At 33.0% G+C, this 72,089-nt stretch overlaps 6 protein-coding genes, 1 non-coding gene and 1 pseudogene across 14 annotated transcripts; 5 read left to right on the top strand and 3 right to left on the bottom strand.

Annotated features, from left to right (window-relative positions):
- Positions 1–13,841: 13,841 nt before the first annotated feature.
- Positions 13,842–18,384, bottom strand: LOC132030714 (probable lysophospholipase BODYGUARD 3). The gene is made up of 4 exons (XM_059420447.1): positions 17,296–18,384; positions 16,867–17,195; positions 16,573–16,772; positions 13,842–14,450 (listed from the first exon to the last, which is right to left on the bottom strand). The coding sequence occupies exons 1-4, from the start codon at positions 17,885–17,887 to the stop codon at positions 14,126–14,128; spliced, it is 1,446 nt and encodes a 481-aa protein (XP_059276430.1). The 5' UTR covers positions 17,888–18,384; the 3' UTR covers positions 13,842–14,125.
- A 12,162-nt stretch (positions 18,385–30,546) lies between these two features.
- LOC132030715 (uncharacterized) lies at positions 30,547–33,365 on the top strand. Its single transcript, XM_059420448.1, has 2 exons — positions 30,547–30,674; positions 32,981–33,365. The coding sequence occupies exons 1-2, from the start codon at positions 30,552–30,554 to the stop codon at positions 33,092–33,094; spliced, it is 237 nt and encodes a 78-aa protein (XP_059276431.1). The 5' UTR covers positions 30,547–30,551; the 3' UTR covers positions 33,095–33,365.
- A 1,085-nt stretch (positions 33,366–34,450) lies between these two features.
- Positions 34,451–34,533, bottom strand: TRNAL-UAA (transfer RNA leucine (anticodon UAA)). The gene has a single exon. It is a non-coding gene; the product is annotated as a tRNA-Leu (tRNA).
- Positions 34,534–39,358: 4,825 nt separating this feature from the next.
- On the top strand, positions 39,359–41,942 carry LOC132030716 (endoglucanase 1-like). The gene is made up of 6 exons (XM_059420449.1): positions 39,359–39,702; positions 39,988–40,398; positions 40,470–40,562; positions 40,648–40,809; positions 40,888–40,999; positions 41,171–41,942. The coding sequence occupies exons 1-6, from the start codon at positions 39,472–39,474 to the stop codon at positions 41,665–41,667; spliced, it is 1,506 nt and encodes a 501-aa protein (XP_059276432.1). The 5' UTR covers positions 39,359–39,471; the 3' UTR covers positions 41,668–41,942.
- On the bottom strand, positions 41,513–46,138 carry LOC132030718 (uncharacterized). Of its 7 annotated transcripts, none has more exons than XR_009408076.1 (5): positions 44,412–46,134; positions 43,249–43,958; positions 43,027–43,167; positions 42,595–42,673; positions 41,513–41,644 (listed from the first exon to the last, which is right to left on the bottom strand). XR_009408076.1 is itself a non-coding variant. In XM_059420452.1 (5 exons), the coding sequence occupies exons 2-5, from the start codon at positions 44,457–44,459 to the stop codon at positions 41,604–41,606; spliced, it is 309 nt and encodes a 102-aa protein (XP_059276435.1). In that variant the 5' UTR covers positions 44,460–44,511; positions 44,620–46,137; the 3' UTR covers positions 41,513–41,603. The 7 variants fall into 7 exon arrangements, 3 of the variants coding, with proteins under 3 accessions (XP_059276435.1, XP_059276434.1, XP_059276436.1); XR_009408078.1 differs by having other exon boundaries at positions 43,027–43,958; positions 44,412–44,487; positions 44,624–45,862; XR_009408077.1 differs by having other exon boundaries at positions 43,719–43,958; positions 44,412–44,990.
- Positions 46,139–48,431: 2,293 nt separating this feature from the next.
- On the top strand, positions 48,432–51,260 carry LOC132030717 (endoglucanase 1-like; annotated as a pseudogene).
- Positions 51,261–55,532: 4,272 nt separating this feature from the next.
- LOC132030719 (protein BRANCHLESS TRICHOME) lies at positions 55,533–57,097 on the top strand. Its single transcript, XM_059420454.1, has one exon. The coding sequence runs from the start codon at positions 55,792–55,794 to the stop codon at positions 56,764–56,766; it is 975 nt and encodes a 324-aa protein (XP_059276437.1). The 5' UTR covers positions 55,533–55,791; the 3' UTR covers positions 56,767–57,097.
- Positions 57,098–65,875: 8,778 nt separating this feature from the next.
- On the top strand, positions 65,876–68,787 carry LOC132030720 (growth-regulating factor 8-like). Of its 2 annotated transcripts, XM_059420456.1 has the most exons (5): positions 65,876–66,373; positions 66,762–66,926; positions 67,238–67,517; positions 67,996–68,173; positions 68,282–68,787. In XM_059420456.1, exons 1-5 carry the CDS (start codon positions 66,142–66,144, stop codon positions 68,651–68,653), a joined length of 1,227 nt encoding a protein of 408 aa, XP_059276439.1. In that variant the 5' UTR covers positions 65,876–66,141; the 3' UTR covers positions 68,654–68,787. The 2 variants fall into 2 exon arrangements, with proteins under 2 accessions (XP_059276439.1, XP_059276438.1); XM_059420455.1 differs by having other exon boundaries at positions 65,881–66,373; positions 67,996–68,787.
- The last annotated feature ends 3,302 nt before the right edge of the window (positions 68,788–72,089 follow it).

Genomic DNA, 72,089 nt, shown 5'->3' on the forward strand with positions numbered 1-72,089 from the left:
GCTATTTTAAAAATCAATTATTCTAAGAAAGATAAATATTAGGAGTATTATAAAGAACTTTAATATAAAAAAAAAAAAAAAAGAAGAAAATGAGACTTTATGGAATTAATTATTAGTTATTAGTTTTCCTTAAGTTAACTACCCATTATTAAACTAAGTCCCACTAATTTGCTAAAGTTTATCTAAATTACAAGCAAAATGTTAGTCATACAATATATGTTACTACACATAAAAAATAAAAGTGGAGGGATAGATATAATGTAAATGGGCCTGGCCCATTTGGGACTGCTGTGGTCCGATTGCAGCTGGGCTTGACCCCGAATCAATTGTTCTTTCGTTGTCACTGCTGGCTTTTGGGCTTTGGCTCAGAAAGTTTCCCCTTTTATTTTTTTATTTTTTGTTGACTGCGGACGGAGGCGAACGTAGTAGAAAAATGTTTTCGTTGGTTTTTGGCCCAACACCGAATCTTGAGAAGATGACAAGTCCTTGGACTCGTATGCGAAGGTCATGCATAAAATAAAAGGAAAAGAATTAGTATACGATCGATGGATAATGTTAAACATGTAAAAATGTAAACTCAACTAAACAAAATGTATTATAAACTCCATGGTGATATACAGAACTCACCAAACATCTAAATCATATAATACAAATTGGGACTAACGATGATAGCATGGAGATGGACCAAAAAAAAAAGTTGTCTTATGGTCAGGTATGATGAAACAACTAACAAGTCTATAGGTTCTCTTACAACCGAATGGTAAGTCCACTAGACAAAAACCCAAAGCATTAATTTAACATAGTGAGTTGTAGACTCATTAGGGTAGGGACGAGTAATTAACTAAGAAGACAAGCGTCGGGTGCACCATAGCTAAGTCCAACAATCAAGTGGTAAGCAAGATCGCACTCCACATAGGAATGTTTGAGGGTTCAATAGGAAACTACATATACACTCCATATTTCACACGAAAGTACCAAACTAAGCACACCAAAACGGGGCAAGGCTACTATAGTGACAACAACCGAGCTCGGCTTCCGAGAGGCTGGATTCAAACATATAGTGACAGAGAGAAATCCATACCAAAAGTAATGGAAAGCTCGGGACTCGGACACACTAACGAGATTCTAACCTCTCACTCATGTATTCATTAGACTTAAAACAAGAAACTAGCATTGTTCTCAGAACAAGATAAATAAATGAAACTGAGCCATATAGCGACTATGCTAAGCAAGTCAAGAATATCAAACTAAGCAAATAGTGACATTAAACTAAACTTAAGCAGGGTCTCTAAACGAAACAGAATCTGAACAACAATAGCAATTCAAGTTCAAAATCAGACCGAGAGAAATTCATATGGCATCAAATATATCTAGATGAGAGAAACGATAAGGACAAAAAGAGATTAACAACATATCATGAAGCCTATGCTCAGCACTGACCATTACCAACTGAAAGAATTCTTAAATGGTGTCTTTTGGATTAGAGTTAAAATATTTACATTTTTGTATTCAAGTAACATCCAAATTGTGTTATGTAAACAAAGGAAAAGGAAATCATATTAGAAAGGATTATGACTTTAATGAAATGTGAAAGTTAATGAAGGATTCACACAAAACCAACAAGGCTTAAAAGTTTATACCAAACAAGTGATTCTCTTTACAACAACTATCCCAAAGAAAGCATTTAAAATCCTAAAGAACCGTTAAGTAAAGAAAGTTCCTCTTTTACGATTTATAAAATATTGAGAGTTCTAATGTTCTAAACGTGGTTCAACAAGCAGATTTCCACAAGGTGAATATATAAAAAAAAACCTAAAGCTTGATTATACTACATGATGTAGCATTTTGACAGAAAATAGAAGAGGAAGATCTGATATTACATCGTAACCATTTTTATTATCACATGAAGAAAGGCAAACCAGCAGTATTTGGTTGTACTAATAACCATATAAAACTTAAAATCCTCCAAAATGTAGTATGCACAAAATAGATTTCAAGATTTTTTGCAAATGTGATTTAAAAGTAGAATAATCTTCATAGGATTTTAATAAAATTCTAGGCATAGTTCCATCTATGCCACAAACGAAATCATATATGGCATTCGTCGACGAAGAAAAAAAAAGACTATGACTACTTTTATCCAAGAATGAGTATAGCAAATATTTATTGATATGGTTTCTAATATTAAGAACACCTCGATTTCAATAACATGGACAACCACAAAAGCAAGTTCGGACTTCATATTCTAACGGCTAAAGAAAAATAAAATTAAGAGGAGAAAAGGCCTCTTTGTGGGTCAGGTGAACGGGCGTCGAGACCTCGAATCTATACTCGAACACAACGAATCCCATTCTCGAAAATCTTTCCGAATTAAAATCCCGATAGAACAGAATACTCGTTTTCAAAAATTGGTTTGATTTTTTTTCGAATAGCTTTAACGCAAATAATGACTAAACTAGAAACGAATCAGGAATTTGAAACAAATCCAAGATTTAAAGTAGGGGTGGAAAAATAAAAATGTTGGGTGTAGTAAAGGCGGATGATCGAACTCCTCCCCCTTTTTTTGCTACGGACTTAAGGTCCCTTTTTATAGTAGTAAAATTAGGGCTTCCTCGTTTTGGGCGGGATTTGAAATTGAATCGCTTTCGAATCCGGACGTTGGTCAAACTATTGTGATACTGATCAAACACAAAAGGGGAAGGAGACAAAAACCCCATCATACTCGAAAAAAGAAAAAAAACAAAAGGGCTGATAAAGCCAGACTCGAATTCGCAACGGACAAGAAGCCATTAAAGCTTCAGATCAAAGCAAAAGAAACCGACAGAAGGGTGAACCGCTTTTCACCTTCACCCGTGACAGACCATTAATTAAGCCTCCTGATTTAAGCATGCACGGTCTGTTCATGATGAAAGAGGAAATGGATTTTGCTAAAATGGGGTGAGAGAAAGTGGAGAGAGAGAGAGAGCGTAGGGTGAGAGAGGAGAAGATGGCAAAGTGCGGCTAGGTTTCATTGTTGTTCCAAAAGAGCTGATGAGATGAGAGGAAGAGTGGGCCGGATCGGGAAATTATGGGCTGGATCGGGTGATGAAGGTAATGGGTTGGTCGGGTGATGAAGGTAATGGGTACGGTCCGTTTGGGCCATTAATTGGCTGAAAATGTGGGTCTTTCTTCCTCTATTTAATTATTGATTTGGGCTTCTAATTTAACAACTAGTACAATATATGTATTGTGTGAAGATAAATAATAATTAGTATGTAGAAGGTAAAGGATTTAATAAAGTAAAATTAATTTAACGAGTACAAATCTTAGAAATGAAACGATGACGAACCATTTAAAATTTGTGATAAAGTAACGAAAGTAATGTTGATAGTAGCATAGTGAAAATGAAAGTAATGATATTAATAGCAACAAAAAAATAAAAAATAGTAGCGAAAATAAAATATTTAGATTTAATTAGTTTAAAAGCCCAATGAGATAAATTTGAATAAAGGAGGGACAAAATTGGGTGTCAACAATAGCAATAAAAATCATTCAATACATAAGCATAACAAGAGTTTTAATCCAACACTTGATAATGAATATTTCCATAAACAAGATTCAAGTGAAGAAAATAAATACTACACACTTAGATATACAGTATAAAGCAAGAAATTGAAGAAATGAATTAAAGGTTTAAGAAATGCTCAACCAAATCTTCAACCCCAAAGTGTGGTATAGGAACCCAGTCTCCAAAACTTATATGAAATGGCCAAAGATAATGTTTTACAAACCCTAAAAGAGTATTTATAACATTAAAAAACGGGAACAAATTGTGGACAAAAATGCCACCATGCATGACAACATTTGCGGACAGTCTTTACGCATGCACAACATCTTGCCGCAAGACGTGCCACTGCGAGTCTTGCGTGCACAACATGTTGCAGCAAGTGCTGCTAGCATGTGCTGCCAGAAAGTGCTGCTTGTTCTATTTTTGCTCTATTTTGCTCCATTTTGCTCCGTTTTGCTCCGTTATGCTCTCCGAGCATCTTATCCTATAAAACGACATAAATACACAAAAAGTAACAACAAAAGTGCTTGAAGAGTTACAAAAGCTTAAGAAATTAGCATCGAATATCCCGTAATTTCACGGCACATCAGCGCTCTAATATATCAATATACTTATTTATCTTTTCTCTCAATTTTTTTCCATTTTCCTTATTTATAAAAACTCTGTTCCGCTTCACTTAAAAAAAAAAAAAAAAAAGAAGCAACAGTCGTGTCTTTTTAACTAATTTAACTGAAGAAAAAGGAAAAGTCACGCCTTCGTTGTTATTGCCCTCAGTCTCTTCCCCTTCTTCCTCCCAGCGGAGATTGATCTTCCTTCTTTCAGGATTGATATCCATGGTTATCGTTGACTGCTCTCTGAGAATTGCTATAAAAGAGAGCAATACTCCGCTCCTAAACGAGAAGTCTGGTTCTTAATATCAAAACCTAGGGTTTGTTCTTTTACTCTATAACCATCAATTACTCTCTCAAATGTAAGGAATATCTCTTCTACATTAGAAATTAAAAAGGTGGGTGCTCACTATGTTCGGTTTGTCAACTGTTTTCTGAAGTTTCTTACCAGTTTTCCCTCTTTGTTATGGAAAAGGGATAGAGTATATTCCTGCAGATATAATAGTGGTTACATCCATTTAGTAGATTGGTAACTTGCATTTTTACGGGAAAAGAGGTTTAATTAAACACTTAGGATCTTGGAATGAATTGACACTTCTCCTTCAATTTAGGTTTACTAATTTCACTTTTGTATGTTTGGGTGCAGCACTTTATTGAATGTATACGTCTCTATTGATCCCCTAAGAATTTGATTCTTACTTGGGCCTATCTCATGTTTAATTTGTATGATCTCCGTTCTTTGGTAGTAACATTAATCAATAAGGGTACCAATTTTTGTCCAGTTTACTTCCTTTTATTCTTTTTTTCAGTGCGTATTTTGATGGTATAAATAAGTTTTCATCTGGTGGAATGAAGAGTTCTAGTCGTCGTGATTAAGATATTTTCTGAATATGTCTCTATTAAAAGTAAGGGCTGCATTATGCTAAAAAGTGAGGCCTCTAAATTTTTTGAACTCTCAAGGTCCATGGATGCTTAATCACTCTCTCTCTCGCGATGCTCTCTTTCCTATATTTTCTGTTTCTCTTATGAAAACATAACTAGTGACGCACCTTGCTGCTTCGTTTCTCTCTTCACATCACTTCTTTTTTATCTGCCCGTGTTTTCTTAGCACCTCTTTTACTGTTGGATTATAGGATGTACTATGAATTTTCTTGTGGGAAAGTTTCCGAATATTCCTTTCAATAGTTTTCAGTTTTCATATTGTGCAAATCTCTTGAAATCGATGTAAAGGAGGCCTTTATGAAAAACTAAAGTTCTTATTAATATAAAAATAGCTTTAATTTTAGCAACTCTTCTATGGTTGGTCATTATTTTTCTTTTTATTGATGGTGGTTTCACCTACTTACAAAGTTTACTCAATATCGTCAATTGCAACTTCTATCTTTACTTTGCTTGAGGCTGCGTCATGTTTTAGGCAAGGAAAGAGCCGGATTTCTTGGGATTAAATCTGCTTTAATTAGAAGTTGAAGATTTATAGTTAAATTCCTAATCGTTGCTCTTCAACAACAGCACATAAATGCCTTCATGTTCCTCCTTTCACTTTTTTTTTTGGTGTTTGAATTGAGCTAATATTTTTGAATTATATTTGCCTATACGTTGAAATAATCAGCGATGTTCTCGGTTGTTTGACTTTTGGGGAACTTTCTCCCCGACTTTCCTCAAGGTACTCTCTGAGCTTATGTCACTATGTTTCTGTATAAAGCCTAATTTTTCGTATATTTGATAGTCTTGCTCTTAACACTATTGACATCTTTATGTTTCTTTCACATTGTGCATTCTTTGAGTTGTGGTTTAGCTATGGTTACCACTGTCTACTGGAGAAGTTTGACATTTGGCTGAAGAACTGGTATGGGTTGTGGCTTAACTAAAATGGGAAGTCTGCAAATGCTACAATCTATTGGATGTCACTGACAGGGACTGTTTACAATATATGACAAGAAAGGAATTATAGAATCTTTCAGGACAAGCAGAGAAGGCCAACCACGATCACAAGGTTGATAATGCAGGAGATATTTTGCAGAGCAAATATGAAGACTAAGTTAGCAAAAGCATTACAAAATATGAACTTCTACCCTTGAGTAATGTAGTAGTTAGTTTGCAGATGGAGCTGTGTAGCCAGGCTAAGTAGAGGAGCAGTATGAGGCCATGTTGGCCAAAAGGTTTTGACAGTTTTCTTCCTTATCTTGAGCTATAAATATTGACACTCGGTACCAACAAAAAAGATTACCAACATAATATTCACACTTTAATGAATGAACCGTCTCTCAACGATGTTTGTTATCTTATAACCTCATATTCCATTATTTGTGGACATTTACAACTTTTCATATTTATATTTATGGAGGGAAAAAGCATCCCTACAGCCTTCATACTCAATCATGCTTTGATTTTTTTAAAGGCATATACACCAATATATTAATAAGTTATTGATAAGTTGGTATTTTACCAACTTATTTCTTCTTTAATCTTAGATTATTCCTATGTTTTGATTGAGAAAATAGTGCATTTAATATCGTTTACTTCCATTTTATAGGTTTATATGATTGAGAAGAGCGTTGGAAGAAACCAAGTGAAAATAAAGTCAAAAAGAAGCAAAAACTGTCCAGTGCAAAAACGGGGCCGAATTGCAAAAAACGAAAATGAGGGGTTGTTTTGGTCTAATTTTGAGTGGGAAAATTTTGGGACTACAAAAGCAAGACTTGAAGGCATTATTTTTCATCTTTGGCCATTTCATACAAGTCTTGGGTTTTTGCACCACACATTGGGGTTAAAGATTTGAAGATTGAGTTGAGAACTTTCTTAAACTTTTTTCCATTTCTTTGATTCCTTGCTTTGTAATGAATATCTAATGCGTAGTATTTATTTTCTTCACTTGAATCTTGTTTATGGAAATATTCTATGATTAAAGTGTTGGATGAAACTCTTGTTTTGCTTATGTATTGAATGATTTTTATTGCTATTGAAGTGAGTCTTTGTTGATTTAATTAATCTTGTTCTTTAATGTATCTTAAGGGATTAGCTAACCCTAAGACCCGCCCATTTACTTCGATTTGAGCTCGAGAGAGGAAGATTGAGGTTGAGAAAGATTAATTAACAAGAGTTTGGGTCATTAAATCCCATCTAATAACTTGAGCTAGAGATAGGAAAGTTACTTAAGATTATATTAATTATGCTTAATATCACACTCTAAGGCTTGAGAAAGCTTAGAGTGAAATTCATTGATTTGGTCAAGAGACTTTTGATGAAATTTTAGAAATCATTATCTATTAACATAAACTCACTCATAGTTGTAAAATCGTGAAATACATTGGATCGTTACTTGAGCGTAATTTCCTTTGTTATCCATACTTGTGGCCATTGATCATTTTACCCGCTTTCTAGTTAGTTTTATCTTTGTTAGTTGTTAAAACAAAAATCAAATATTGAAAAAGTGTTTGGCTTAGCGTAGTTGGTGATAATTCCTTACTTATTTAAATCGCCTAATATATTGTTCCCTGTGGGATCGACCCCAACTTATAGTTCGGTAAATTATATTGCGACGACCGTGTACACTTTCTCTTTAAGGAGTGAATTTGGACGTTATCAGTTATGGAAATGAAAAGTGGTGAATTATGAAGGTCGGCTATATAACAATCTGTGGGTAGTAATTTATTGCATCCATAAAAATCCTCAGACCCAAATAGTAAATATTTCATTAGAGAAAGGAGAGAAACCAAGCATAGGGAGCACTAAATTTTCTTGGACGTTTGCTACTTGATGATAAGTTTAAACATGATTATCAGATAATTTTAACTATCGATTTGTAGTATCGTGATTCTCTCAATATCTTTCGACTTATGTAATTATCTTACTTTTTCATGTGAAAAAGTATACAACTTTTTATTGCATTTGTTTTTCTATTACAATTTTTTATATGTATAATGTACTTTTCCTTATAAACTTGTTATCACAATTTTATTTTATTTTGGTATTAAAAGTATTTTATATATTCACCACTAAATTTATATTAAAAAAGATATAAAGACGGCGCGAAGCGCGGACAAATTAACTTGTATTATCTAAACTAGAGCGATACCAAAAGAAATCTAGAAACTATTTTGAAAAAGTTTTTGAAAAAGATAAATTGAAAAATGCTACACAAATTTGAAGAAAAGAAATCATAAAGAAGGAAAATGCAAGCATGGAAGCATAGTAAAAATTGGAGGACAATTTTTTTTGCTTTGTAGTTTTCACTTTACATACAAAGGTCTAACATGTATTTGCTATTCCATTAACAACAAAGAGAAAAGAATATGAAATTAGGATAAACAATTAGGATTATTTTTCTTGACTTTTTTGATATTTTTAGTTTGAGAATTTACTATAAGTTAACTTTTGGATATTTAACGTTTAAAAAAAGTTTTCTTAAGCAATTTTGGCTCAAATTTAAAAAATTTCTCGGGGCTTACACCCCAAATAAACACCCAAAATATTGGGGCATACGCCCCATGATACTTACGCCCGCATGTAAGCCTCAGGGCATTTTTGCTGCGCCTCTTCCTGCGGCTAGCCCCAAAACAACTTTTTAGAACACTGGTAATGTGCAAATATTAATTAAGGATAGTATAGTCAAAATATCTATTTTTTCTAGGAATTGATGTTTCTTAATGTACTAGATAGCATATGTCCATGTGCACTTTGGATTATAGTGTATCTATGTGTATGTAGTTGTGCATTTGGGTAGTGATATATATATATTTTAAATTGCTAATAAACATACATAAATTTGCATTGTATATATATATATATATATATATATATATATATATATATGTGTGTGTGTGTGTGTGTGTGTGTGTGTGTGTGTGTGTGTTCAAAACACGATTAATATAACATTGTAGTTTGTGCTCCGTATCCAAAATTTTATTATATTAGTGTTTGCTTCGAATACAAAGTTTGCAAAATTTATTAATACTTTTTAAAAGAGAAGTCTTATTTAAAAAGAAACTATTTTCCCCTCTTTGAGACAAAAACAATAGCAATATTTAAGAATCGATTTGATGCTCAATTTTAATTCGATTAATTTAAAGGTGTAAAATATTTTATTATTAATGTATGTAGATTGGACCTAAACAATACTTATTATTTTTTATCAAATTTTGATTTGGATAATTCTAATTCAAATTATTAAATTAATTTTACATGTTTAAAACGAAACAAAGTAGAAATTTGATTTTCTATTTAAACGAAGAACTACTATTTTTTAATTTTTGATGAATATTCTTGGTTTAGGTCATTTTACTTGTCATGTTGTCTTTTGCACGTTTTTTTAAGGAAACGTCAATTATAATTATAATTTGACTAATTTACCTTATTTATTATTTGATCTTCATTTAATATTATTTTTTCTTTTACGACATTAATCTCTTTTCACATTTATTAGAGTAAGAATAAAAATGAAAAAGTAATTAAATTCTATCTTATTTTAAAATATAAATATTTTAAGTATATTTATTTTAGTAAACATAACAAATAAATGACATGGCGGAATAGCAAATACAACAGTTAAATATCTAGATTAGATCTCAGGCTAATATAAGAAAAGAAAGGAAATTGTATGGTTTGGCTACTTAACCTTTTGAAGAAAAACAATAATATGGGGTCCACGTTTTTTGTTGTACGATAATTTTATTTGCTCCCACTAATGGATTGATATGCATGTGGTAATGAATCCACCATTATTGCCTTAATGGGGATACTTTGCGAATTACAAGAATATTGTTTGATTTTTTAATATGAGGTGCACGATTTTTTTTTATTTTTTTATATTGCTTCATTTTTATAATATGGGGTACACTTTTTTTTTTTTTTTTAATATTGCTTGATATTTTTAGTATGGGATCCACTTTTTTTTTTTTTTTTTTTTTTGTTTTAACATGAGTTGGAGGTGAACGACGAAACCACCCCCAACTCATGCTTCTAATATAGTAAAAATGTCAATTCTTTGGCCCAAACTTTGGATTATAGTGTATCATGTGTATGTAGTTGTGTTTGGTAGTGATAATATATATATTTTGTATTGCTAATAAACATACATAAGTTTCTTGTTTGTTTTTATGCATATATATATATATATATATATATGTGTGTGTGTGTGTGTGTGTGTGTGTTCAAAGCACGATTAATATAACATTATAGTTAGTACTCTATATCCAAAACTTTATTATATTAGTGTTTGCTACGAATACAAAGTTGGCAAAAATTTATTAATACTTTTTAAAAGAGAAGACTTGTTTAAAGGAAATTATTTTCTCTTTGAGATAAAACAATAACAATATTTAAGCATCAATTGATACTTTGAATTTTAATTCGATTAATTTAAAGGTGTAAAATATTCTATTGTTAATGTATGTAGATTGGACCTAAACAATACTTATTATTTTTTTTATCAAATTTTGATTTGGATAATTCTAATTCAAATTATTAAATTAATTTTACATGTTTAAAACGAAACAAAGTAGAAATTTGATTTTCTATTTAAACGAAGAACTACTATTTTTTAATTTTTGGTAAATATTCTTGGTTTAGCTCATTTTACATTTGATTTTCTATTTAAACGAAGAACTACTATTTTTTAATTTTTGGTAAATATTCTTGGTTTAGCTCATTTTACTTGTCATGTTGTCTTTTGCACGATTTTTTTAAGGAAACGTCAATTAGAATTATAATTTGATTAATTTACCTTATTAATTATTTGATTTCCATTTAATATTATTTTTTCTTTTATGACATTAATCTCTTTTGACATTTATTAGAGTAAGAATAAAAAAAAGTAATTAAATTCTATCTTATTTTAAAATATAAATATTTTAAGTATATTTATTTAGTAAACATAAACATAACAAATAAATGACATGGCGGAATAGAAAATACAACAGTTAAATATCTAGATTAAATCTCAGGCTAATATAAAAAAAGAAAGGAAATTGTATGGTTTGGCTACTTAACATTTTGAAGAAAAGCAATAATATGGAGTCCATGTTTTTTGCTGTACAATAATTTCATTTGCTTCCACTAATGGATTGATACGCATGTGGTAATGAATCCACCATTTTTGACTTAATGGGGATACTTTGGGAATTACATGAATATTGTGTGATTTTTTAACATGGGGTGCACGTTTTTTTTTTTTTTTGACATTGCTTTTTTTTTATTATGGAGTCCAATTTTTTTTTTAAATATTGCTTCATTTTTTTTTAATATGGGGTCCATTTTTTTTACATGAGTTTGGAGATGGTGGGGTCCACTTTTTTTAAAAAAAAATATTGCTTTGTGTTTGGAGATGGTGGGGTCCACATTTTTTTCCCTTTTTTTTTTAATATTACTTGGTGTTTTTAGTATGGGGCCCACCTTATAAATATTTTTTTTTTTTTAAAAGGACTGACGACGAAGCATGGGGAAACCCATGCTTCTATATAGTAGTAATGTGCAAAGGCTTGGTCACTTATTTTGAACTGAAGGAATTTTTTACTAAAATAAGCCATTATTTCAGCCAATTCACCAAAATAATACATTCTTTTGAAAATTTACAGAAGTAGAATAAACGTATTATGCAGTAACGTATTAGGTATTATTTTATTCAAAAAATTCAACGGGCAAAAAAGTTAATGGTTAACGGTGTTAAAGGGTAATTCTTTATTGTGAGTAACGTTTTATGGTTAATTAATTTGGTTTCTAGCTGATTTGAGTGCTTTATTTTATGGAATATATATGATTCACTAAGGTCTCTTAGTCTAAAGCTTGATGGACACCATTATTAGCTGTTGTTTTGCTTCTAGAAAATGGAGTATTTGTCGTTAAGTAGTAGATATGAAAGATGATTGCTTCTTAATTTTCATTTATGAAAAGACCGTGATATATGTCTTAATTACTAGTAGTTATTATCGTAAACTTAAGACATTGTATCTTTAATTTCTTTTGGTTCTTAACCATCTTGCACTTTAAAATGTATAAGAAAGGGAGAATTAACCAACTTCTAGTCATATAGTTTCTCACTGCTAGTGTTGTTTTGAAACTGAAAAAACTGTTATTTTATTTAGCTAATCAGTACTTTTTTGGTAAGGCTAATCAATACTTTTTTAATCCTAATCAGTACTTTTTTTTAAGGGTAATCAGTATTGTCGGTAACGTTTTATAGGTACATCAATTAGAAGGGTATGCAATTTGCAGAATTCTTTGCAGGATTTGACTGCCCGTGCCTGGATTCTGTAGAAACTTTACTGTCAGTTACATTTTAGCCCAAAGTTGTAACTCTGAGTTACGACTTTAAAATCAATCAATGTCAGCTTTTATATTCTTTAGAGTCGTTACTCAAAGTAACCATAAAACGTTACACACAATAACGAATTACCCTTTAACACCGTTAATCATTAACTTTTTGCACTTTTGAATTTTTTGAATAATACAATGCCTAATGAGTTCTTTACTTGAATACATTTATTCTACTGTAAATTCTTAAAAGAATGTATTATTTTGATAAATTGGCTGAAATAATGGCTTATTTTGGAAAAAAATTCTGACCAAAGGGAGAATTCATTATCAAGTGAAGATAACATGCAATAATAGTAGTGTACATTTTAGAAAATCGTGTTCGAAATTTTCTGAACAATGAATGCACCCAATCACCAACGGTCAATGTTGAGGACTCTTTAATTTTGCTTTAATTTGCCCCTTTGAAATTAAGAAGTACTAGTTGGATTCTCTTGATTTTTGGTGGCTACACTGGTCTGCCAATAAGCAGAATCTCTCAGCCATCTGATCAGTCCCTACACTAATTATTAGTGACACTTTGGTCCACTAATTTAAATTCATTAGTTTAATAGCTGACAGGTGGACTCCAATCTGACACTTGTATTGTCTATGTTCCCCTCTCTGTAATTTATGGTTGGCATTCAATTTTCTCAACAATCATGGAATGGTTACTGTCTATAATAAAGTGACATTTAGATCATTTTGTTATTTTCTCCTAATAAAACCCTTTTTGATTTTGTTAGACAAATGCCTAATCTAGTATTATTTGGGGCATAATTGATGCTACATGCATATTGAGTAGAACATATAACGTTTCATTCAGAATATTACTATAAAACACTACTTCGTGTTTCCCATGATTGTTGATTAACATATCTCTGGAGCTTTAATTTTTAAAGTAAGATTAGTTAGTCTTTGAAATGAAATGTTAATTAATTTAATTGGCTTTTATAAATTGAATTCAGTCGTTTATCATAGTCTTAAACAGGACGGGGACTAATGCAATGTAATTATTGTAAACAGTTTAAATTATGTGTACTAACGGTGTAAAAGAAAATTTACACAATCATGTCACTTAAAAAGTAGTAATTAGATATAATTACATACATTAATTATATTTAATAACATTGATCAGTAACAGAGAAATCAAACAAATGATAGGTAACATGTTATAAGATATTAAATTACACTGATGGTATAAAAAGATTATTATATATAGTATAAGTGCATCCTTGTGCAAATGACTTGAATAAACAATCTACAATGTGTAATATGAGTAAAAGTGAAGGAATAAGTAAATATAAAGCTTTCGACTATTAATTCATTGCCCTTATAAAATCGTAGATTATAAAAAAAAATTTAAAAAAAAGAAAGAAAGAAAAAAAAGATTAGAAACATTTTCACATCCCATATTACTTTTTCTTGCTGATATATAAACTAGACTACATCTGAATATGCAGCTGCATTTCGACATACAAATCGACAAAGAAAATACGGATAAAAAATAAAAATAAAAACAAAAACTAGCTCAATCAGACTTTCATTTTGTCCAAATTTAGGTTTATAGGATAAAAGCTTTTTTTTTTTTTTTTTTTTTTTACTTGTGGAAATAAAAATGATTGTGGAGAATTCACATGGCTTAGCTTGAACTTCTTCATATCAAACAAGTCGTGGGATAATATCAATTTGTTGAATTTTTCCAAATTTGCTCAAGTTCTCTGGCGAATGCTCTCTGTCTGCCAACAACAATGGTGATGTGATCTTTGTTCTCAACCACCTTAACGTGTGCACGAGGAATTCTTGACTGTACATTGTAGCTGCATTCAACTGGAATAAGTTCATCATCTTTGCCGTGGAACACCGTGACTTCACATTTTAGCCTGTTTCTCACCATGTCCAAGTATCCTTCTATTTTTCCAGCAGTACCACATATGATGTTGTGTAGTGTATGCCATGCTGCGTTGTGTGTGTGGCAGCAAAATCCCTCTATTAAGTATGTCTTAATCCTGTATCAACAGCATTCGGTTAAATTTTGCTCAAGTATTTAACTTTTATACACTGATTATATAAATAAATTCACGCTATTCAGGTCATTTACATATATTTTCGACTTCCTCAGTTTCAATTTATGTAGAGGTATTTGACTATGCATGGAGTTTAAGAAAAAAAGACTTTGAACTTTGTGGTCTAAAACAACTCATAAACTTTTGTTTGGCTATTAATTATTTCAGTAGAGTAAAACAAGAAGTTTAGAGTTGAATTGTTTCCCAATAATGAAGTGACGTTTTTTTTGAGACAAACTAAAAAAAGAAAATACAACATATAAACTAGAACAAATGAAATATTAAATATAAGCTAGCATAGGTGACCTACATAACATCAGGGCCGGATCTACGTGGGTGGCAGGGTGTTGAACACCCTCGGCAAAAAATTATAGTGTATATATAGGGTAGATTTTTTGTGTATATATATATATATATATATTAATTTTTGAATCCTAAACAAATGCAAAAGGTTAGGCTACAGCGTCCAGGGTGTTCAGAATTGTCTCTAGTGTCCTAGGTTTGATCCCTGCTAACAACATTATTTTTAATATTTAGCTTTTGTTGTTTTTTTCGACCTCGAACTACACTGCTAGTACGCGGACCGTCGGTATATAAGTGGAGTAATTTTTTTTTTTTTTTAACTAAAATGATGACTAAACATGCATCCACGCTACAAGAAGAAGATTAAGAAGAAAAATAATCTTGTGACAGAAGAAAATGAGTTAATTATAATTGACTTCTGGTTTTGGAATAGATACACAAGTGGTTGACCTTGTCTAGTAATTTCTCAACAACATTTGACCTCAATGTATACGTTTCGTCCTTTTAAGAATTTAGTCTTTTTTTACCAACTTTATGTACTCATTGTTCTTTAATTTCCAGTCTTTCTACGTTATTATTTGGTCGAGAGTCAACTGCAACTCATGAGTCGTGCACAAACTCATGAGTAATTGTAATAAAAAAAATCTACCAGTAATTATGAGAGAATACGACGATATATAACCCCCACTTAAAAATTGCAAGACAAGCCCATGAATGACGTTAAAGAAATGGCATTGACGAAGAAACAATGCCATAAAACGATATGCAAAAAGTTAAGGAAAAATAAAAAAGAAGAACAGGAAAAAATTTGGAGCAGTAGATGCAGTTGGTGGGTCGTTGTTTGAGTTAACGAAAAGAGTTTCCCATTGTTATCTTTTTCACTAGACTAGATCTCTGAGGCACAAACATTTATTACAGCAAAATTCATGAAGGGCCCCGTTGAGTAATGAAGGCACCTTTACTATCTCTCTGTTGGAACTGAAATCTCTTTAATCCTCCACTTGCCTAATTGGTAAATAACTAATCAAAATTAAACTTAATAGATTTTTCTTTAAGGAGACAAAAGATAATATCTTTATATTTCTCTTCATTAGGGAAATTTTAATATGGATTTATTTTTGAAAATAATGTAATTTTACTTTTGGGATGCATAGGTCTTTGCATATCTCAACCATAAAACCTAAAAAGAACTAAACACAAAGCTACTAGGTGAACCATGTGCCTAAATTAAATGAGGCGATCCAAGAAACTCATCATTCAATTTATCTAAAAAGGAAAAAGAAATAAGGTGGACCAGGAAAAATTGGGAAGTATAGTCAAGGGATTATGACAAAGAAGTGTCAAGATTTTGGGAAGTTTAATTAGTATGATGTCACTAAGAGGAGCACAACACCAAATAAATTTATTTGTTCGCCTAATGATTCCTAGCTCAACATGTAGTCTAAGAATTAATATGTAGCACTACCAGTATCATAATTCACATAAACTGGTCCCTAAGACAATTAAGGACCAAATCAACTGGTCCCTAAATACAAGTTAGTACAGCCCTAATGATGCTAAATTCTTGTGCCTCCAATTCCTTTACTCTTAACATCAAAATGATAAGGAAGAGATTGACCAGTTTGTGCCCATATAATGCATTTAGACCCCATAAATTCCTAGCTAATTGGGGTAGTTTTGACAATTAAACGTAATCAAAGTAGATAGGAGGACATAGAGCAAAAAAGTTAATGTTGGTAGGAAAATGTTTTTAAAAACAGACCTGTTTCTGGTAACAAGTTTGGTAAGAAACTCCCACAAACGGTGGTTCTTGCATATGACAAGGCAAATGGTTCTGCCAATGTGTTCATACCAACATGCAATTGACGAACCAAAAGCTATTGGTGGCCACACGCGCCTTGGCGCTACTCTTCTCATCATATACTGCGTGGCTTGTTCTCCCTTTGGTGTTGGAAAATATGGCTGTCATAATAAATGTGTCATCAAAAAGAAAATAAAACAACTTATGGTATACTACTAATTAATTGGTTCATGTTCAAAACTGCTAGCTCCTTACCGGTGCAATTAAAGTGAGGGATTTGACTGAGCCAGGATACTTTACAGCTAGTGCTAGAGCCAAAATGCACCCTAAAGAATGTGCCACAATGTGGAAAGATTTCACTTTGTGTGGCTCTAAAACCGATTTTTCAATCATGTCTAGATGCTCTCTTATGGTGTATAGTGAATCACTTGGCTTTGGACTCCTTCCAAATCCTAGCAGATCCACTGCAAAAAACCGGTACTTTGATTTTGCTGCCTTTGAAAAGTTTGGAAATAGTGTCTCTGTCCAAAATGCTGATGATGAAATGAACCCATGAATGAAGATTACATCTTCTTGCACGTTCTCTGGTTATATTCAAAATGTGTTAAAAACTAAAAACAAATCAAGAACATGAAGAAAAGAAAGAGAAATTGTTTAACTTAGTAGTACTCCTATTTGTTATACCTTTGGCACCATCAACTTTGACAAAAAGTGAATCTTTGCTAGAAGATGACCAAGAATGACAAGTATCACAATCACAATCCGACCATCGAGGAGTAAGATCATGAGATTTATGGCCACCCATTTTTCCTTGGAGCATTTCTACAATGGTGGAATTAACAGAGAAAGTTGAACGGACACTTCCATTTTTCAACTTCTCACATGACTGTTGTATAACAGCGCCATTGTCCACTTTGCGGCGTTTCAGCTCATTGACCGTTGACTTTGACACTTCGGCCACCAATGATGGCCGAGTGTAGAGTGTGTCTGAAATTTCTTCGAGATGCAGTTTGCTGGAAGAAGTCAGACACACAATCTTGGACTCTCCTTGTTCAGAGACCAAGATTGAGCCACTGCTCGTTATTGCCTCTTTGGTTGACGAGCAGTAACATGGCTTCCACTCTGCTTCGATTATGAAATCGATTACTTTGTAAGTGTAACAGAGGATAAAATCAAGAATGTCGAGTATAGTGAAGACTAGGAAGCTGATGGCTTCATTCATCACTCTGCCTACTAGTAGAAGGCTTGATCTAGCATTTTCTTTAATTGCGGCCATGAATTTTTTCTGAAGTTTGATCACCACCGCAAACACAAAACAGAGGATTCTGTTTTAGCTTTGCCAAGAGTACTAAAGAATGGAGTGGCAAGATTCACAAAAAAGATTGTGTTTTTTTTTTTTTTTTTACAATGGCAAGGCACCCAAGTGCCAATGCCACTAAAATCCTTTGCTTTTTCGTGTCTTTTCTAATATATTAGCTTTAAGATTATCTACAAATGGCTCATGAAAATGAAGATAATGAGGGTGAGTTGAGGAAAGCGTGTGAGAAAGGCTACTTCTTTTTTTCTTCCAAATTTGGTGGGAGAGAAGAAGAAGATGGATAAATAAAGAGACTGGGGATGTAGACACGTAATTACTGGTAACAGATCAATGAGAATTCATTGTTACATTAAAAATATTGCCGGAAGACTAAATTAAGAAGAAGAAAAAAGTTTGTTGGTGGTTGAACCTCTTGGTAAACTTTTATTATTTTCCTCAACCCTTGTTATACTCCATAGTACTCCATTTAGCTTCCTATTTATAGCTAATTTTTTGGTTAAACGCAACCACTTGACCGGCATATATAATATTAAAAAAAACCGGTTTTTGTTCCTCTCTAACTTAAAGTTACTACCTAAGAGTCTGTAATATTTGGGATATATGAGTTGCTGGAATTTTGTTTGTTAGATAGAATGAAATAAAATGCTTCTAGAAAAAATTACATTCCCTTTGTTGTGATAATTATATTAACTTTTGAGCTTCTCTTACCCATCAAAGTGCTCACATGTTATCTAAGGGCAAGCACAAAATAATCTTATAAACAGTTCATGAATCATATAGAATGTAGCATAAATTTATTTTCGCTACACACGTAAGACGTGATTTGACCCTACTTCATTTCTAATTTCTGACAATAGGATTTAATGTAGCAAATTGAATATAGCATACCATAAGATTTTACGTATCTTAAATGCTAGAAAGTTTTCGAAACTTTTCCAGCATGCATGACCAAATTATTTAACTCTTGATAAATTATTCAGTATTCAAATTTCAGAAAATCCGAGTGGTGAAAAGAAAAAGAAAAAAGAAAAAAAACAATGGAAACTAGTTACTATTTAACTCATTTTTCCTTTTCAAAAAACTGAGAATACAGAGATATTATTCAGTGGAGACATTCCAACCAATGTTTTGGTGTTTTTGCAAGGCCTTTCGTTTAGCTTTAATGGAGATGGAGTGTTCTCTTTAATATTTCAACTGATTATGCTCGTGCTTGATATATGACAACTAATATTTTCTGTCATATTTTTTTTTTACTAATTTATTACTATAGTCGGAATATGCACGATTAGTATTATTATTCTCTCTTTTTTTTTTTTTTTTGTTCTTTTACAGTTGGTCGCATAACCTTTTACAGTAATTGCGAGTGCATCCATTGTTCATTACCTCAAACTGTAATCCACCCTCACTCTATTAAAATTCCGGATTAATCTCTGTGTGAAAGGGAGAGAAGCCTAAATTTTAATTTCTGATATCGTGAATCTAGTTCGTTCAGATGCAATTTGTAGTAAACTGATGTATACAAGTGATATTGTAGTGATGCTGAGCTCGCAAATATTCTGCATTGAATAGTTATGGATGCAATTTTCACATTTTAGAGGGACAAGCTGATGTTTGGAGGAGATAAATGAAAATTTTCAACTTTTTATGTCACAAATTGGAAGGTATCGTGCTTCATACATCACTAAAAGGCAAGGCCAAAGTAGTGAAAAGAATAATTAATGTGAGTAAAAAATATTTCAAATGAAGGAGCCCTCAAGGCATTCCTGTATTTATTACCCATGACCACCCATCACCTACAAACTACTGAGCCAACCCCACCTCACCACCGACTCTCCTCCTTTAAATGCACTTCACTATATCTTCTTCCAACAGTGTTGACTTGTTCAATTAAATTATTTTATGTATCTTTCTTCTTTATCTTTTAAATGGTTGGACCCTCGTGGAAATATTATAAAGAAATTAGACTTTACGGTTAGCGTGCTCAACTCAAAAAGTTAGCTCAAGAGGTGATTGTTGACCAAGATTATATAAAAAGACAGATAATCCAAGCCCTGATGTGTGACTCAACAAAATAATAGTAGTAAATCACATTTTTGATCCTCGATTTGTATATATTCGACATGTAATTTGATCCCTAATAACGTATTAATTGTGCCAAATTACATTCCAAATGTATGGTGTTAATTCGTCATTCGCTGGTCCTTAAATAATTTTTAGAGATCACGTGAGATGTATGGATGCACCACGAAGCTAAAGAAAAAGGAGCGAACCATTAAATGATATAACGTGAGGCTGAACCGTAGGTAGTGAGACTTTTTCTTCATTTTTTTTCCTTTCTTTCCTTTTTTTCTTCGCATTTGTCTCTCGCCTTTCTTATTTCATTCTTAGAGGAAACGGGTAGGGGTGAGTATGGTATGGTAGATACCTATTACCAGATCGAAATCGAAATTTTTATACCGCGATTTCGGTATTATGGTATTTGGTACCGTATTTGGTATGCATTTTTAAAAAATTTGGTATTCGGTACGGTATTCGGTATTCATAAAGAAAATACCGAAATACCGAATACCATACCGAAGCATATAATTACATATATAATTCATATATCTTAGTGTTATAATACTAACAAATATATAAACTAGTATTATTAGAACACTAATTGTTTAAACGTTGGAACTTTGACTATTCTATCTTGATTTAAATGTCTTTTTTGTGTAATTGATTTAAGAAGGGAATTGCTTGTACTTTCTTTGAATATTTTACATGTGTAAGGTGTTTAGTACATAATAATGAGACGTTTCTTAAGTAGCGGAAGTCATAATTCTCCACGATATGAGCATATGTAAGTCGAAGTTGGACAAACTATGGTACCGATTTACCGTACCGTAAAATACCGAAACCAAACTTTGAAATACCGAACCATACAGAATTAATTTGGTACGGTAATAGTCTAGTATTTTTAGAAATCGAAATTACCGTACGAAAGTTTCAAATACCATACCATGCTCACCCCTAAAAACGGGTGTGATAATAGCACCACTAATATATCTTAGTTGATCACAGCCTAGCGATATATTTGGTCGTACTTTAATTTGGCAGAATTGGATGGGTTAACAAAGTCTCGTATTGATAGGGGTGAAAAAAGTAATTCATATATAAAGGTGTACAAATATTTTTAATGGTGCGAGGTTTTTGGCGGGAAAATGTGTGGGCTCGTCTTATAGTGAACAACGTCACAATCATGTTATGAGTATTTTTGGATTGGTTTAATCAATTAGTATTTGAGTATTTTTGGTTTGATTTAATCAATTTAGTATTTGAGCCAAATGTTCGGCAGAACGAAGAGATGGTGAAATAATGGTGGGGCTCCGTTTACTACCTTTATTAGTAGATGGTGAAGCAGATGCTAGTCCACTGCTAGAAACATAATGTTTTTTCACCGACATTCAGTGAGAAATTTGTCTTTATAAAATATAATTTTCCCACTCATTCCCCCGAATTAGTTCACAGGAAAACGCATGGTGGGAAATAGGTTCCCATTAAAATCTTTGAAAAACTTTATAATTTTTCCTTGTGAAAACACTACTATTTCAATTTTTCTCACCGACATTCAGTGGGAAATAGCCACTGAATATTTTTCAGTAGGAAATCAGTGGAAAAATGGAGATTTTTAAGTAGTGGTCAATGTCTTCGTTGGCTATACTCGGCACATAGTAAATCTCCAGATAAACTCACAACATGATAACCCATATGAAACTTAGTTGGAGGGGAAAGATTTTTTGGTGTGCGGTTTACCTCAGAAGGTGACAACTGATTCTTTTTACATAAATAAAAAAACGAGATGAGAGGACTAGTTCCTATTAGCTTACACAATAGATTAGCATTTTAGAATACCATGAAATTTTTTCTAGTCCTAGTAACTCTTTGCAAAATAAAAATAAAAATTCTTTTATCAGTACTGAAGCCTTTGATAGTTTACAACTCTATATGTGATGAACACTTTAGTCGCACAGCATCTAGGTAGCCACCAAACGCAGTGATACATTGGCTTACTGTACCTCCCGTAAGAGTCAATCACAAACCGTACAAATTTGCGAATAAGAGGCAACAAAAAGAACAAAAAGTAAAGACTGGTGCAAACAATTTAGTAATCTCACAAACTGTACGTATTTGCGAATTTAACCTGCAAAATAGAATGAAATCTAGTGGTAGCCAATGATCTCAAATTGTTATAATTTATGTGAACCTTTTCGGAATACGAGGGTCAAACTTTATAACTTTGACCGTAAATTTGGACATAGAATTTTCAAGTTTGTAAATAAAATTTATATATTTAGAAATTACATAAAAAGTGCTATAACTCATGATAATTTATAATTCAAATAATTTAAAAAATGTAAGAAAAATGTGGTAAAAAAACCACCTCGTAGACTCCTAAATATTAATATGTTCACATAAATTGAAACATAGGGAGTATAAGCTTTTGTGAAGTGGATAATCTAATGAAGGTGCAAAAATGCCCAATTATAATCATTCTTCTTCTGTTTTCGTCCTAGTATCACATGCTAATGTAACAAATATCAACAGCTTTCTCTAATTCGAAAATTTTCCAATTCTTGAAATTATACAAATTCAGATTTTGCCACTCTTGAAATTACACTTGTCGTATAGCAAAAAAAAAAAAAAAAAAAAAAAAAAAAAAACTTGAACGAAATAGGTGCAGGTGAACTGTGGGTGTGAATTATCCAAAACTTATGGAAATGCGAAGTATTTTTCTGCATAACCATGTGGTCTGCATTCTGCCATTCTGCAACAATGCTTGTGCATAGCTTACTAGCTATAAAGGTACAGCGACTGTTAGTAAACGTTTGGACATGCATTGTTGGCTGATATTTGAAAAAGAAAAGTAGTATCGGAAATTACTTTTAAAAGGAATATTAGAAATTGGAATTGTATTTGAACATGAGAAATAGAGTCAAATTTTGTGAGTAAAAACATGAAGAACTTCTAAAATTTATTTTTCATATTTCAAGTCTAAAGTTGAAATAATAATCTTATTTGATAACAAACACTAAAGTTAAAATAATCTCCAAATATTATTTCAAAATACTGAAGCAAAATCTATGGACAAACGGCTAATAACTATAGCGAGTGCGATGTTTGCTACACCTCTTTTCTTTATAATAATCATACCAAACTTGTGGATTAGGACTTTGTTGAATTTTCCTTTTCTTTGTTTCTAGGTGGTGAGTGATCATTGATCAATCATGTGTCTTGTTAAATTTTCACCATCTTTTTGCGCTTGTCTAATCTTTCGGTGCTTGTAACATCAGTAATCACTCATGTTTAAAGCACAAACTAAAAAATCTTCGCCATATTTATTGTACAAATTGTGGATTGTCTCTGATGTCGAGATGTTATTTATGACTAGGTCTATCTCAGAATAAGTAACTTTCACGAAAGTTTTGTTGTCTGATACTCCATGTCTTAATAACACCAAATTAGAGATATGGGATGTGATATAATCAGGTAATTTATGAGAATAGATATTCATCTAACTCCTATTATTAATCCTGCAAAGTTTTACTCAAAAGCCTTATAACAGTAGGTCGGTGCTACTCAGCTATTGCAGATTTGCATACCAAAATGGGCCATTTGCACAATTCTTAGCCTACATAATCTTTTTTTTCCACCGCCTGATAATATTTAGCCATCGCTTAAAATGTAATTTGAAAAATGATAACTTATTAAGTTACTTTAGGTCTGATGTTTGGAAAAAAATACCTCTACCTAAAGCAAGGAACAACTCCGCACCGAATCAAACCCTAAAAATATTCATGGAGTTTGAAACTTTAGATATTTTTCATTGAGTTTGAAATATGTATTATAAGTGAAATATTGTTAAATAATTATTTCATTCATGGTAACCTTATAATATCATATATAAGTTTTAAAAATAGGCATAACAATAGTGAAATAGGTAAACTTCGTCTGGAATTTTTTTTTTATAGCAAGGACGGTTCAAACTGCAACAAATTGTTATGACATTTTGTAAAAATTCTGAGGTTCGAACTTATTATAGTGAACTTAGACTCCATGAAAAGTTCTTTGAATTTGAAATGGTAAAAGTTAAGACTCCATAAACGTTAATTTCCTGGTGTTTGAACTGCATAGTTCAAACATCAAAACATATCAGTTCTAAATTCAGATACTTTTTCTGAAATTACTATACTCCAATTCCAAGTCAGTGGGGTTACATCCAAAGTTTTAAAGATTTTCGTGTGTTAGTCTATGATACTGATCATGCAAAGGATGTTATTTTATTAAAAAGAGGGTTATATTTTAGTTTACGTTAAACCATTGCCTAAAACTTGATTAGCGGTTCAAAAGGCTAAGTGACTATTTATCCATTTCTCCCCACTTGATGTCTTCTTCGAGTACACTATTTAAACATCTCCCGTTAATTTTGTCGGATGGATTTGTCTGCAAATAGGAAAAAAATAGTCCTATTACTTGTAAATGCACATATGTTACCCACTCCCCACTTGCACAAATGTCTTCTTCGAGTACACTATTTAAATATGTCCGGTTAATTTTGTCGGATGAATAGAAAAAAAACAGTCCTATGACTTGTAAATGCACATATAAAATAAGGTAACGAGGACAGAATTTAGGGAAAACAAAATCAAATACCCCTAAAATATAAAATAATTACCCATCTCATGCCCCTCCTAAACTAATTCGCTTCTTACCGAACCGCCCAAAACTATTTGCCTGACGCACCCCCTCGTCCAAAACCCTTCCTTCATGATATCATTGCAGTAGATTTATATATCATGCTATCATGGAGGACTAAGAGAAGGACTGAAGCAGTCCTCCATGATACCATCTCAGTATATTTATACACCACGATGGTACCATGGTCCTGAGGATTGTCTCATTGAAGGACTACAGTCCTCCATGATACCATCACAGTTTATGTATATAAGATGATGGTATTATTGTAACACCTCGTAGCTTCGGGTGAAGGTTTGACTCGTAAGATGATAATATAATGGAACCAATATGAGGGTTATAGGAGGTGTTTTGAAAACTAATCAAGTCATAAGAAACGTCTTTGGGCAAAGCAAAGTTGGAAGCCACTCTACGGGGCATGTTTGCAAGTGAGTTTGTGGAAGGTCTTACTTCCAATGACCATAACCCCTTTATTAATTAGGAATTTCGGAAAGCTTCCTAAATGAAAGTTGTAGCCCTTTGAAATACCTTTTCAACGGTATATTATGGGGGTTCAATGGGACATACGTACAAAAAGTTATGGCCATTTTTTGAAGGATTACGGAAGTAATCCGCTCATTTGGTCATGTTATACAATCAGTTATACGGTCCATATAATTTTATACGGACCGTATAATTCGTCCATATTTCATGAAATTTCAACTCGACATTATGTTTTGCGCCATGATAAAATATGGTCATATTATACGGACCGTATAATTGTCCATATAATTTTTCGCCTTACTTTTGTATAAATTCAAGCCTTCAGTTTTTTTATTTCATTATGCACAATTCCAAGCCCTGGCAACAATCCAAAACATCAAGGTAAGTTAATCCAAACCCTTCCAAATCAATTCTAACATATACTCTTATAATATAAGCAAGAAATCATTGTTCCTAATCTAGGGTTTCCAAGAAAAAAACCCAAACTCAAGACTCAAGGTCTAAACCCTAGGGAATTGTTTCAAGTTTGAAACTTTACCAAGGTATGTAGAACTTCTATCCACATGTGGGAATCTCTACGTTCTTCCCATGCTCCATTTCTTGATATCCATGAAGTTCAAATCCTAAGGCATTAAACCCAACATATTGGTAGCCCATATTTATGCATTCATGAACATGAATTTTGTATCTATATTCTTTGTTGTATTCCTAATCTTCCATTACGATTATTAGGAACCCTAGCTTAATCCATGAATCATGAATTCTTCCTCATGTGTTCTCAGTATGTTTATATGAAGCTTCATGATTTTATCTAGCAAGTTACAAGCATGTTTTCAAGTTAATTATATACGTATTTATGATGATGATGATTATTATTTTATTATTATTATTATTATTATTATTATTATTATTATTTATTATTATTATTATTATTATTATTATTATTATTATTATTATTATTATTATTATTATTATTATTATTATTATTATTATTATCAAGAACCATGATCTCATGAAACCATGATCTCAGAAGCTATCATGATAATTCACATGTTTTGGGATTTGCTTAGTTAACCAAAAAGGCTCAGTAAAGCCTGAAACTACATAGCCACCGTAGGATAAGGGTTGCCAGCAATGAGGCAACACTTTCATTATGCAGTTTGGATCCTTACATGCTTATTATTATTTAAATCTCATATCCCTGGCAAGGTGTGAGTGTTTTGCTGGTAGGACGCAAGTACCAGATCATGTTGTCGGTTATACTATAGCATTCCCCACGTTACAAGCAGTTATATATATACATGTATTTCCATTGATTTACTGTTTTCAGACTTTACTCACGTTTCATGCTCATGTTCAGGTTATATTCAGTTTCAGTTCATGTCCTATACCTATATTGTGCCATGTTCTTCATTTCAGCAGGTTTTACATACTAGTACTATTCACCATGTACTAAAGTACCTTTTTGCCGGGGCACCTGACTTCACGATGCGGATACTAGTTTTCGGGAGCATACACACGCGAGTAGGATCACCTCGATTATCGATCACTTATTGGTGAGCCCACTTCTCTCGGGTTCAACATGGAGTCTGCACTAGTATTCAGTTTATGGTAGTCCAGGGCCATGTCCTGGTAGTTAGTATTCAGACATGTTTTAGAGGTTTCATAGACAGATGTTAGTTCACGGAGTCAGTTGTGCTTTTATGATTGCAGACTATTACGTTTTTCATGATTTTTCATGCTATGAGATTACTTCAAGACTTTATTCCGCAATTACGTTTTTATGATTCATTTAAATTGCATCATATAGATTATGTTGTTTTGATGCCCATGTTGACAAGCAAGCCATGAGGTTCGCTCGGACACATGCAAGCAAGGCCCGAGTGCCATGTTGCGCCCAGGCCATGGTTCGGGGCGTGACAATTATAGAGGGTTTTTTTTCAAGAAAAGTGTATTTTTGAATAAATGAAGAAAAGTGTATTTTTGAATAAATGAACATGATTTAGGAGGTGTTTTGGTTAGGGGAGCCGCTTCCGATGATTTGCATGCAAGCACAGTGATTTGCTTATGATCGGGAAAAAATTGCGTCTTGTTAGCATAACATCTCACAGCAGCTAATTATGTTGGGGTTGCTCAATAATGACCTGATTTAATTTCTCTTATCAATTCCTCCGGCAGCTTCGCCGTTATGGTTCCTCTGTATTGAACAATGAATTAAATAATGTCAAGTTCATATTTAACTCTATGTGTTGCTGCTTAATAAGATGACAAATTACTCCACTAGTCTGAATTCTTAATTTTCCCGCCCCTCTCCCCAAAAGGGAAAAAAAAAAGGACGACGCACAGAAATAAATGCAGATATGAGCTAGAGTGAGAGGTCAAAAGGCAAGAGCTTCGGCATAATAATAATGATGAAAATGGTAAGAAGTCAACTCTCGTATGAATTAAATTGATCAATTTTACGCCACTTCCCAAGAAACGTATCAGAAATTAGAAAGGGTTTTTGGTTCTTGTTTTCTCCTGCAAGAACTAGCTAGCTTGGACCATCAATACTATCGCAACACTGCATGCAGCTAGCTAATTAATACGTACAACGTAACAACATTGTCCACTTGATTGTTTTAAGAGGATCAAACATTTTAAAATGTCTCTGAAGAGGAAAAAATGATTGAAAGAGAACGCAGCTTTTGACATCCCAGAGCATAATATAACAATAACATTATACGGATTGATAAAAAATAAAGGATATTGAATAAGTGTATTAAATGAAGGAGGAAGGCATTGAATAGAATAGTTGGGGAATTTTAGATAAGAAATTGAGAGTGAAGATTGATGAGCTGTTGGAGGTTGCCAATGCTAAAGCCAATGCATGCAGTGATGAACAATTGGCCAGTCCCAAGGGAGGATACCTTATCAGGATCTCATGTCCCTCTGCCCAGTTTTGACTACTCCAAACAACACAATTCTTTTATTTTATATAGTAATTAACTCATGTTTAGTTAATTCAAGAATCGATGAGCTAAGCTATGAACAATATTGAGCTGGTTTTCTCCCACCATTTGGTGCCATTCTGTTGTGGGCTCAATGGGAAGTTGCTTTAATGGAACTATGCACTTAGCTAGTGTCCCAAATCTTTTACATTATTAATGTGATTTAACAATGATTAAAAATAAAAAAAAAATCCATCGGATTGGGGTGTGTGTGTGTGTATATATATATATATATATATATATATATATATATATATATATATATATATATATATATATATATATATATATATATTGTGATGATTATTCATGCTTTAAGCAAATAAACAAACACAAATTTTATGTACAATCCAGGGGATAATTGTTCATTCAAAAGAGCTCATGAACTATAAGTCATTAAAAAGAAAAAAACTAGGTGAAGGTAAGTGCACCTATTTTTATACCTTCTAATTAAAGAGAAGCGAATTACGTGCATTCAGGTTATCCCTTAGATGATCAATGTCTTGTTAAAGATTTGTGCATAATCTAGGATGGTCCTGCTAGAACATGTAATATCATCACCAACTCCTTTGTATATGATAGTATATTGATTATACTTCAACCCATACGACAAAAATCTGTAAGGATTCTAATCAATCAATGCTTATCATAGATAGTTATACGTGCTTCGGAATTAGTTATAACAACAATAATTATGCCTCGGTCCCAAGCAAGTTAGGATCGGTTATGTGAATATTATATATGTTACTCCATTTAAATTCATCTCAGTCAAATATTATAAACTTGATGGTTCATACTTCATTTTTAGTTAGCGTATAAACATTAACCATAACTAGCATCATTCCATGAATCTTCAAAGCTAGAGTGAACCAAAAAGGAAAAAACCGAAGTGGTTGGCTGTTGGGTGGAGAGCCTCCTTAATGTATAGAAGATAATAGTACTATACTATATAAAGTCAACTACTTGCTGACTTGTATTAATGGAGTTCCAACTGCCATGTGTAACGTGAAATTGTTTATCAAAAATTCATTCTTGTTCTTGTTTATCTAAGTTTTCTCTCTTTCTGAACTTGCATTTGCTACATTATTTTATCCCCTCTTCAATAATGAAGAAGAATATATAGTAAGCTTCCCTTTTTTCTTTTCATTTGAAACTACTATAGTAATTTTGGTTGGAGATGAAATAGGAAATTGCACGGTTTGCTCTTCAAATGGGCTGGTCTTTAATTTTTGTCCTTAGCAATGGAAATTATGTTTAGCGGAGCATAGGTTATTTAAGGTGTGTGATATAACTTGTGAATATTAATTATGATGTAAAAATATAAAACTTATGCCCCGCGAAAAAGTTACATTAGTTTTGAGGGACAAAAACTAAAGACCCAAGAAGAAATGTAAAGAAGAAGCGAAAGACCTGTTCAACTGGGCCTTTACCTGTCCAAGTCCAAGACATAAGGTCAAGATGGTGGGCTGTATCTCCTGAAAGCCCACAAATTACAAAGGTGCGGGATTGCCCTTTGCTGGGGTGGTCTTTAATTTTTGTCCCTCAAAATGGGGTCTTTAACTTTTGCTCTATTCTGTCTTAAGGCAGAATTTGGGCCTTAAAGACAGAATTTGCAAATTTTGCGCTTTATTATGTTATTTTAAAGTCTCCTTTTTTTTTTTTTTTTTCTTAAGCTGGGGTTCGAATCCACAACAGGATATATTACTATTTGCGAAAACTTAAAACTGTGACCACCAAATTAATGAAGTTAAAAAAAGAAAAGACCACCGCAAATGAATGACAATCCACGCAAAAAAAAAAAAAAAAATCAATCCATTTCAACAGACAAAATCTCTAGCTGAAATTGAAGTTTTATGAGTAAGAAATAAAATTTCGTATTATTTTTACTTGAAATACTCTTCAAATTAGTTTTTCAACTTCAATTTTATTTATCCGGATGAAATTGAAATAATTAGTATTAACAAATGGACTTGTCTAATAGGGATTCGTCACTAATATAACTTGAATTATACTAATTTTGAGTAATGGATTACTTCCGCACCTTATAGTCATTTTCCTTTTTCCCTATTAATTGTTCTCTCCCATTCACCTTTACCTGTCACATTTCGTTTCTTGAGAATTAAATTAGATGGACTTTTACCTTTGTTTTGAGATGTATTCTTCTTTATATTAATATGAGAAGAATTATAATTTATAATATTTTTTGCATATTTCTAAATATCTAAATTTTAATTTTAAAAAGAATTAATCTAATTTTATTTTGCTTTAAAAAATAATTAAATTGACTCTAAAATAGTAAAAGTGAATAGTATTTGTTAGTTTTATGTATTATGAAAAAGACTGTACTGGACGGTAAAGATTAAAGACCAAATTCCTTTTCATTTCCCTAAATACCAAATTCCTAAAGAGGTGAAATGGGATACGTGTTAAGGGTGAGATTTGCAGCCTTCTTCGCCGGTGCTGCGGTGGCATCAGCCGGTGGTCTCTACCTTCTCCGCAAAGATTACCAAATTGCCCACCAATCTCTCTCTCAACAGGTTCCTTTATTCTTCAATAATCATTATTTGTAATGAAATGAGCCTCAATAAAGTGATAACGAGGATTTCTATAGTTGATCTGGGATTATAGTGTGATTGATCGACATCATTTTTATTTTCTCTAACAACTGAGGAATTTTGCTCTTTCTCTTCTTAAATTGCATATTTAGTTCACTAACCAAGTTTCAAATTAGTTATTTTTCTTTTGACAAGGTAAGTGATTAGATTAAAAATGTCCAGTGTATTGCATTTGTTGCTAAACCGAAGCCCTGGGGCTTTATGGAAATGATATATTGTGTTTGATTTAATGAAAGAAATTACGGAAACTAAATCTCTGCAAGGGTTTTAAGATATGCTAAATAATTATTTATCAAAAAAAGATATGCTTTATCAAAAAAAGATATGCTAATAATTATTGGCAGAATTGCCAGTTAACATATTAAACTTTTAAGTGCTTTCTGGTTAACCTCTCTAGTGTTTGCAAGACGTACGGGTTCTGAATTTAGTTCTAGCCTAATGTAAGATAGATGGTAGCCTGGAGCATATTGGTCCTAGATGGCTTCAAATTGTAGCTAGAGGAATCTTTGTGAACCAGCACCCTTTTTAGTGACAATACAACAACAACAACAACGAGATACCCAGTGTTATTGCACGAGTGGGGCTGGGGAGCGTAGAGTGTACCCAGACCTTATCCTTACCTTGGGAGGCAGAGAGGTTGTTTCCGATAAGACAAATTTTATATAGCTTGCTGCAAAATGTAGCTTTCATTTTTTAAGTCAGAACGTCATACTTCAACAAAATAGATCACCATGAATGGTACATCATGATTATTATTTGCTATGTTAGACAGTCTGAAATATAGATTATTCCTTTAATAGTTATCTGTTTTGATACTGGTGGCTTGGTTTAATTTTTCAAGTAACACATTAAGTTGGTTTACCGAGGGATGGAGATAGTGGTGCTTCGAGGCAAGTACAAAAAATTGTGATTTGTGAATAGGCCTATTCTTGGATGGTTCAGTAGCATGGTTACAACAGATTTTAGTTAGGATCCTAACAACAACAAACAGGAAATTAAATTAGTCGTTATGGCTGGTTCAGTAGAAGCCTAGAAGGTGTATGATCAGTATGGAGTTGCATCAAGTTATTATGGTGAAGAGTGGTGATGCTGAATAGTGGAAATGCAGAGTTAGCTAGTGGTAATTAGAACTTAAGAGGAAAGAATGACGAGAGCAGGGACCGGACAAAATACAACAACATACCCAGTATAAGCCCACAGGGATAGGACAAATGTGACGTTTATTTACATGTTTATTTTTTTGACAAATGTGACCATTTAATAATTTCCTTTGTCCACTTTCCTTTAGAACCACTAGTGTTGGATTGCATACAGGATACCAAAAAAAAAAAAAAATTGAACAGGTAGTGTACAGATAAATTTTTTATAACATGATTTAGAAGTTTTATGCTTGTTTTCTCAATTTCATCTCCCTTTGCCGCAAAATTAAATGCTACTAGTTCTTAACTTCTTAGCTCGCCTCTTTTTCTTCTTGTTCTCCATTTCTAACACTAGTAGGTCTAGTAAGGATCATTTCAGTGGTCATAAGCATTGTGGAAGTTTAATGCCCAAAATAAGTGCAGAAGTGATGGTAAAAGACGGTAATTTGAACCTAATGTTTGCACATGAAGCAATTTAACTTTAAGAGATGCAAATTAAAGTAAGGATACATATCACTTAACCATTGTTAAGTGTTAAGTCCTTATATAATGGATAATTGTCTTGTATTCATTGATTTGGTGTGAACATCGGGGGCGGGTAAGTTTCTGTGCTTGCAACTAAACTGTAGCTTGACCCTTAAAATCCTGCAATTTGTATCAAATGATTTATTCACCAGTCTCTTGTTTTCTTTAACATTTAATAGAATAAAGATGACATTTTTTTCAGCATCATTTTTGTACCTATGAAATCACCATTCATCATGTTCCATTAGTCTATGAAATGTTGCTGCAAAAAGTGACTGAAGCCCTCTTTTACAGACATTAAGATAAGAATTCTCTCTTTCATGTTCCTTTGTTAAGCCTTATGTAAAGCTTATGTATTGCTGCCAAAAGATGACAGGAGCCATGAAACTGTTTCGAAAATGATATCAGAAATTGGAAAGATGAAAAGATACAATACTACTCCAACAGGCTAAATAAAACTTGGTCATAAATCAATTATGGACTGAAAGAACAATTTCTTCAAGCATATTTCCTCAGCTGGGCTATTTCTCTTATCTACATGCTATTCACTCCTCTTTATTCCAGATGAATGATGTCTATGAATCTCTGAATGGACGCATTTCAGCTTTGGAAAGGCTGAAGGAAGTTGAAAGGCTAAAACAAGTTGATACTGCGAAACATGTGGAAGCTACTGAGTAGATGGTCTAAGAGGTTTCCAATGGATAATTGTCCTATTGAGACATCAAATAGATTCCATAGGTTCTAGTTGCTGCTCTGGTTCCTTTGTGATGTACTTGACTTGTTACGTGAAGTTCAGTTTTTTCTTTTGTTTTTTTCTATATGACGGGTCAAAAGGCACATTTTCCCGAGGCGGTAATGAGAACTTAAGTCAATTTTGACCCTTTAGGTTTCTGAACTTCGGAACTATACTTTTGCCCTTCTTTAATAAGATGAAAGCTTGAACAACTAATTCCACAGCACACAGTTATTTGGATGATCATTATTGGTTAATTCTGGAATAAATTGAATAGCAATTGGCAGTTCTGTTTTGGTCAAATGTTAGATCATTGCTGCTTTTGGGAGTTTTCTCATACATCATCACTTTCATTTTTCAGAAAGTGGAGGTGATAAAATTGTGCCTCTTAATGTATGATGCTTCATTATAGATTGTTTCACTATGAGATGTATCCTGGCTATTGCATGTGTTGAACTGTTGATAAATGTACCATCAGTTGAGGATCCTAGGTTGTTCCTTTTTCTTGGCAACAGCACTGAGGTTGAAGCCATGACTAGTAGTCTTAGAAAGGCCACATTTCATTGGCAAAACTGCAAGTTCAATAGTTGGTGATACTGGCCATCAGGAAACTAACAAATGCACAAAGGCATTAATGTCCCAAAAAACAGGCTTCTGATTTCTGTGGTATAAGTAATGCAACCTACTTGTAAATAAGCAAATTAAAGGAGCTACGACACCTTTTGAATTGGTGGTTTTAGGTTATTTACTGGACTCTAGCTCAATGAAAATGCAAAAAAAGGGAGTATGGAACTTAATCTGCAATGTGTGGTAACTTGGCTTTGTGGGCTGCTTTTCCTCTTATTATGTTAGCTTCTTCGTCCTGGATAATCATATGCAGTAACAAGGAAGGGTCAGTAATAATAAAAGGGACGGTAGTAACCTCAGATTACAGTTGTTTACGCCAAAGAAAGAAAATAAGCTATTTCATGTTTCAATTAACAGGAGGGCAACATTATATGATGTGCAAAAGTTCAGCAGCCAGCATTTGCCCCAACCACTTTGTTGGAAATTAGTCCGGCAATTTGTACTTTCGTTCCCCCACATGCAATTTAAAAGATAACAACATATTGAATGGAGATGCGGGGTATCGATCACCGTACCTCTCGCATGCTAAGCGAGCGCTCTACCATCTGAGCTACATCCCCTGGTTGAGATGCAGAGATACTCTACACAATCTTGTTATCAAAACATAAGAAATTCCTAAGAGACATCCTAAAGATTAGCAAAATCAAAAATCAAATATTGAGTAAATTTGTTAATGCTGGCTATGGGGTTCGAACCCATGCGCACTTATGTGCAGAAGATCTTAAGTCTTCCCCCTTAACCTCTCGGGCAAACCAGCTTGTACAACTGGTGTCTCATAGCATATTATCTCCACCACATTAGAAAACTCTGCTCCAAAAATTCCATGTTATAAGAAGTAAAATGAGATAGTTTCTTCCTTCTCTATATATGATTAGGGAGAGGAATTTTGTTCAAAACTAATACTGTTTGTTACTACTTAGAAAGTGTGCTAGTTGTAATCTAGCAGATACTACTCCCTATCTTATTTAATTGATACGACTAGTGTGCATTCGCGATTGGATTACGAGAATTAAACTATATAAAAGTGGACACACTATAAGATATCTCCACCGAATAATATAATTAATTAGCCAAATGATCACACTTTTTGATTTTATTATTCTACTATTTCTTTGCAACTCATGTATTATTTGCAAGTTATTTTTTAAAAGTACATGAATGAATAAAATATAATTGAGCTTTCTTCTATTTACTTGTGTTCAATTTTTTTATATTAAGTTAGAATATACCTAAAATATACGAGAATATACTTATAATATACATCTATTTAAATTACGGTTGAAAACATACTTGTTAACTTTTCAAATAGTAACTTTATTACATAAAATAGAACAAAAGGAGTAATTATTTTACTGGGACAGGCATATATGTATATATGCTTATATATATATATGGTATATAAGGTCATATATATATAACCCTAACTTATAAATATATATTTAAACATATATATATATATATATATATATATATATGTGTGTGTGTGTGTGTGTGTGTGTGTGTGTGTGTGTGTGTGTGTGTGTTATAAAAATATATTTCAGCCGTATATTCAAACTTAACACTTATACCTATATTTGGATGAAAAATCCCAAATATATATTATATATATATATATATATATATAACTAAATTACCCGATTTCAAAATATATATATATATATATATATATAATATATATACCCAATTCCTTTCCAGACCCGACCCAGCTATTAATTATACATCAAGTAGGTGCTTAATTTCAATGCTCTCTGTAGAGTAAAGATCAGTTAGTATAGAAAGATGGTATTTTTTAGCTCCCTGGGATCTGGAACAGCAAGTTTACTTTTGCAGCTTGAATTTCAAGATTAAGCCTTCTCTGTTTATATAAATAGTGAACTCTGTTTAGTGTCTTCTCTCTTGTTCTCATCTTTTTAGTCTTTAGGTTTTGTTTTTGCTTTCTCTTTTTGGTGTTCACTAGGAGGAAATCGACTGTAATTGTCCGTATATTTTGTGAATTGTTGATGTATAAGTAATTGATTTTAGTCCCAGGTTCCAACTTGGCAATTCAAGTGAATTAGACTGAAATTGGTCTATTATTTTGATAACTATATGTATATATGTATAGTATTACATAAGCATTTTGTTGCTTGCACGGTTTGTGAAGCTTGATGGACTAACCGACTAAATCATTACGTTATGTTTTAGTTTTGGGCTGCGTTTAAAGGCTAGGTCGGGCCGGGTTAGGGAAGGGATTGGGTAATTTTTTTTGAAATCGGATAATTTAAGAGAATTTGGAGTTTTCCATCCAAATAGAGATAAAAGTGTTAAGTTTAAAGACTACAGGGATATATTTGTTCACAATCACTAACGGAGAATAAAATTAACTGATAAAATAAAGTAGAGAGATATATTTAACCCTTTTTCCTTTTAGTTTAGACGAAACAAGTCCTATCAGGTTGAAGCAAGAGAATATTAAGGAGCTATAGTTGGTCTCTGTGTCTTTCTCTAATTTGGCAGAACGTCTGAAAAGCTGCAGAAATCAAGCCGCACAAGTCTGTCTTAATTGTAGCATGGTAGAGTAGCATATGCTTCATCACTTATTTTCTTCTTTTTTTGTCTACTTCAACAAGTATGTCCATAATAAAGTGCCAAAAAATAGTTCTTGTATGTCGATGCGCCTCTACTTTTTCCTGTTGATTCAGGTTTTTTCAGTTGACAAATGAGACAATCAGGCACATGCTCTCATGGTTTCTCGCCTAAAAACGTCTTGTGAAAGAAATTAAAATGAATGTGAAGAGAAATCGGGAAGATTCTTATAGATAGCACAAGGACTGGACATGGTATGGTACATATGGATTATCATATCGAAATCGAATTATTTTATATCATGATTTCGGTGTTAAGGTATTTGGTATTTATTTTTTAAAAGTTTGATATTTGATATTTCTAAAGAAAATACCGAAATATCAAATACCACACCGAATTCATATATATTAATATTATAATACTAACAAATACATAAACTAGTATTAGCACAAAACTAATTGTTTAGATGTTGAAATTCTACCTTTTCTTGATTGAAATGTCTTTTTTGTGTAACTAATTTACGAAGGGGATTGCTTGTACTTTCTTTTGAATATTTTTACATGTGTAACGTTTTAACACGATATAATTGAGACATTTCGTGAACGTGAATAGGCGAAGTCATAATTCTCTATAATATGAGTATATGTAAATTAAAGTCGAACAAACTATGGTAACCGAAGTACCGTGCTGCAAAACCAAAACCGTACTTAAAAATACCGAACCATACCGAATTAATTTGGTATGATAATGGTATAGTATTTTTAGAAACCAAAATTCGAAATTAGCATCTCGAAATTTCAAATACCGTATCATACCTTACCAAGCCCACCCTTAGATAGCACTGTATAGAAGGATGACTACGTTTGACTTTTGGATCAGTTCAAAAATAAGTACTTACAATATTATAATATCAACGTGCAGAAGTTTGTTTAATTTTTCTGATATAATATAGGGATCATTTGGTTACTGCTATTTGACATTATCCCTTATTTAATTGTATTTCTTGTTTATTTCATACTATGATTGTGCGATTGTATTATAACGGATTCAATATGGGATTCGGATACTGGGATTAACAATTCTTAGATTAAAAAGACTTAAAAGACCAAAATATTGTAGATCAACTCTTTCTTTTTTCTTATTTACTTAAAAAATAAATTTATAAACAAAACTTTATCCAACTTAAAATTAAACAATTTTTTCGTTATACCTCATATATTTAGTTAAATACTCGCCTGTGAAAACATGCTATACATTTACATTTTATAATCACGGTAACTTGCATCTAAGAAGTGTGGCCTAGTGATTATTAAAGTGGGCTAAAAATCATGAGATATCATATTCAAATTTTACAAACGCAAAAATATTAGCTGATTCATTTCCATTGTCCAAGTCTTGATGGACAAAATTATTTGATATTTGTGGCGGTGACAAGTATAGTAGGTATACATAAACTGGCTTGGATACCACATGAGTTGCGCATAGCACGGATACCACTATAATTTTGTATTAGGGTGTAAAAGATGGTCCCGAGAGATAGAAACGGTTGAATTGAATACCCATGTGAGAGAGATAAAGTTTTATACTCTATGATAATTGGTAGCAGTAGAATTGGTTTGATCAGTCACATGAATATTTTGAGTAATAGGTGAGGCCAAACTTTTCTAGCCAAACCCTTTGGACTATGTGGATCTTTTTGTTCCAATATCCAAAGTGATGCTTCTATCCTGTCCTCACCTCTATTTTGTAGGGAATTTGCATGTCTACGTTAATTTGGGAACAACACGTGAATGGAAGTCTTATTGAAACATAGTCTTGTGACTTGGTGTGGACGGGAAAATTACAAACAAAAAACGCCAAAAATACGTTCCAATTTTCTTTCTGAGAAAGTCCCAATTTTGTTACTTTCCCACCCCCTTGATTACGCGTCTTAATTTTCTTACTACTTTACTAAATCACGCTTAACTAGTTCTACTAGGCGGTTGATATCAACTAGTTATTACTATTGTTTTTAGAAAGGTATCATGTTCTGAGATTATAAAATATAAACTTCAGCAGAATGTAAAATTGAGGTTTAGGATGGGCAACATGATAGTAGATGGAATATTTCCAATAAACTTTAACTGTTTATTGCAAAAATAAAAGTTAAGATTAGATTAATACACTAAATAACAGAAAACACATTAAGATTCTATTATAGTCAGAAGCAAAAAAGGGGCGCAAAGCTAATGTGAACTATCTTTATATTATACAGGTAAATTATGTTGTCATGTTACTTTTACCTACTGTAGTAGATACCTTGTTTTATTTTCAAGATTACAAATCTAAGTTTTAAGGTGACTTATCTGTAAATTATGTTAAATTGACTTAATAATGTAAAAATTTTGTTACATTATAGTGTATCTAGCTTAAGCTCCCTATGAAACTTGAATGATCCACCAGTTTAAGGTGTTTAGACATGAGGGCGAGTTCTTAGACAAGTTCTTAACTTTTTAAAACATTGGTTTTTAGTAATATGTGAATGTGGTTTTAGTCGCCAAACTACAAGTGAACTAATAAAACGAACTTTTCAGACTAATTTCTACTTGGCTTTGAAAAAAAAAAAGGTCGCATTATTATTATCGCCGTGAATTATGCTATTTCAACATATTCAAAGTCTGCCGAAAAAGAATAGAAATACCAGGTCGCGGCATAACGTCTAATCTCCAATGAAATTGAAGTGTAATGGCGGAAAGAAACCGGATGTTCTGCACGAGATTTAACAGTGTAGTAAGAATAAGTAATCTATTCTTGTCGTGATTGTCTTTATGTCAAACACTCCAAAACAGATAAAGCTTTTGAGTGCTTTCTTGAACCTCCTCCGCTACCCTCGATAACTTTTAGCTCTTTTCATGCAATAAATCCGTCTCATTTGTCGCAGTTGATCCCGTGAATTATACAACATGATATATTTTTTTAATATAATAATATAAAGTTTCTAATAGCTCTGCAACGACCAACGAACTCTCCAACTACTAACTATATAAACAGGCATTCCCTCCAATGTAACTCAAACTTTCGAGCCATACCAACCCCATCGCCCTATTTATCATTTAAGTATTAAAACATTAGTACCAAGGGGAGATGAGAAATGGCCTATGCTATTAAGGCTTCATTTAACATGCTGATTTTATGCTTCACATTCCTCCTCTTACTTAATCTTTCTCATAATTTTGCCTTAGCATTCACCTCTCAAGATTACTCTAATGCTCTTGAGAAATCGATTCTCTTCTTCGAGGGACAGAGGTCTGGAAAATTGCCTACGAATCAACGCCTTAAGTGGAGGGGTGATTCTGGCTTGTCTGATGGTTCCGGTTACCATGTAATCCTCAAATATACTAGTCTGATTACATCACTCCTCCGTCTCATTCTATGTAACACACTTTTTTTAGTTTACCCCAAAGAATGACACATAATTTATACCTGGAAATATTTTAACTTTAAAATTCTCATTTCAACCTTAATGACATGATTTTAAAGCAAACACAAATGTCTTATGATATGTTTTACAGACGGAGGAGTACTAAATACTAACAATTGGCTATTCGCATCTACATTTTCTCACAATATTAACACAATAACTAACTCCTCTCGTGTTTTGTTTTAGGTTGATCTAGTAGGAGGATATTATGATGCAGGGGACAATGTTAAGTTTGGATTGCCAATGGCCTTCACCACAACTCTGCTAGCATGGAGTGTAATTGAATTTGGAAGCTCCATGCACAACCAACTTGACAACGCCAAAGAAGCCCTTCGTTGGAGTACCGATTATCTTCTTAAAGCTGCCACAGCCAGCCCCAACACGTTATACGTGCAAGTAGGAGACCCGACCCAAGATCACAGGTGTTGGGAGAGACCCGAGGACATGGACACACCTCGCAACGTGTACAAAGTGTCCCCTCAAAATCCAGGTTCTGATGTTGCTGCTGAAACTGCTGCTGCATTGGCTGCTGCCTCCATTGTTTTCAAAGATTCTGACCGTTCTTACTCCTCTAAATTATTGCATACTGCACAAGAGGTAATTAAACAAATTTTCCTAAGCACGCGAAATACGTGCATAGAATTTTAAGCACATTTGCAATAGTGCAGGTGTTTGATTTTGCTGACAAGTATAGAGGCACCTATAGCGACAGTCTAAGTTCAGCCGTCTGCCCATTTTACTGCTCTTATTCTGGATACAAGGTAAGGCTATAGTAAATACGTACACACTTATCTCATACTCCTATCGAGGTTAATGTTGACCATAACAACATTATGAAATATTCAGGATGAACTTCTATGGGGAGCATCATGGCTTCATAGAGCTTCACAAGACTCTTCTTATCTTTCTTATATCCAATCAAACGGTCAAACTATGGGTGCTGATGAAGATGACTACTCCTTCAGTTGGGATGACAAGAGACCTGGAACCAAAATTGTCCTCTCAAAGGTTCTTATTTTCCTTCTAGCCTCTGTCCAACTTTCAAATTTTTTAGTAAACTCACTCCTCTCCTACTGATTTCCGCAGGACTTTTTGGAAAAGAGTACTCAAGAATTCCAAGCATACAAAGTTCACTCAGACAATTATATCTGCTCTCTAATTCCAGGCTCACCTAGCTTTCAAGCTCAGTATACCCCAGGTCAGTATAAGAGAAAAGTGTCACATAAATTGGGTCAGTGGGAGTACTAAATTTTGAACCTATAATTTCAAAATTACGAGTTTAGTTTGAACTTTGGATCCGCTATGCACTTAGAGAGCTAGCACTAATCGAAATTACTCAAGTCTTAACATATGAGACAAATGTGTGCAGGGGGGCTTCTGTTCAAAGGAGGTGGAAGCAATCTCCAATACGTGACAGCATCATCGTTTCTCCTATCAACCTATGCCAAATATTTGAGGTCAAATGCAGGAGTTGTGTCATGTGGGAGCTCAAAATTTCCAGCAGAGAAGCTCGTCGAACTTGCAAAGAAACAAGTGGACTACATATTAGGAGATAATCCAGCAAGAATATCATACATGGTTGGTTTCGGACAGAAGTATCCACTTCGTGTGCACCATAGAGGTTCATCTCTACCGTCAGTACATACACATCCTGGTCACATTGGATGCAATGATGGGTTCCAGTCTTTGAACTCGGCCTCGCCTAATCCAAATGTCCTGGTCGGAGCCATCGTGGGTGGTCCTGATAGTAAAGATAACTTTGAAGATGATAGGAACAATTATCAGCAATCAGAGCCTGCTACTTACATTAATGCACCACTAATTGGGGCTCTTGCTTTCCTATCTGCAGAATCCACAGCAAAGTAGTAGTGGATGGAGTCACATATGTTTGGTTGAATATTAGAGTTCAACTATGCTTTATTAACTAAGTCTTGTAGCAGAGGAAGCGGATCAGGGAATCCGTATGGTCCCTCAAGATAATTGTGGCATGAAAGTTGCACTAGATATATTCTAAGTAAGGTGTTTATTTTTCCTTCTATGCATTCAGCATGTAAGCAAGAGATTTCCAGAGGAACTCTTGGTTCCTCTAGGAGTCTAAGACCCTTAAAATGCTTGAAATGAATTTTCAGACATTTGATTAACCTGTTCCACATTGAATAGTGAATACTCAGCAGTCTATCTGAATCCTGGGGACATATTATATTTTGAAAATCGCGGAAAAATAATGGAAAGAAGCAAGCAGTGTTATGTAAAATTGACCCGTGTAATTAAGAATGAGTTTCTTGTAAAATGACAAATGACAGTAACTAAGAGGCAACACACTCGAAATGCACTTTTAATCTCATCTACTCGGTCATTTAGATTTCAATCAAAAGAAAAAAAAAACTATTTCTGTGAAACATCACCTAGATTCAAAATTCACTTATGAATGCTTTAGGTTGCCAACTATAAAGTTCAATTTCGATTGAGGCCTCAAATGTTTTTAGGGGGCTAAAGCCACTGCGCTGGTGGCTTGGGGGTAATGCCGCCCCTGCATGCAATTCTTTGTTTTTTATTGTTTCTCCACCAACCATCAACTGTTAAATTGGTAGTATGTTTTCTGTTTCAGTTCCACTTTCATCTGTTATAGTAGTAACTAGTCAATATGCTCGATTTTATGCAAATGAAAACGCTTATAAACAACATATATTTGGGTAATTGGGTTCCTTCAAAATGTGAACATTAGAAATGATTTAAGTAGTATTAAAGTATATAAAACTCAAATTAAATCAAAGTTACATTAAGGAAAGTTACCTTTTACGAAGGGTAATACTGATTTTTGGCAGTACTTTGAGCTTTTGAGGCCAACATCATCACAATCACCAGCTATCACCTGTTCAACAGAACGAAGAAACTAATTCCTTTATTACATTCCTGGTTTTTCACCGAGATGGAAGTTTGAGCAGTTGATAAAACTCTGGCCCATTTTTGTTAGGCTTAGAATTAGCCATAGACATCGTTCCCTTTCATTCATGGATCAATTCTAAATTTTAATCTTAAAATTTTAGCTCACAGAGGTATTCTTCGCCGGTACAATTGTTAATAAAAGTATCATCATGTTGTACTATGAAGATCTAAACTACTGCATCGAAGAAATCAAAGAGAAAAGAAAGATTAAAACAAATCAACTGTCACATCTCACTTAGCAGTGAATAAAGTAAATCGGTAGGTAAATTAAGAAGGAACCTTGGAAAAAATCCTGTTGAGAGCGCTGCCCCTAAATGGGCCCTGCAACGCGCGATTGGATTTAGTCAAGCTCCAATGCGGACACCGAACACTGAGTTGGAAACCAAAAAAAGGAATTTTGGAATTCGCGGTTGAATCAGGCTACCAAATTAAGACAAGTTAGATGTGAGAATATCAAAAGAAAAATTGAAGCACAAAAAGAGAGAAAAGAGGAGAAGGAACCTTTGAATTCGTCGTCGGCTCAGGCAATCAAATAAAGAGGAGAAGTTAAATGACATTATCAAGAGAAAAATTGAAGCACAATATAAAAAGAAAAAGAAAAAGAGAAGAATAATCTTGACATGCCCAGTAGAAGAAATCATATTTTTTTGCATAATTATGCAGGGAATACCATAAGTACTTAGTCATATATTGCTCCCACCCCCTCCTCCTTCAGCCTTTCGGCCTTTCCTTTTTAATACTCATACTGTCTTAGCTCAAAAGGTTGTTTTTTTAAGGCTCAACACATGAAGTCTTTTTTTGTTTTAAGCATTTCCAGTTTTTCCTTTAAAACTTTTCATGATTATATAATCCAAGAAACAAACTAAAATCTCTCACAAATTAATTTTTCAGAAATTACATAGTAGAATTCAGACTATGTACTGTCAATGATCTAAAGGTTCAACAAAAGTCCTGAATAGAAGAACATAGACCTTATCAATTGAGAAGTACAAGAAAACTTCTTCAGTATCAAACAGTTCAAGAACTTGCTTCTTCTCTCTGCCTCTTCATCCGCTTTGTCCATCGCCATTCAAGCCCATTTCAGCGATCGCCATTCACTCCCATTTCAGCATTTGAAGATAAATATTCAAGAAGTTCCATACAAAACTTTCCTACTCTCTACTTTCTCCAACAAAGTTATGAACCTCACCTTTTACAGTCTCACCTCCTGCCTGTTGAAGGAATAAAACATTACATGGAATTGTATTCACAATAACTAAAGTTGTACTTAAACACAAGATATATTCGTCTACATTACTGAACTCCATAAATCATCAGATAATTAGAGATGTTTTACAAACAAGGATGAAGAAATCTATGAACTACATTACTGAACTGCATCAGCAATTTTTTTTTTGTTTTGAAAAAAATAAAAATAAAAAATGAAGAAATCCATGAACGGGAAAAGAGCGAAATTCTAGTTTTTGGTTTAGTTTCTTGATAATCCACATGGAAAGAGCCAAAGTATTTGTCACGGTTACAAAGATAGTGAAATGAAGTACTGATCTTTATTGACATAAAGAAGCTGATTAAAATTGAAATAAAGGGACAAAAACAACAACTCATCATTGACAAATTTATTGATTTCGAAGATGTAGGGAAAACATGGGGGAGGAGAATGATACCTCAATTTTTCTTGTTTTACAGTCAAGCCTGATGAAATCTCTCTCCATTTCTCGACGACACCAACTTCAGATATATCTAATTGACAGTCATTTAAGGACACTCTTTGATTTTTTGAGAAAAAAGGAATTAGTTACAACTTCTTTAAACCAGAAGAAATTAGGAGACGCCTCCACAATGAATAATAGCCTTATTGAGGAGGAGCTTTACTTACCTCTTAGTTAGATTAATTATAGAGCATTGAAAACTATCAGGATTAAACCACAAACTGATGTTAATTCGGTGTGCAGGTCACAAAGAATCCAGGGTACAAATCCATCAGTACTGGTAGAGTCAAATACTCCAACAACATTAGAAACTGCCCGTCATTCTGTGCATTAAGCAATGATAGAAACAAACAACTAAATATGATATAATCTTCTCCTCATAAAAGCGACTTTTCATTGTGGAGGCGTCTCCTAGAATTCTGTTGGGGAGGCATCTCGTAGGATTCAGAAATGGCAGGCATCATGGAGCAACAACCAGGGAAATGATGCAACTTTCTTTGGTTTTTTGTATTTTATTTAAGTAAGATAAAAGGAAAAAATAGGGAAAATTGCAAAAAAAAAAAAAGAGAAAGGAGATAAATCTAATTGCTGGTCATTGGAAGGTGCCAGATCAGGTTTTCCCCCTTTGTTTATATAAAATATATAGTTTTTTAAGGTCTTAAGATAGTTCCAAGGGAAAGACCTAAGGTTCGACCGAAGAGCTTCAGAGAACAATGGAGGAGAAGTTCAAAATTTTTTTGTATACTTACCCTCCATTCAAATCTTCATATCAAAATTTTGTTCTTCATAAATCTGTCGTGTGAAATAAATTGTAATAATGCTAACTTTCACCTTGGACGGATCCAAAATAGACAGCTAAAGTGAAGATACAAACATATTACAAATGCACAAAGGTAATAAAACTTGAATGCAATCTTTCGTTAAAGTGAATAACTTTATCTGGTGGTGAAGAGCATTTCAGCAAAACACTACAAAAGAAAGAAAAAGACTCCATTTCGAGAAACTACACTTCTTGAAGGTTGTTCTGTTCTGCAACTTCTCTGCTCATGGGAAACATTTTTTTAATGTAATTCTCTTCAGTAGATCAACTAACAACATTTTAAGAATATGCAGAACTGAACTATAAAGCCAAATTAGAGAACCCAACAGACCAAGAAAGCTATAATGGTCACTATTTTAACATTAAACAATTACTACAATACTTTTTAAGAAAAAATAAAAGCAATTCTTTGCAACGAAGGAAAACAAATCATTTTGTAGAGCCAAATAAATTATCAAGAGCAGAACCTTATAAATCCCAATATAAAAACAATGATACTCGAAAGCAATGGCAATATCTTTTTCAAATATCTCAAAGGCCTTATCAATAATCTCAGAAGGCAAATTATTTTCTAGCTCCTTTACCACAGTCCTCTACCTTTACTTCCACCGCTACAGATACATCATAAAACAAAAGAAAAGCCACCAGCTTTCGTCACAAAGGTTATAACTACGCACAAACAAAAACTAATGAAATTTAGACATTTCATGAGCAACCATTATTGCGAGTAATGGAACTATTGACTCATCCTATTTAAGGTTAGCATTTAATGGCATCACAATCGGATGAGTTAGAAAAGGCGAGCCAGGATTCTCCTCAACTGCCAGCCAGAAAGAATAAAAACTAACTGAACTCATATGCAGCTCTTCTTCAACATTCTACATCAAAGAAAGAATAGAAACTTTGTAGCAGGATGTTGGTATTTACACGGATAGTTGAAAATAATTTAAAAGACAGCAAAAAAGCACATAATTTATCTACTTTTGAGTCTCAAATTTGTATATACAAACAACATATCAACGGGAAAAAATATAACTTTTATTAATCAAATTTACTGCACTTGCAAAGAAAGTTTAAATCACTACTGTCAAAAGTAAGCAGCGCAAAAGTTTAAAACAGCCAAGAAGGGTTATTTCTTATGAGTCTCCTAAATAATTAACATGATAAGATAACTACTTGACAGTGCAGTTATGGGAGGCGATACATACAGCATGTGGTGGTGGATTGGTGATCTTTATACAATCCAAACAATAAAAGTCAAATGAAATAGAAGCAGATGTTGATACAAAAAGTTAACTTAGAGAAAAAGGGGGAAGGAAGACATTACCAAGTAATAAATTGTTTCTCCTCGACTTTGTGATCAGCCAAACGACTAAAAGCTTGAAATTTCGGTAACGGAATGCACATTCCAGAATCGTTTTCCCTATTTAAGAGACCAAAAAGTGAAGAATATCAGATTACAGAAGGAATATTTTTTGATGATTTTAGAAAAAGGGAAAAGTAGCTGCCCTTTTGTAATCTTGTGCTGCAATTTTGGCAGTGGCCTTGATGAATCTCAGCGGTCCATACAAAGGAAAGGGATTTTTTTATATTACATGGAAGAGAGAACAGACTTCGGTGTCAGCAATTGGCGTCGTCAATGAACAAACAAGAAACTGTTTGGTATAACTATAAATTGAAGGGTTACGACTTACTAGTTACAAGTATTTTCTTTTGAATGTTTTTTGTCATTAAAGGGAGAAAAAAAAAAATATAGGGGAAAACCTCAAAAATTGGAGAAAAAAGATAAATGCTTTTACTGCACAATGACGCGTGCCACGTCACCGGGCCAATGGCATGTAATTATATATAGATTATTCGGGGGGTTATAGGAATAAGATTTGTGGGAGTAATGGAAATAAAGACTAGAAATTTTTTACACCAAAGAATATGAATGAATGGAGGAGTAATAATTGATATAATTTTTCTTGTACAATAGAAAATAGAGAAGTAGGAAAAACTGTCAATTTTTTGAAAAAAAAAAATTATCAACTATCTTCTTGATTTCTTAAAGTGTTGTAGTTTGAATAAAATTTATGTCCCTTTTTATATAAATAATAATGTCTTTATCTAATATATATATTTAATATACGTGTACTTCGATCGGGTTTTTTAGTATTTTTCGAGATTAGTCCTTACATAAAAAAGAACGTAAAACAGAAAAATACAACAAAAAGAATCACACCACTTGTCCGTTTCTATATAAATACCCTTAGAAAAAACCGTTTGATTAGTAGTTAGCAGACTTCTAACAAAGACATAAGTTACTCTCGTCGACCAAATGAAATTACATACTTTACGACAATCAGAAATTTTTTTCGAGCTCTTGTAGACATTCACTACCACAAGCCGATCACCATTCAAGAACTTTTTTCTTCCTCAAGCCAAAATAAAACATGAATATGATACTGTAGTAAATATAACAACATTACTACTTCAAATATGAAATAAGTCCAACAAAGTATGAAGTTACTATTTTGAACCAAAAGAAATTACACACTTTCAAAGGAATAAAAATTTACTGGGCATTTTTTGGGATAATCTCAGGTTCTTTCTGAAAAATCATTCCTCAAACTGTTAAAATTTATCATCGTAGCTACCTGTAATTGCCAATTAAAAATGTTGCAGAACTGTATATTAGGATGCCTTTATATATGTGACCAAGATGAGACCATATTATGACTTTTCATTATCTTCTTTTACAATTATTCTTATTACGGTCATAACTCTTCATGGCACTACAATCCCCCATTATCTTCATTATAAATATAAATAAATACACTTAACAGGGACTTAATTAAGAAAAGAGGGGAAAATATATTAGAGGTTTCTCAGCAAAATGATGAGTGAAAAGCCAAAAAAGGAGAAAAAAAGATAAATAGGATCCTTAGTCAAAAAGAGGTGTTACATCACTCTTCTTTTGCCTAACTTTATACTATATAAAAATATAAATATAGATTTTAAGGTGACTTATCTGTAAATTATCTTTAAATGACTTAATAATGTAAAATTTTTGTTACATTATAGCGTATCTAGCTTAAGCTCCCTATGAAAGTTGAATAATCCACCAGTTTAAGGTGTTTATATATGAGTACTTTGAGGGCGAGGTCTTAAACAAGTTTCAACCTTTTAAAACATTGATTCTGAGTGTGATTTGTGAATGTGGTTTTAGTCACCAAAACTACAAGCGGACTAACCTTTTTATACTGTAAATTTCTACTTCGTCAAGTCATATTGCCGTGAATTATGCTAATAAAATCGTCTTATTTGTAGCAGTGGATCCCGTGAATTATGTTGACTCTTACCACTTATTTTAAAAATTAAAAAAAAAAAAAAGTTTCTAATAAGCTCTGCAACGACCAACGAACTCCTCAACTGCCAACTCATAAACAGGTTACTTCCCTCCAATATAACTCAAAAACTTTCGAGCCATAGCAGCCCCTTCACTTCATTTATCATTAAAGTATTAAAACATTAGTACTAAGAGGAGCTGAGAAATGGCCTATGCTATTAAGGCTTCATTTAACATGCTAATTTTATGCTTCACAATCTTCCTCTTACTTAATTTTTCTCATGATTTTGCCTTTACCTTCACTTCTCAAGATTACTCTGATGCTCTTGAGAAATCAATTCTCTTTTTCGAGGGACAGAGGTCTGGAAAATTGGCTGCGAATCAACGCCTTACATAGAGGGGTGATTCTGGCTTGTCCGATGGTTCCGGTTACCATGTAATCCTCAAATATACTAGCATGATTACATTTTTCCTCTGTCTCATTTTATGTGACACGCTTTTTTAGTTTGCCCCAAAAATGACACATAATTTAAAAGTACTTAAAAGTTTCTAACTTAAATATTCTCATTTTAAACTTAATGACATGATTTTAAAGCTAACACAAATGTCTTATGACACGTTTTACAAACGGAGAAGTACTAATTAGTACTAACAATTGGCTATTAGCATCTACATTTTCTCATAATTTAAACACAATGACTAACTCCCTCTCTTTTTTTGATTTAAATAGGTTGATCTAGTAGGAGGATATTATGATGCAGGGGACAATGTTAAGTTTGGATTGCCAATGGCCTTCACCACAACTCTACTAGCATGGAGTGTAATCGAATTTAGAAGCTCCATGCACAACCAACTTGACAACGCCAAAGAAGCCCTTCGTTGGAGTACCGATTATCTTCTTAAGGCGGCCACAGCCAGCCCTAACGCGTTATACGTGCAAGTAGGAGACGCTAACCAAGATCACAGATTTTGGGAGAGACCCGAGGACTTGGACACGCCTTGCAACGTGTACAAAGTGTCCCCTCAAAATCCAGGTTCTGATGTTGCTGCTGAGACTGCTGCTGCTATGGCTGCTGCCTCTATTGTTTTCAAGGATTCTGACCCTTCTTATTCCTCTAAATTATTGCATACTGCACAAGAGGTAATTACACAAATTTTCCTAATCACATGATTTGCGTGCATAGAATTTTAAGCACATCTGCAATATTGCAGGTGTTTGATTTTGCAGACAAGTATAAAGGTTCCTATAATGACAGTCTCGGTTCAGCGGTCTGCCCATTTTACTGCTCTTATTCTGGAGACAATGTAAGACGGAACGTTCCTTAATATTATAGTAAAACGTACATACTTATTCGTCGATCCTCTTATTGAGGTTAATTTTCATCATAACTGCATTATGGAAAATTCTGCAGGATGAACTTCTATGGGGAGCATCATGGCTTCATAGAGCTTCACAAGACACTTCTTATCTTTCTTATATCCAATCAAATGGTCAAACTATGGGTGCTAATGAAGATGAAGACCTGGAACCAAAATTGTCCTCTCAAAGGTTCTTTCTTTTCCTTCTACTCTTAGTTTAACTTCAAATATTTAGCCATAAACTCACCAGTCTTCCTCTTCCCCCTGGTTTACACAGGACTTTTTGGAAGAGAGTACTCAAGAACTCCAAGCATACAAAGTTCACTCAGACAACTATATCTGCTCTCTGATTCCTGGCTCGTCTAGCTTTCAAGCTTAGTATACCCCAGGTCAGTAGAAGCGAAAACAACAACAACATACCCAGTATAATCCCACCGTGTGGGTTCCAAGGAGGGTAAAGTATACGCAAACTTTACCCCTACCTTGTAACAGGTAGTGAGGTTGTTCCTGATAGACAAAAATGCCCAAAGCATCCCGCGTTAGCAAGGTCGGGGAAGGGCCGCACCCCAAGGGATGTGATGTAGACAGCCTAACCTAATGCAAGCATTAGCGGCTGCTTCCACGGCTCGAACCGATGAATCATAGGTCAAACAAAGACAACTTTACAATAGAGGCGAAAAGTGTCACATAAATTCGGACAGTTGGAATATTAAATTTTGAATCTATAATTTCAAAATTACAGAGCTAGCACTTATTGAAATTACTCAAGTCTGATGTATAAAACAAATGTGTGCAGGGGGGCTTTTATTCAAAGGAAATGGAAGCACTCTCCAATACGTGACAGCATCATCATTTCTCCTATTAACCTATGTCAAATACTTGAGGTCAAATGGAGGAGTTGTGTCATGTGGGAGTTCAATATTTCCAGCAGAGAAGCTCGTAGAGCTTGCAAAGAAACAAGTGGACTACATATTAGGAGATAATCCAGCAGGAATATCGTACATGGTTGGTTTCGGACAAAAGTATCCACTTCGTGTGCACCATAGAGGTTCATCTCTACCATCAGTGCATACACATCCTGGTCATATTGGCTGCAATGATGGGTTCCAGTCTTTGAATTTGGGCTCGCCTAATCCAAATCCTTGTCGGAGCCATCGTGGGTGGTCCTGATAGTAAAGATAACTTCGATGATGACGGGAATAATTATCAGCAATCGGAGCCTGCTACGTACATTAATGCACCACTAGTTGGGGTTCTTGCTTTCTTATCTGCAGAATCCACAGCAAAGCAGTAGTGGATGGAGTCAGATATATTTGCTTGAATATTAGAGTTCAGCCATGCTCTATTAATTAAGTCTTGTAGCAGAGAAAGAGGATCAGGAAATCGGTATGGTCCCATGGTAGCTCAAGATAATTGTGACATGAAAGTTACACTAGATATATTCTAGTTAAGGTGTTTATTTTTCCTTCTATGCATTCAGCATGTAAGCAAGAGAAGGATTCTAAGACCTTAAAATGCTTGAAATGAATGTTTAGACATTTGACTAACTTGTTCCACAATGAATGGTGAATACTCAGCAGTCTACCTTAAACCCGTTCAGACACCGTTTTGATTAACCGGTTAAATTAAAAAAAAAAAAATAAACTTAGAGTGACCGTGGGCAACGTCCATTTGCAAAAGTGGATGCTAAACGGTCACTTAATTTTTGGCCCCCAAACCCCCCAAACTTTTTTTTTAACACTTTAACCCATCCCTCACCCCTATATAAACCCTTCTTCATTTTCATTTTAATTCACACCAATTCACTCTTTCTTTCTCTCAAATCTCAATCTCTCAATTATAGTTACTTTGAATAATTAGTCACTTTACATTTCTCTCAAATAAATATTACAAAGTCTTATTATAATTTCAATTATTAATTTTGCAATTATAATATTGTTGGTGGAGTTCGCAAGTAGCTTTGGATTTGCAATTCTAGCCGCCTTCACTTTGTTGGTTGCAATTTGGACGTTCCAACTCTATCTTTATTTTTCGCAATTTAATTCTAGCAATTTATTTTTATTTAATTCTAGCAATTTAATTTGTTGTGATTTATTTGATTGTGATTTAAATTAATTCTATTTAATAATGTCAAAGAAATTAACGAAATGGTTCAAAATTGGTGATTTTATTATTCTACTATTTCTATGCTCATATATTATTTGCAAGTTAAAAAAACTACAAGCAAGAATGAATAAAATATATCTATAACTTGTGTTCATATTTTTACTTTTATAAAGTTAGGAATATTAAAATATATAAGAATATACTTAAATTAAAAACTAGAAAGTTATATACTTGAAAAATAACTAAAATATACTAAGAATATACATTATAATATATAGTATATATATAACTTAAACATATATATATATATAAATAGAATTAATATATATATATACTATATATTAATATATATATAAATATATATAGTATATATATATATATATAAGTTATGTATATACTATATATTCTTAGTATATTTTAGTTATTTTAGTTTTATATATATATATATATATATATATAAGTTATAAGTATATATAGTATATAACTTAAACATATCTATATATATATATATATATTAAGAGTATACCGATACATATATTGATATATATATAAGTATATTCTTACAATATTTTAGGTATATATATATATATATATATATATATATGTATACGTATATACGAATTTATAAACTTAGAAAACAATTAAGCTATAAATAACATAAGTTATAATATATAAGTTATACGTATATATAGTATACTTAAAGTATATATATATATATATATATAACCTAGGTATATTGATATATATACGTATATTCTTACTATATTTTAGGTATATGTAGTATATAGTGTTAACTTAAGCATATAAATTAATATATATATGTATACACGTATATTCCGTAAATGAAGCATTTCAGTAAATATTTAAACTTTACTTATAAACTTGTAACATATGTAAATATACCTACAATATACTAATAAATACTATAATATATATATATAATACAAAAAACAAAAAAAGGTTTTGGAGCATTTTAATTTGAGGTTTCAGTCTAAACCTGGCGGTTCCGTTTTTTAAGGTTCCCTAACCGGTTACTGGTCCGGTTCCGTTAAACCGGTTACGGGCATAGTTTGAATCCAGGGGACGTATTGTATTTTGAAAATCGCTGAAAGAAGCAAGCAGTGTTATGTATAATTGACCCATGTACTTAAGAACGAGTTTCTTGTAGAATGACAAATGACGGTAATTAAGAGGCAAACACACTCGAAATGCACTTTTAATCTGATCTACTCGGTCATTTAGATTTCAACCAAAAGAGAAAAAGAAAAATAAAAAAAAATTTCTGTGAAACATCACCTAGCCTAAAATTTAACTTATAAATGCTTTAGGTTGCCAACTATAAAGTTCAATTTGGATTGAGGCCCCAAATGTTTTTGGGGGCTAAAGCCACTGCGCTAGTGGCTTGGAGGTAATGCCGCCCTCGCGTGCAATTCTTTGTTTTTTAATGTTTCTCCACCAACCACCCCAACTAAACTAACGTTTTCAAGAACAGAATTGGTATGTCTGTGAATCAACTGTTAAATTGGTAGTATGTTTTCTTGTTCAGTTCCACATTCATCTGTTTTGTGTGTTAGGACTTGTTCCTGTATGATGCTATGTATGCAACTCCACTTTTGTAGGGCGCATGAACAGAAGTTCGCGTATATAAATCAATCTTATCCTTGTAACCTTGTTACAGTACCCCTTCAATTAGTTTAACTGTTAAATCAACACCAAAGTTTTCAACACCACTAGATTATGCCATTTTAAACTCAATGGACAATGATTTGTGATTTGTTTGTACTAAATGTAGTTTGATGTGTGCCTCTACAAGGGTAGACTATGGAAATTAGATGATAACCACTTGATATTATTTGTTAATTCATCCATCGCTTTCCTGTGACAAGGCTCTGATGGAGTAATCTGCTTGCTGATCTACACATTACTTCAAATGTAATCTAAAATACAAGTGAAATAGCAAACTACTGGGCTGTTATGTATGTTATACACAAACAACGAACATGACCTCTTATTTGGGCTGGTTGGTTACACATTTTGTTGTTTTAGTTTTGTGGATAAGAACATTGAAATGGTCTATGGAGCATATCCACTGTAGAGACCTTTCGGTGGTAATTAAAAAGTGAGTGTGATATGATAAGGGGGCCAATCCTCTTTGTTATTTATAGCCTTGTTCATTTCTCCATTTTTGTCCAGTTCATTCTGTCATTATGAAATTAAGTTAAAAATACTACATAAAATACACCACATTGAGTTTCATTTCCCTGCTAATACTTGATCATAGATATCATTATGGGTACATTTTTGTGTATAAAACTTTAGTATATAGAAAGAAAAGGCATAATTTGTACCTTGCAGTATTCACTTTTTTCTTCAATCTAATTATCTAATTAGCACCAATTATTGCTACTGTTGTAGTTAGCTTTTAGTGGTCCAATAATCCAACTCCATCATGTGCATTATATCATGATCAGTGTCCCTTTTGGACTATATTCTCCATTGCCTCTTCACAAAGTTGCTGTGTTTTGGACAAGTATTCTTGCAGAACACATCACTACGGCCCAGCACGTGCTAAGAAGTTTATTGCCCAAGTATTGCTAATTGAACCAAGTGCTAAATCACACTAATGAAGGAAGACGACACAGTTTAGAGGAAACATAAAGGGAGACCATCCATGTGGAACAATTTTACAATCATAAGACAACAACTATTTGGACCCCTCACTCAAATTCTCTCTCACTCAATATAACCATATGACTTACCTTTTTCTTGCTAAAAGCTTTATAGGACAGAGCATACTTAGTTGGATTAGATAATATTACCCTACATTGGGGTGTCGTATGTTTGTCGACGATGGTCAGTTAAACATCCTTTCTGAAAAACGTATGATGGGTCTATATGTCAAATATTACTTTTTATTCATATAGATTAAATTTTGATCATCCTCAACGAAATCATGACTTTGCGGCTGCCCTGCATGCCCACTTGACCAAGATAAAATTGCTCTTGCATCCATCTTGCACTACATCATTATTTCTAGTGCACCTAAGAATCAAAAGTATGGTATTATAGCTTTTATAATAGTACTTTCTTTTAAACTGGTTGTATTATGTAATACTAACGCAATTACAGTTTAGAAGCATATGTGAATGAAAGATTTTTAATTGATGGAACATGATTGCAAATCACGTAAATCATTGCTTTAATAGTGTCGTCAAAGCGAAGCATCCTATGGTTCTTGGGATATGCAGTCTTTTTTACTCTGATTTCTAATTAAGAAACATCAGAACTTGTTACAACCAAATTCCATGTCACAAGCTATGTAAATGAAATATCTAAATGATTTCAATTTTAATATTTTAAAGAAAATATACAATCAAAGAGATTGATGTAGATGGAGGAGGTGGAGGGAGACTAACTGATAAAGTTTTGGGCACCTCTATTAAGTGGGCATTAAAGAGAAGAGGTACATGTGAGGTTGAACATCCTTTTTCCACCTTTAACAATTTTCAGTAGCTGGAAGGACAAGAAGATAGAACATCATGGCCCTACTCCAATTTTCTTAAAAGGTAGCAATAAAGAAAAAGCAAGAAAGTTAGCCCAATGGATTAGAAAAGCAAGCACTGCACAGCAGCAAAGTTGATATAGAAAAGCAAGAAAAACTCCCCACCTTCTCCTAAAGGTCTTTAAAAAAAAAACACTCCCAATTGATATAGAGGACGATGATGGTCCGAAGCCAAGAAATTCCCAGAAATAAGTCTATTGGTATCTCAGTTGATCACATCATCCCTACTTCTAATCCAACCTGGAAACTGTACGAGAACCCCTTCTATAATTCACAAAATCAGCAACAAAACCCCACTCACAATCCTCTCCAAAATCATCCCAACAATAAGCAAATTCATCGCCTAAATCTTCCGATATCTGCCAGAAAAATTGCAGCATCCTTTTGGGATCTTACCTTTATAAGGCCCTTTATGGACTCTGAGCTCGAAATGGCTCGAGCCCAAGTAGCCGAATTGAAGGCCAAGGTGGATCATGAACGCAAGGCACGTAAGAAGTTGGAGTCGGTGAATAAGAAACTTGCCAAAGAGCTATCTGAAGAGAGAAAAGGGAGAGAAGCGTTGGAGAAAGTCTGCGAAGAACTTGCTAATCATATATCGTCGGATAAAGCAGAGATCAATCGGTTAAGGAAAGAAATGGAAGAGGAGAGGAAAATGCTGAGGGTAGCTGAAGTTATGAGGGAGGAAAGAGTTCAAATGAAGCTCATAGAGGCTAAATATTTATTGGAAGACAAGTTGTTGGAATTGGAATCAACAAAAAAACTATTAGAAGTAGAGCAATCCAATGCCGAAACTGAAGCCAAGATTCAAGAAAACATCAGCCATAACATGTCATCAGCTGCATGTGATCAAGAAATCGAGACTAGGTGTGAAATTGCTAACAAGTCAAACGAGGGAGATAGTGCTTCTATTCAATACCGAGTGACAATTCATAGAAGAAACAATTCACCTGAGCCTGAAAATCCACACATCAAACGAGGGATCAAAGGATTTGTCGAATTTCCAAAGGTTGTCAGAGCAATTAGTTCAAAAAGCAGACATTGGGGTACAAAGTTGGAGTGCCAAAAGGCTCAGCTTAGAATACTACTAAAACAAAAGTGTCCTATCCGATCCAACAGTCTTTTAACAAGCTGATAGCCATAAAGATTGTAGCTTTGGAGTGTGTTATCCAATTTAATGGTCTTGTAACAAGCTAATAGCATAAAGTTTGTAACTTTGGTGTGCCAATTGATTTTTTCTTGAAGCCTTGATTGAATTTTCTGTTAGGCCTAGAGAATCTATTTCGTTTTCGTGATACTATGAGTTTTTGTGAATTGTGATATTGTAAATGTATAATTCTCTGGATTATGATCTAGTTCACTTGAAAGGTGTTGCGTTTTAATTCACTTGGAAGTTGTATGATTATGGTTGTACAGAAAGGATTGATGAAAATCCGAGTTTGTATCATACTATCATTATTGGAGCAGGCTAAAGACTCATACACATTATTTAAACATTCATCTTACAACTGAATGTCCTGAAAATGGCTCATAACTTACTTGGATCTTTTGTGAAAAAAAAATCTCCGATGTCATCAGGGGCGGACTGTCATGGTGGGGTGGGGTGGGGGGCACATGATCTGTTGTGGGTCAGTTGGTAAGCATGCCCCTTAGCTCCTTGTGCATAAGCGCGCGACCCAAGTTCGAGTCTAGACTACAACATTTTTTAAAAAAAAAAAATGGGAACAAAAGGTATTGCTGGCAGGTTTCGAACAAGGAAACTAACATGTATAACTTGACACCAAACCACCAGGCAAGCGAGCGAGTTCTAAACAATTATGTCATTTCATTTATATATTTTTTACATCGGTTCTATGGATGTTTAATAAAACTTTGAAATGATGCGATGTTGCAGATAATTGTGATTAGAGACGGACTCAGAATTTGAAGTCGATGCTTCGACTAATGTGCATCTTCATTTGATGATGCCCCCGTGTCTAAAAATCCTGGATCCGCCTCTGCCGCAAAAACTAAAAAGAGAGAAAGAGGGAATGACGCTCCATGATGAGGTAATACTAGTAGGCTATTTTCTATAGGAAAACAATTGCAAGATTGCAGATAAGCCATTGTTAATTAGTTTCATCATTAAACAAACAAATTGTAATAATTGGTCCACCAAAGCCAGAAGCTTTAAACTGGACCCAAGCATCATTGCAGACGCTATTCTTTGTTGGTGAAATTTCTCAAAGGAAGAAATACTTAATTACTTACCTGTTAATTAGGGAAGGTGGTAAAACTAGACTTGAAGTCACAAAGTCGTAAATGTCAATTATTACAATTTGTTTGTTTAATGATGAAACTAATTAACAATGGTTTATCTGCAATCTTGCAGCTTTGAAGTGGACCCAAGCATCATTGCAGACGCTATTCTTTTTGTTGGTGAAATTTCTCGAAGGAAGAAATACTTAATTACTTACCTGTTAATTAGGGAAGGTGGTAAAACTAGACTTGAAGTCACAAAGTCGTAAATGTCAATTTTGCAATAGTACTTGCATAATTTACAACATGGTAAAGGAAAACTTTTCGGGATTGTTCTGCTCCAAACTCCCGAAAACGCTACAGCTTGTTGCTACTTGCTACTTGCTACTACTGGGTGTTTTGGTATTCCTCAGTAAACTTGAGAATTTTTTTGCAAGAATATGAAAGAAAAAAAGAAAAAAAAATCAACTTTGGAAAAATAATGATGAACTTCTTAATCTTACTCCCGAATATTTTTCATCAGTAGTTATATTTACAGTGTAAAATGAATACTACAATAAATGACAAGTGTGCAAACATAACTCAAACTAATTGACCCTTCTCGGGGCAGGTGTCCTGAACTTATGTGTTGGGCCTGTTATATTTGGGCTCATATTCTGGCTAACCACCCCCACCCCACTAGCTGAGGAGGGAGACCACTCCAAGTTTGGAGGGAAGAGGTCAATGAGAAACACCAAACAAAGACTTTATCATAAGATTTTTATATTTCTTTGAATTGCTTGTCCTTGTGCTGAGGGTCTGCCGAAAACAACATTTCTACCTCCCAAAGATAAGGATAAAGTCGGGGTACACTCTACCCTCCCCAAACTCACTTTGTAGAATTTCACTGGATATGTTGTTATTTTGCAAGTTAGGGGTTGCTTATAATAAACTATAGAGAACTGAGACCACAATGTAAACTATCACGAATATAATGACAATCAATTTTAATATGCTTCATTCTTCGTGAAAATATATCCTTTGTGAAGTGTAAAGTTGCTTGATTGTCGCCTAAAAAAACTGGAACAAGAGAGGAGATAGTAGCCTAACCTACCAAGAAAGCTCAACAACCACCTTGTTAAAAAAAAAAAAAAGGTTAAATTTTTTTTATTTCTGTGGTAAGCTTCAGTGAAGATATTAGCATACCAGTATATGATAAACGGTCGAACTGATTACGTAGCATTACATTTGAAATGTTAAATACGTAATCAAACTTAACTTCCACTTCCTATGAGGTTACCTATTTATGTTTTTAATTGACCATGTAAGTCATGCCGAGATCACATAAGTCCCATATTCGTTTACAAGTGCAACACCACTCCCCAAGCGTTCGTTTCTTCTGTTTGACTTTTAGCTAATTTTGTATTTTTGCATCCACTTAAATTACATTAACTCTTTAAAGATAAAGACATGCAGAGGACGGTACCGACAACTCTTAACTGCAACCAAAATACAAGTTTCGTTTTTCTTTTCTTTTAAATTGAATTATATTATTTTTATTGCTTCATTTAGTGGCTGAAGTGCACATACATCCAATGTTGAGATCATCATTTAAGTTAAAATTATAGAGTGTAAAATATTGACAAATTTATTCACGGATATAGTTAAAATATATCCGTGTCATAAGTTCTATATGATTGAAATTCACTTATTTATGCCTGAATATCAATCAATTTTTAATGAACTTCATACAAAAATACCTCAATTTCAGCCGATGAAATTGAAAATATTTTGTTTGAAGTTAGGTTTTGTGTAACTAAGACATCATGTAATCATAGTTGTTCGGAAGTAGATAGATGTGCAAAAATTTGAAATATTAGCTACATACTAAAGGGAAGGGTCAAATTTACCCTCAAAGTATGGTTTATAGATTAAATTTGTCCTCCGTTAGAGTTAGGGGTCAAATTTACCCCTCCTGTTAATATACTTGTTAAAATTACTCTTATTATGGAAGTGTAGTTTGTCAGACTCTTTATCGCCTACATAAGCATCATGTGTGTAAATAAATTTATTTTTCCTTTTAAATCTTAGTGTAAAAACATAAAGCAAAAATGGTCGAAAATACCCTTCTACTTTCATAAATTCTAGTTTTACCCTCCGTTACAAGTTGGGGTCAAAAATACCACCCCGGTTAGCAAAGTTAACAAAATACCGCTAATTTGACAATTTTCTCCAAATCAACTTCAAATCCAAAATTCATTTAAAATTACCCTATTTTAAATGAATCTCAATTAAACACGGCCCGCCACCCACCAGTTAAAATCGAAAATTTAACCAAACCGAATAAAAAATCGACATTTTTAAAAAAAATCGATAATAATGGTTATAGTAAAAAAAAACTAAATTACTAGATCCACATTTAGCCCTTTTCCCTTCTTCTTCGTTCCAATTCCAGTGGACGCTTCCAGGTCTGCATCTTTTATATTGAGTCTTCTCTCTTGAACTCAAACACTGCCTCATCCATTAGATTTACATGGGAGGATTCGTCTGTCTTAACCCGTAAGCAAAGATTATAAGTCACCAACAATTCTTTGAACTATGAATCACACATTTGCTTCTTCCCTTCTTTCTTCTTTTTTTTTTTTTTTTTTTTAATGAAATAAAAAGGATATCATTAACAAAAAGCAGGATAATTTTAAATGAAGAAGAGGGGAAAAGGGCTAAATGTGGATCTGGTAACTTGATTCTTTTTTTTTTCTGGGTTGATCTGGTGGGTCGCAAGTTGAGTTTAATTGAGATTCATTTGAAATCGGATAATTTTAAATGAATTGTGGATTTAAAGTTGATTTGGGAAAAACCGTCAAATTAGGGGTGTTTTTGTTAACTTTGCTAACGGGAGGGATATTTTTGACCCCAACTTGTACGAAAGGTAAAACTAGCCAGTTTATGAAAGAAGAACGGTAGTTTCGACCATTTTCCCTTTATGTTTTTACATTAAGATTTAAAAGGAAAAACAAATTTATTTACACACATGATGCCTATGTGAACTGGACTGATAAAATGTCTTAATCACACTTCCATCCATAATAAGGGCAATTTTAATAAGTATGTTAACCGGAGGGGCAAATTTGACCCCTAACTCTAACGAAGGGCAAATTTAATCTATACACCATACTTAGAGAGTAAATTTGACCCTTTTCCCAATGTTAAATCGTGGTGTCCAAATATGGTACATGTGAAACTTTTACCAATTCAATCCATTTAAAAAATATGCTAATTCGGGCTAAATATGTAGTTTAGAATAATCAATATTTTTGTTAATGTGTTACTCCCTCTATCTCAATTTACGTGACACTTTTTTTTTTTGTCATGCTTTTCCGAAGATCAGGCGGATCTAGGATTTGGAGCCGGGGTGCCACAATTTTTTCAATGTACATCTTGTTAGAACGTGTACCGAGACGGTCCATCTCTTTTTAGTTTATTCGAGTCAACTTAATAGTGTTTTTTTTTTATTTGCAAATATGAAATTACATCTCAAAAATCAAGAAACGAACATAATTAGCATCTTAAACAAGGAATTGCACCCATTAACAATGTAATTAAAATCAACATTTTCACCAATGATCAGATCTCTTATGTATATATTAAAAATGAATTTGCACAAGTAAAATAACATCTTCAATAAGGGAATTATACCAATCAAAATAAGAAAAATTATTAAAAAAAAACTCTTCAATAGGTAAATACACCCCATAAGTAAATTGGAATTAGATAAACTACAAGTTCTCAAAAATAAATCATAAATTTCATATTTTTCTAAGCAATTATTTAAATTTTCATCACAATTTAAGTAGTAAAGTGATTTAAATTGAATTTAACAATTATAGAATAGCATAAATTTTTATAATACACTCCCTCCGTCCATTTTATTTGTCCATTAGACTAAAAATATATGTCCACTTTTACTTGTAAGTTATATAGTTTGAAAAATTAAGACATAATTTACCATTTTATACCTATTTTACCCTTATTATTAAGTATTCCAATTCATTTCTCATTTTATTTATTTCTTATTAACAGTGTCCCAAGTCATATATAGACAAGTAAACATGGACGGAGGGAGTAATAAACAATAGAAATAATAATTAAAAAAAATTGAATTTTGATCTCAATCCAAAATTCCATCGAGACCCAAGTTTTTCAATTTAAATATCATTTAGATTAAGAGAAATGCTTAATTTAAGGGATTTTGAAGTTTTTATTTGTGTGTTATCGCTAGAGACGTATAAAATAATAAAAAAGATGAAAGGCAATATAAATAATAAAGATAAATTTCAGAGAGCCGAAAAGGGAATTTTTACAAAGTAAGTAAAAAGCACAAAGAAAACGGAGTCGAAAAAATGTTTAAGATAGATTCAAACTTGTGTCTAGACCTTTGTCAATTTAATACCGGGGGTGGCGGGATCAAATAATTAACCTAATTTAAGTAAATTACAACATAAGTATATAAAAAAATTATTAATTTAGGGGGTGCCATGCCACCCCACCCCCAAAGGGTGGATCCGCCCCTGGCCGAGAGTCTTTCGAAAATAGTCTCTCTATCTTTCGAGATAGAGATAAAGTTTACGTACACTCTACCATCTCCAGACCTCATATTGTGGGATTTTACCGACTATGTTGTTGTTGTTGTATTAGATCACTCCACTCCACGCCTTGAGAAGATTTCATTTGTAAATTTCAAAGATATGAAAAGGAAATTTGAATTATGACATTTTAATCATTAGATTGACTCTTTGTACTATTGCAGCAGCGCACCTAAGTTCTAGGGAGGACTAATTTTTGAGATGGTCTATCAGAACTTGAAGGATGAGGCTAAATGCAATAACACAAAGATTTGGGGCCATATTGACCATTTAACTCTGTTGCGGCCACGTCAAACTTACAACGTTCTGATTTTTTCCCCTATAAAATAATATTAAAATTCGATTCAATTTTTTTTTAATATTGCATCTAAGGTTTAACTAGAGGCGGATTTAAGATTTAAAATATTAATGTGTTCCTATGAAGATTCAAATTAATATACAATAATAACTGAGTTCGTAATTTAACATTTATAAATATTCAAAAATTTCTTAATATAAATACATAATTTGGATAAAAGTTATTTAATTCACGTGAACTCAACGCGAAGTAGCACTATTTTTAGAGCTCTACTAGCTGCACGGTTTAGTAGGTGTTTGAACATGCGATTTCATGTTATGAGATGAAATCTCAAATCATCCAAAAGGCATGATTTGAAATTTCAAATCATGATTTCAAAATTTTTAAATGTAAAACTTGACCCATAAGTTTATATTTTGTAAAAAAAAAAAATCATAAATTGGTAGATATTTTTAATAATTACTCGCACCAGTCATTTACCAACTTCATTAACTTCTACCAACCTTTATTTATTTTTAACTTCTACCAAGTCATAATTACATTACTATTCATGTTAAATTTTCTTGTTTATTGAACTAAAGTTTGATCAATTGATGTTGTATTTTTTAGAAAGGTCTTCTAGTAGCGTATTAATTTTGTTATGAACTATGACTTGCTCATTTGGTAAGATTGTATAAGAATTGAAAAAGTTTTGATAGTTTTTACAACTTGTAGGATTTTCAAGAAAAATTCAAATTGCATGTCCAAACATGATTTCATCTCACGATTTCAAATCATATCCAAACGGCTCCTTAGTAGGCGTTTGGACATGCAGTTTGAAATCATGGTTTGAAACCAAGAGATTGAAACCAAATGGACACGTATTTCATTTTGCCCAAATCATCCATGATTTGGGGTTTCAAATCATGGTTTTAAAAAATTTAAATATAAAACTTGACCAATGAGTTTATATTTTATAAAAAAAAAAAACTCATAAGTTGGTAAATATTTTTGACAATTACTCCCACTAATCATTTATCAACCTCATTAACTTTCACCAATCTTTATTTATGTCTACTATGTGGGAGGATTATATTAAAGAGTAGTTACATTACTATTCATGTTAAATTTTCATTTTTATTGAACTAAAGTTGATTAATCAACGATATCGTATTTTTTAAAGAGGCATAAGATATTAATTTTGTTATGAACTATTACTTCCTCATTTGGTAAGATTGCATAAAAATTAAAAATATTTTGATAATTTTCACAACTTATTGAATTTTTATATCTATAAAAAAAATATAATTTAAAATATTTAAATTACATGTTCAAACATAATTTTAAATCATAATTTAAAATTATGATTTTAAACTATGTCCAAACGGCTCCTTAAAAGGTAAAGGTTGAGGTCAAATCCAATAGCCCAAAGAATTTGAGGCTTAAATGCAACAACCCAAACCCTTGGGGGCCATAGACGTGGACAGGTGTTGGTCCCCACCTCATCTAAGGCCAGTGGACCTCAAAAATTACGTTTCCCAATATCAAAAATAGCAATAGGCATGCTACTGCAAATGTAAATACATATGGACGTATATATTTGTTGTCACGAACATCACCGTCACCTCAATGAATCAAACCACGCCTAGTTTCTTTCCAACTACTCTCTTTATTTTACTCTTTTTCGGCGTTGACTACTCCCAGTAATTTCCTTCCTCTTTCCTGTCTAATCTACTTTTCTTTTTTTACCCTCCCTTTTGGTCAATCAATTGTATATTTGAAAAGCGGGGTTTACAGAATATCTTAAAAGTTCATTGACTTTAATCAAACAATCTCTTTTCAATGGAAGGTTTTTTCAATATAAGTCAAAGTTTACTTGATTTAAATCTTAAATAGTAAAAAGGGACAAATGTTTTATGACAGATGGAATGTCTTTAATTCTCTACTTTCAAATTGTACAAAGTTTACAACAACAACAACAAATGCCCAAGATAATCTCATCACATGTAGGTTCCTATGAAGGGTAAAGACGCTAGACCTAACTCCTATCTTCGAAAAGAGGCGGATGTTTTGAAAAGCATCTTCTACAAGAAAATTGTACAAAGTTTAAATTCTCTAATAAAAAATTGTCTTGTAAACAGAAGTTGTATAGCAATAATTATGTGAGTTGGACCATCACTTGCATAGTATCTAGGTGAGCCTGAGGCATTTCCTTTTTGGCCACTTCCAAATTGATAATCTGTTTCATGTGATTTTCTATTTGCAACTAAAATTCTTGTTAAGGAATTATAATTGCAGAAAACTCCAGTTTACATAATTTTGGCTTAAGGCTGCAACTCTACCAAAGGTGGGACACTCTAATAGTAAGAGTCTGAGCCTCTCTCAATGAGCTCACTCACAAGATATTTAATTTATGTATTCTGGACAATAATTGTTTTAATTATTGAATTCTGAGTATATTATTTATGTATATTAAATGAATTTTTTAACACAATTCAAATTTTAGGTTAAAGTTTTTGAATTCTGTCGAACCCCTAACATAAAAAATAATAAAAAAAGGTTAATACTCTCTATATCCTATATTAGTTGTCTTGTTTCGCTTTTTGAGAGTTAAGTTGATTAATATTTGGAGCCAAATTAGATTAGATCAATTTACTATTTTAAAATTATAACTTATACATTCAAAAACTACGCGAAAATTACTAAAATTTGCAATTCTTCTCATATTAATAAGGTGAAAAACATATTAATAAGGTGAAAAAATATATCTCGGTCAAAGTTTGAGTTTTAAAAAAGGAAAGTAGACAAGTAATATGAGACGAAAATTAAAACTCCTCTAGCTTAACTTAGTTATATTATTACTAGGAATATAGTAAAAATAATTATTGTTTGATCGAGTGTCAAATTATGAAATTGAGTTCAATAATAATACTATTTAATATTATGAAGTATTTTGTTTGAGTAAATCTTGAACGTTTGGTGCTATGGACTTGAAAATGTGAAGGATGAGGAAGGCATTTGGGCACGAGGGGACCAAATAATGGGCCCATACCATCGCAACCTGTATTGTCCCGTAATACCACAACTGTTGGACCTTGGAAGTATAGGAACCAAACAAATTATCTGTAAAATCCCAATTGCGAAATGGCGGCAACTTAAGCCAATCTTACAAATCTTGAACCGCCTCTGTATAATCTCTACTTATATATCTCCATTTGTCTCTCTTTTTGTATTATGCAAAAGAAAACAAGAAACCAAAAAAGTAGTTTCAGCTTTGGCACTACGTAGCTTGAAAAAAAAAAAAAAGTCCCAAGGGTTTGTTTTAGCTACAAATTTTGGAGTTTACTATAGTGATTAGATAGAGCTTTTTTCTATGGGGAAGGGGGAAAACACTGAGCTTCTTGATTTAAAGATGAAGACCACTGAATCATCTTCACACCCTTATAAAAGAAGCATGTTTATGGCCCCTTCTTCTCATCCTCATTTTTTTCCTTCATCAGGGAAAGATACAGGTGTTGTTGATGGTGGGCCCGGTGATTTTGTGGGTAGCGATATCTACGATGCTATGAGCTCTAGGGCTTTGCAACCTTTCAACACTTCTGCTAGTACGGTTTTCCAAACTTTGTGTGCAACAACTTTCACTTTATTCCTCTCTTTATATTCTTTGTTTTCTTTTATACGGTCGAAAACACCTAATCTAACACTTTTTTTTTTTTTTTGGCGAGTTTCACACTTCACAACTGTTCTTTTTCTTATCTGAATTATGTATTAAAACACAACTCAGGTCAATTATCAGCTCTTCTCTTTTCATACTTGAATACTCAACTAGCTGTGTTAGTACATAGATGATAGATGATGGTAGTTTAGGCAGAAAAAGGAAACATATGATAGTTAAGGCGTGAAACTTGCCAAAAAAAAAAAAAATGATAGTTTAGTTATGTTTTTGACTATTATCTTTTTATTTTTTGTTTTGGGTTTATATTTGTTTGGCAGGAGGAAGCATGGGTGTTCTTGGAAAAGCTCCTTTTACAGCCGCCCAGCTACAGGAGTTTCAAAGACAAACAATAATATGCAAGTACATAATGGCATCCATGCCTGTTCCTCCCCAGCTACTCCTTCCTTTGCCTAATAATCCAGCTCATATTCCTCAATCTAACAGTAAATATTCCCTTTTAAAGAATTTCAGTTAAAGAATACTTTGTCATGCTTTCTTTAGTATTTTGTGGTCAGTTGTTTTCTTTTTTCGAGCTGTTTTGAAATGCTTTTAGTTGAGTGGAGGGTCTACAAAAATAGCTTCTCTACCTTTCAAAGTTCGGGGTAAGGGTAAGGTCTGCTATACTATACTCTCTCCAGACTCATTGTGTGATTAAACTGGATATGTTGTTGTGGTAAAAAAATTCAATAATCTGTCCTCTCTGCTTTTTTTATAGTCATTTTGAGAGAGAAAAATTTGGTTGTTATGTGTGTAGCATCGGGTTTGGATTTGAAGTTCTCAAGTGGGTCGGATCCAGAGCCATGGAGGTGTAAAAGAACAGATGGAAAAAAATGGAGGTGCTCAAGGGATGTAGCTCCGGATCAGAAGTATTGTGAACGTCATGCCCACAAAAGTAAACCCCGTTCAAGAAAGCCTGTGGAAATTCACACCACTAACAACAATTCCAATCGAAACCACCCTCCTACTCCCAAATCTAACAACCACCAACACTCTTTTCAGTTCCCCACTGTGCAACTCTCGTCTGACCAGAATAGGTTGGTAGTTTCAACTTCTTTACTTTGAATCTTATACTCCCTGTCTTAATTTATGTGGTATAGTTCAGGTTTTCAGATTTTGAGAATCAATCTTTTATATTTTGATTGTGAATTCGGATATGAAATCTTTAATTTTTTAAAGTGAACTTTACATATTTGAATGCTACATAAAAAGTGTTATAAGTCACAATAATTTATAATTTAAATATCTCAAAGACATATGAAAAACTCGCTGTAAAAGAAAAAATTGGATGACCCTCAAATTCGAAGGGTGTGACATATATTGTGATGGAGGGAGTATTTCAATTTTGCATGTGAACATTGTTAGATTTCCTATGTGGGTATGTATTTTATTGATGTACTTTTTGTTCTTATTTTGAGGAGTTATGATGTGTGTGGATCTAGTCTTTTTCTGGCCTTTTTGTATCTATGCAAATAAATGTGGAATTGATTGTTTTTTCCTCTGCTTTTATGAAAGGTGTTTTGAGTGGTTAGGGAGAGGAGACAGAAGTGGAACCATCCCTGTCGTTACTTGTAATAACCAGCAAAATTTGCAGCAACTCATGCAATCATCTTCTGGAGTGGGATTCAACATTGACCACACTGACCAAAACAGAAGAAATTCACCTGCATTTCAAGTGCAAGACGAAGCGAAAGTATATCCAATGAACTTTAATCAGTACTTGTCTAGTAGTTGTGGCCAGATATTGGGAAGTCAATTAAAGAATGAACAGTGTAATGACTGGGTAATTGCCTCGTTACAGGGCAGAGGAACAACTAGGGACCTTTTCGATGGTTGGTCAAAAGACGGACTTAATGATGGTATAAGCAACAATGGCTCGTTTACTTCGCTAACACTCTCAATGGCTGGTTGGAACCGTGGGATGGAAAATGATAACGAACACACGCCCTTGAGCATTGGAAGCAGTGATGACGTTTTGAGGTCCCAGTGGCTTAATCCTGTTTCTTGGATGAGTTCAACAGCACCAGGAGGACCTTTAGGTGAAGCATTGTGTCTTGGAAATGCTACTAATTTGCCTTCACCTCATGGTTATAGTAATAGTACTGCTAACAGCAGCTGCAACAGCTTTGGTTCCTGCGAGAATGGTAGCCATGGACTCGATTTCATCGGGTGATCATGCGATCTTGGCAGCCTGTAAAATGGTGAAAAGCATGATATATGTCCCATCTTTTTTATTCTGAGTAAAAGAATTTGGAAAAATTGACAATCCCATCTTTTTGTTCAATTTCAGCTTTAAGTTTTCTTTCACTCGGTATGTGGTGCTTTTCATTAGCTACTATTGCTGCTTCTCTATATACTAGGTTTTTGGCACGCGAGCTGCGGGTGTAGACCATGTAATGTTGTATAAGTTTTATAAGATATAATCAATGTTATTGAAGCAAAGGTTTGAAGAAATAATTTTATATGAGAGAATAAAGCACGTCTAATTAAATACATGTTAGCCAAGATAAGCGTCACAATTAAACCACTATGAGCTGGAAGAGATATTCAAAAGCGTGACAAAAAACTAAAAAGTGTAGGATTTTAATCTACTGCCTTCATGTAGCAGTGTTAAATGCTTTCAAAAATGTGACAAAAAATGACAAATAAGGGATGGTTCATTTCAATCTTACCCTTATGAAATCTTCATCAATTCTTCATCACTAAATTATGACTATAACAATTAGCCATTTTAAAGTTAATAAATATTATAAAGTTCTATTCTAGTTTCAATTATTAATTTTGCGTAATCCAACAATCATATAATAATCTCTATCAAACCCATTTACTTTCGTTCCAATCTATCTCCCTAATAACTCATCAATTCACAACTATAAATGATTGTGAGAGTAGTGGTATTATTAGGGGTGGGTTTATGAAACATATGTGAATCGATCCTCTGGAAATAAATTCGAGTAATCTATGGGTTTTCACGCCCAAGGAGATACAAGTCCCGCACAATCACATACACAAGACAAACCGCCACGAACTCGTCCAACCGCTAAAATTTAAAAATTTATGACTAAAGATAAAGAAAGATAAACAACTACATGTGGTATATGTAAACAAGAATTTATTTTTAGGCAAGAAACTAGTAAGAATGGTGGAACGGGTTCACTAACGGGTCATATGAGATCTAAACATAAGGATGTTTGGGGAGAGAAAACGGGTTCAAATGTGGGGAGTATTCAAATGACAATTGACCCGCGAACCGATAAAATTTTAGCTATGACAAGAAAAAAGAGCGTGTAGAAATAGCTAAAATGGTTGCTGATGCTCTGGGTCATTTTCATTTCCTTCGGGTTTGGAGTTTGTTACTTATATTTAACGTTGGTTATTTGAGGGTATTTTAGAAATACTCCGTAGAGCGGATATTATAGATTTATATAAAAAATGTAGATTTTATTTGCTCCATGTATTTAATTCTTTAAATTGTAGTGTTTCTCTTACCGCCGATTTGGGTCTTAGTCTTAATAAGTTAGATTTTTTTTGCTATTATATGTCATTGGGTTGATGATAATTTGGTGATGCAAAAAATAATTATAGCTTTTTTATATGATGAAGGGAAAGGTCGTCATGATGGAAAATTTTTAGCGGATTCAATGTCAACTATTATGAATTTTTTAACATTTATAGAAAGCCACTTTGTATTGCTTTAGATAATGCTTCTAAAAATACAAAAGCGGTTGGTCTTTTAAAAAGGGAATTAAACCCTCCGCTAAAAAATATTTTTCATGCGAGATGTAGTTATCACATTTTAAACTTGATTGTTAGAGATGGTCTTAACTATTTTAAAGATTCTATTCAAAAAGTTAGAAATGCGGTTGCTTGTTGCTTTTCTTTTTTGTAATGCTAATAGGCAAAAAATGAGAGATTTTAAGAATTTTTGCGTGCAAAATGGCCTTAGGACCGTAGAAAATTCAAGTACGCTGGAATTACACTTACATGATGTTACAACAAGCATATGATTATAGGATTCCCATACAACAAGTTCACAACCATTTTAATACGGATAGTGATAATTGGTTAAATATTACCGATTGGAAAGATGGTAAGGAATGTATTGAACTTTTACAAAAAATTTTATAATTCAACTCTTGCTTTTTCTAGTAATCGAAATTTTAAAGAAATAGCTAGAGTTTTACATGAGTATAAAGATAAATTCGGTTATCAAGCGGCTATTTTTAATATGACAACAAAATTTTAAGAAGTATTTTTTTTCCATCCAACTTTATTTATATTGGGTTCTCTTTTAAATCCTTGTTTTAAAACATCTTATACTGTAGCATTGATTGGTCAAATTTATAACTATTTAGAAATTGACGATGAAGTTGAACCATCTTTAAATGAAGCCGAGCTTGTGATTGATGCCGAGTTTAGAAATTTTTTTAGTCATTATTCTAATTTGGAAGAAAGTGCTTACACTCGTATCGCTCCACGCCCTACTACTTCTCAAAGTAGCAAAAAGGGCTTGTCGGGTTTGTAAAAGTTTTACATTCACATCCAAACTCATAATGATGAATATCACCTTTATTTGATGTAGCCTAAATGGATATCAACCAACTAGATGATTTGGACGTCTTAGCATGGTGGAAGAGATACAAGGCGAGTCATCCGGTACTTTCAAGAATGGCTCGAGATATCCTTACGGTTCAAATATCAACCGTGGCTTCGAAGAGTGCATTTAGCCAAGGAAGACAACAAATTAAAGACCATAGACACTCATTATTAGGATTTAGCTTGCAAGTACTAGTTTGCATTCGCGATTGGATTAGATCGGAGCGACGCAACCAAAACTTAGAAGCGGTGGAAGGCGAAGAGGAAGAGATTGAAGATTTGATAGCAAATGGGATAGACCAAATGGAAGACTTTGAAGATATCTCAATGACCGAATATGAAATGGCGGATATTAGCCAAATGATTGACACTTTTTAATTTTATTATTCTACTACTTTTTTGCAACTCATGTATTATTTGCAAGTTAAAAAAAATTACAACTTGCAAATAAATGTTATCCATGACTGAATAAAAATATATGGCTCATTGAGCTTTCTTCTATTTACTTGTGTTCATATTTTTACTTATATTAAGTTATGAATATACCTAAAATATACTTATAATATACATCTACTTAAATTAAAAAATAAAAAGTTATATACTTGGAAAATAACTAAAATATACTAAGAATATATACTTATAATATAAATATACTTAAGTTATAAAATACGAATTTATAAACTTAGAAAAAAAAAAGTTATTTATATATATAATACATATAACTTATATATATATATATATATATATATATAACTTAAACATATATATATATATATAAGTATATAGTTATATATAAACATATATATATATAATCTAGTTATATATACTTAACATAACTTAAACATATAATATATATATATATATATACATATATGCCGTTAGTTAGCAAATATATAAACTTTAGTTATAAACTTATATAACATATATAAATATACCTATAATATACTAAGAAATACTATAATATACATATATTATACAAAAAACAAAACAAAAAAAGGGTTTTTTTTAAGTAT

This window comes from Lycium ferocissimum, chromosome 9, assembly GCF_029784015.1.
Source record: "Lycium ferocissimum isolate CSIRO_LF1 chromosome 9, AGI_CSIRO_Lferr_CH_V1, whole genome shotgun sequence".
In the NCBI taxonomy this organism is placed as follows: Eukaryota; Viridiplantae; Streptophyta; class Magnoliopsida; order Solanales; family Solanaceae; genus Lycium; species Lycium ferocissimum.

Coding starts and splice junctions, on each gene's coding strand:
- LOC132030714 (XM_059420447.1), bottom strand. CDS start 17,887: ATGGCCGCAATTAAAGAAAATGCTAGATCAAGCCTTCTACTAGTAGGC. Junction 17,196..17,295: donor CAAAGTTGATGGTGCCAAAG/GTATAACAAATA, acceptor GAATATAACCAG/AGAACGTGCAAGAAGATGTA. Junction 14,451..16,572: donor AAACTTGTTACCAGAAACAG/GTCTGTTTTTAA, acceptor CTGTTGATACAG/GATTAAGACATACTTAATAG.
- LOC132030715 (XM_059420448.1), top strand. CDS start 30,552: ATGGGATACGTGTTAAGGGTGAGATTTGCAGCCTTCTTCGCCGGTGCT. Junction 30,675..32,980: donor ACCAATCTCTCTCTCAACAG/GTTCCTTTATTC, acceptor TCTTTATTCCAG/ATGAATGATGTCTATGAATC.
- LOC132030716 (XM_059420449.1), top strand. CDS start 39,472: ATGGCCTATGCTATTAAGGCTTCATTTAACATGCTGATTTTATGCTTC. Junction 40,810..40,887: donor CCAAAATTGTCCTCTCAAAG/GTTCTTATTTTC, acceptor TGATTTCCGCAG/GACTTTTTGGAAAAGAGTAC. Junction 41,000..41,170: donor TCAAGCTCAGTATACCCCAG/GTCAGTATAAGA, acceptor AAATGTGTGCAG/GGGGGCTTCTGTTCAAAGGA.
- LOC132030718 (XM_059420452.1), bottom strand. CDS start 44,459: ATGGAGAGAGATTTCATCAGGCTTGACTGTAAAACAAGAAAAATTGAG. Junction 43,168..44,411: donor GTAAAACAAGAAAAATTGAG/GTATCATTCTCC, acceptor TTAATTTGGTAG/CCTGATTCAACCGCGAATTC. Junction 42,674..43,026: donor TCAACAGGATTTTTTCCAAG/GTTCCTTCTTAA, acceptor TCTGTTGAACAG/GTGATAGCTGGTGATTGTGA.
- LOC132030719 (XM_059420454.1), top strand. CDS start 55,792: ATGATGGTCCGAAGCCAAGAAATTCCCAGAAATAAGTCTATTGGTATC.
- LOC132030720 (XM_059420455.1), top strand. CDS start 66,142: ATGGGGAAGGGGGAAAACACTGAGCTTCTTGATTTAAAGATGAAGACC. Junction 66,374..66,761: donor ACCTTTCAACACTTCTGCTA/GTACGGTTTTCC, acceptor TTTGTTTGGCAG/GAGGAAGCATGGGTGTTCTT. Junction 66,927..67,237: donor TCATATTCCTCAATCTAACA/GTAAATATTCCC, acceptor TTATGTGTGTAG/CATCGGGTTTGGATTTGAAG.